Source organism: Lactuca sativa, chromosome 5 (assembly GCF_002870075.4).
Source record: "Lactuca sativa cultivar Salinas chromosome 5, Lsat_Salinas_v11, whole genome shotgun sequence".
NCBI lineage: Eukaryota > Viridiplantae > Streptophyta > Magnoliopsida > Asterales > Asteraceae > Lactuca > Lactuca sativa.
In genome coordinates this window covers 286,530,523-286,602,611 of record NC_056627.2, presented here as the reverse complement: position 1 = coordinate 286,602,611, position 72,089 = coordinate 286,530,523, and positions in this window count along the sequence as shown.

Genomic DNA, 72,089 nt, shown 5'->3' with positions numbered 1-72,089 from the left:
TATACGCCTTTCCAGGCCCTGACCTTCCGGTCCATGTGTCTCAGGGGACTTCCGTCCCTGCTGGGTAAACCTTCCGGTCCTACCCACGCCGACCTTCTGGTCCACAACACAACATATTGCCTTCCGGCCCATAACATATTGCCTTCCGGCCCATAACATATTGCCTTCCGGCCCATAGCATAAAATGCATACATAACATAACAAATCATAGAACGACTCTACATATCGGGTCACACCCCAGATCTAGCAATCATATCACATAATCATATAGCAGTTCACAGACAACAATCGATCAACATATCACATATCATAGCATTAATCTAACAAGATACCGGTTTAGCCGGTCACTAGCATAACATTACCCCATGAATCAATCAACATACTAAATGCATACATACGCCTTTCCAGGCCATGACCTTCCGGTCCACATAGTAATGCCTTCCGGCCTGTAACCTATAATGACAACTACCCGGATTTCCATCCGGTAAAAAGGGTTGGCCTTGGTGCCATAAACCCTAGCGATATAGTGAGGATAACTCACCTCGAAACTGCCTACTGAACAGCTAGCTCAAGCTGCTCCGATCACTGATACGATCTCCACCTCTGGACAGCCACCAATGCACTGAACTCAAACAATAAACAGCAATTACCAAAATACCCCTGGAACCACTGGTCAATCCTTGGTCAAAGACAAGGTCAAAGTCAACCCCTGACTGACCCTACTTGCCGAGTCAACCCTATGACTCGCCGAGTCCCCATACTCAGAACTTCACTTAACCCGCGATCTAACTCGCCGAGTCACCCTAAGACTCGCCGAGTTCAACGACTCTGAGTCCAATCGCCCTTGACTCACCGATTCCTTAAGATTCCCTTTTTTACACGTTGAGTATCCCCTTTTACTCGACGAGTTCCTCCTGGAAGAATCGCGGGGCCACCCCGACTCAACTCGCCGAGTCTGAAGAACAACTCGACGAGTCCTAGTAAATCTTCAAGCTACTCGCCGAGTCTGTTCATCAGACTCGGCGAGTCCATGCCATGCAATCGCTCAAACTGCTTTCTAATGGCAGAACTGCTCCAACCATTCATAGGCCTGACCTTCCTAGACTGGTCCATCACGTAAGGTCCTCATTTTGGTGCTCATGGTACACCCCATGATTCATAACATACATATTGACCTAAGGCATAAGGATTCCAACCCAAAACCTTCATCAATTCCCGAAATGTACAGGCATGGGACATTCTGGACCTCCAAAGGTCCCAATACAGAGTCACAATCGTTTGGGGGACTAGGGTAGCATTCAATCTAATCACAAAAGGGTTCCACAAACCCTAATTCCATAAACACATCAACATAGCAGAGTATACTCGAATTCTTACCTGGATGATGTATTCTCTGTGTCCCCAATCCTCAGAATGTGACTCCCTTGCTGCTCCTTTAGCCAATCCATTCTCTTCCTTGCACAACCACTCTTCTATAATCAACAATGGCCTATAATCCTTGCTCCAGATGCACACAATCGATTTAGGGTTCTTCTCAGAAGGCTAAAATGAACAATGACGGCCAATGAGTCCTTTTTATACGTCCCAAACCTGAACGGTTAGGGTTTTCGCTAAACAGCGTAGACTCGCTGAGTCCATATCTAGACTCGTCGAGTCCAGTCGCGAACCCGCGACCAAGCCTGCGATCCTACTCGGCGAGTCTAGGCTCCAACTCGCCAAGTCCCCTCTTAAAACACCCCAGAAACATAATTATTACAATACTTGAAATTCCGGGCTGTTACAATTCTCCCCCACTAGGATTAGACTTCGCCCTCGAAGTCTCACTCTGAAAATAGTTCCGGATACTGCTCCCGCATCTCACGTTCCGGATCCCAAGTCATTTCCGATCCCTTCCGATGTTGCCACTGAACCAATACCAGAGGTACCTCCTTGTTCCTCAGAACCTTGATCTTCCGATCCCTGATGGCCACTGGTCTCTCAGCATAATTCAGGCTCGCATCCACCTGAATATCCTCTAATGGAACCACTGCCGACTCATCGGCTAAGCACTTCCTCAATTGCGACACATGAAAGGTGTTGTGGTTCTGTCCCAACTCCGCTGGCAACTCCAATCGATAGGCTACCAGGCCTATCCTTGCAATCACCCGAAATGGCCCAATGTACCGGGGCCCCAACTTGCCTCTCTTCCTGAAGAGAATCACTCCTTTCCAAGGAGAGGCCTTCAGGAGTACGAGGTTGTCGACCTGAAACTCAAGCTCGGACCGGCGTCTGTCTGCATAACTTTCCCTGTCGGCTCTGTCGGATCTGCTCTGTCGACTGAAGCACGATCTCTGTACTGCACATCACTCTCTGTAATCGAAAATTACCCAAGATGCAACTCTGCTCTAAATCTCAACGATCACTCGACCCATAAGGGTTAGGAAACCATGAACCACCGGATCCCCGATCCAAAGCCCACTTTGTCCATTCCGGACCGACTGAGAGATCCATTCTCACTCTCAGAGCAACTCTCACAAGTTCTCCTCTTGCCATCACATACACATACTGAACTAGTCCCAACACCCGCAGGTTGAAAGACCCGATACACTGATGATATCCTCGAACATCTCCCAAGATGAACCACTACATCCACCCTACACTCTAATCAGAATCACACTGAGAATTTAAGATTCTCTCTCTCCCTGCATCCCTTCTGAGCCTCAACAGACATCCCAAACCGGATGGGTTCCTACTTCGCTGCCGCGAACACGATGCTCGAAGGCATACTCGAAATACTCTAACCATGACTCTGCTCTGCAGCTTTCATTCTCGTGAACTTGCACTCCCCTTCGGAGTTACACACCTTTCTCTTTTCCTTCCAAGGGACCCTCTTAGCCATAATGCCACTCCAACCGGTGCTACGGTGCTTGCCCCAAGCGACACCACCCTTTTTGCGTAACCGCTATTCACATACTCTGGTTCTCATTGCAGGGGCTCTCAATCCCATGCACTCTCTCCACTCATCAAAATCACTGCCTCAGCTAAACAAGATCACTAACCCGGGGCCAGACTTTCCAATGCAATCACACTGCAACATACACGATCCGCAATCTCAAACTGATCCAACAATACCAACAGAGTCTCCAGCATGACTGGACCGACTCTCATAACACATACTAGCCACTCGAGGCTATATCTCTGTGGGTCCGTACACCCAAACTCTGCGAACCCTCAGGTTCTAGCTCCAGGAACCTTCCGGTTCCAGCTCTAAAAACATGCACAACATAATCCCGTGGGATTAATGCAGTACAACCCATCACGTACCTCAAACATACCAATACTCTGATCGCATAACCCTGGTTACTTACTCAAGCTTGATCCCGGCCTTCTCTCAGGCCTCCACAATCGAATGCCCTAGGTCTGTATCCCGCCCCGCATACCCGACACTCGCTCTCGTCGGCCTATACTGTGCGCTGACAAACACTGCTGAATCCCAACAGCTAAGCACCCTCACATACTCATCGATCTCCCGGAGAATTCTCCAATTCTCCCCCACTAAAGCACTGACTAACTGCCACCGATCGTCATTAACGACCTTTCAGAACAATCCTGCACAAGAGAATATTTACCCACTGACTGCTTCCCACAAGCATAAGCAACCCTCAGCAAAACACATCTCCTCCCTGATCAATCCACTCAAAAGAATCCGGTCTTTCAATTATCCACTCTACGACTGCAGATGCTACCCGACATTCAACCCAGTGCCGCATCTCCACTAACAACTCTCACAAACGATAACCAACGGAATTCCCAACAATAACTCGTAACCAAACCCACAACCTGCCAAAGGATGAATACCACGTCGAAAACCGCACAAGGCTACCGGCACCAAACACCAAACTATAACCATATCAAACCATCAGGGAACAACGAATGCCAAAGCGAAAACCTGAAGCACCAATCCATAACCATGCCAAACCCACGAAACAACGAATACCGCATCGAAATCCACACAAGATACCAGCACAAACAATACGCCACAATCAATGCAAGACAATCAAGACATCAAGAAAGCATCATACCCGCAGCTGCCTTCGGCACTGCTCCGTCTCCCTCTGCCGCAAGCCGATAAGCACGACCCTGAGCCCTTGGGGCTCCGCCCCATCCTGTCCTCCTCCTGAACTCCTCAAGGTGGCCGGTGCTAGAGCCTGCACCGGTCCTGTAGAAAGCTGTGGACAGTTGGCCCTCAAATGTCCAACCTGCCGACACTGACAACAAATCCTCAAATCCCGAATCGGCACTGACTGCCGACAATCCCGCGCATAGCGCCCCTCCTTTCTGCACTTGCGGCATGCACCACCAGACTAGCAAACTCCGGTGTGACCCCTCCCACACTTTCCACAAGTGTGGCCGCTCCGATCCCCCACTCTAACATCAACGGTCCTGGACCGTTTCGGCGCCGGCTGCGACTGCATCGGGGCCTGCCTCAGCTCACGCAACTGCAACTCAACCTCTAACTCACGCCACATGATGGCCTCCTGCAACTCCAACAGGGTCTCTCACCTCTGCGCAGACACGAACTGTCTGATATCCCCATTGAGCATACGCAGATATCGGGACATCTGAGCCTGCTCCGAAGTGAACTCAGGGCAAAACATCGCCCTCTCAATAAACATCCTGGTGATCTCAGTCACTGACTCCGAATCCTGCTTCAGCCCAAGGAACTCCCGAGCCAATCTCTCTCTCTCATCTCGCAGAACATAGCGAGTACTGAACATCTCTCTGAACTGATCCCCTGAAACCGCAGCCCTCTGCGCGTCGAAATATGACCCCGTGGTCAGTCTCCCTCAATCCTTCGCCCCGAGCCTCAATAGGTTCAGAGCACACCTCACCCTCTGATCAGCAGGGCATAAACTCGTGGAGAAACACCCCTCCATATCTGATAACCATCTCATAGCAACAATCGGGTCCTGGACTCCATCGAATGTGGGAGGCTTCGTATAATAGAAGCCCCGATACTGAAAACCCCGACTAGCTCCTCTCTTCGCCGTTGCTATAGCCGCTGTAACTGCCGCGGCAGCCATCTCTGCGAGAGCCGCATATCGCTCATCAAACTACTCAACTATGGCGGTCCTGATCGACCCAAACAATTCTAGCAACTCAGCCCGTAACAATGCAGCAACCTCATCACGCAGGATCTCGCGAATCCTCGCATCCCGCTCGCTCGTGCTCGTCCGATCGATAACCTCCGACGGCACCGATTCACCCGGAACTCGCTCTCCCGCTCCCGATCTTGATCCGGATCCACTATCATCATGCCTTGAAATCTCCATACTGAAGGCACCCTACCAATCTCAGACACTTCCCACAATCCTGGGATCCAACTCGCAACCCTACCCTAGAGATCATGGTTTCCCTGATACGCGTATGGGTCCTGTGCTTTCAGTAGTACAGGCCCATACTACCTTCCACACCTACCCATATCTGTATGAAGTACTACCACAATACCCTAGAGAACATGCATAATAACTATCAACCCTCACCACTAGAGGAACACTGAGAATATCCCATAAGGGACCCTAGGCTACAAGCATCACAATCAGGCAACATTATCATGAATTCCTGAAGATCCCTAGCCTAACTCTAGCATGCTGTTCTATCAAGCTCAATAAAACAAATATCACGTATGGTATCTTGGGGTTACTTACTGGCTCCGGCTGATCGTACCTCCGCGTCCTCCTTTTACTAAATTTGAAAACCATTTTAATTTCTCTTTTTTTAAAATCCTCCTCGATTTGAGACTGGAGTCACACGAATGTTTCCCCAATTCACTCAAACCAAGGCTCTGATACCAACTTGTAACATCCAAAATTTCAAAACAATTAAAACTTTTCAAAATCACCCATTTTATTAACATTGTTACAAAAAGGTTTTCAATACATTATTAAACAGAGTAATTTCCCAGGTTCATATCATAAAACACCAACGCGTGGAACGGTACGATCACACCCTTGCCTTGCCACAGACTCTTGAGAACCTGAAACATAAAACCACAACTGTAAGCCCGAAAGCTTAGTGAGATACCCCCAGAATACCAACCACATATACGCCTTTCCAGGCCCTGACCTTCCGGTCCATGTGTCTCAGGGGACTTCCGTCCCTGCTGGGTAAACCTTCCGGTCCTACCCACGCCGACCTTCTGGTCCACAACACAACATATTGCCTTCCGGCCCATAACATATTGCCTTCCGGCCCATAACATATTGCCTTCCGGCCCATAGCATAAAATGCATACATAACATAACAAATCATAGAACGACTCTACATATCGGGTCACACCCCAGATCTAGCAATCATATCACATAATCATATAGCAGTTCACAGACAACAATCGATCAACATATCACATATCATAGCATTAATCTAACAAGATACCGGTTTAGCCGGTCACTAGCATAACATTACCCCATGAATCAGTCAACATACTAAATGCATACATACGCCTTTCCAGGCCATGACCTTCCGGTCCACATAGTAATGCCTTCCGGCCTGTAACCTATAATGACAACTACCCGGATTTCCATCCGGTAAAAAGGGTTGGCCTTGGTGCCATAAACCCTAGCGATATAGTGAGGATAACTCACCTCGAAACTGCCTACTGAACAGCTAGCTCAAGCTGCTCCGATCACTGATACGATCTCCACCTCTGGACAGCCACCAATGCACTGAACTCAAACAATAAACAGCAATTACCAAAATACCCCTGGAACCACTGGTCAATCCTTGGTCAAAGACAAGGTCAAAGTCAACCCCTGACTGACCCTACTCGCCGAGTCAACCCTATGACTCGCCGAGTCCCCATACTCAGAACTTCACTTAACCCGCGATCTAACTCGCCGAGTCACCCCAAGACTCGCCGAGTTCAACGACTCTGAGTCCAATCGCCCTTGACTCACCGATTCCTTAAGATTCCCTTTTTTACACGTTGAGTATCCCCTTTTACTCGACGAGTTCCTCCTGGAAGAATCGCGGGGCCACCCCGACTCAACTCGCCGAGTCTGAAGAACAACTCGACGAGTCCTAGTAAATCTTCAAGCTACTCGCCGAGTCTGTTCATCGGACTCGGCGAGTCCATGCCATGCAATCGCTCAAACTGCTTTCTAATGGCAGAACTGCTCCAACCATTCATAGGCCTGACCTTCCTAGACTGGTCCATCACGTAAGGTCCTCATTTTGGTGCTCATGGTACACCCCATGATTCATAACATACATATTGACCTAAGGCATAAGGATTCCAATCCAAAACCTTCATCAATTCCCGAAATGTACAGGCATGGGACATTCTGGACCTCCAAAGGTCCCAATACAGAGTCACAATCGTTTGGGGGACTAGGGTAGCATTCAATCTAATCACAAAAGGGTTCCACAAACCCTAATTCCATAAACACATCAACATAGCAGAGTATACTCGAATTCTTACCTGGATGATGTATTCTCTGTGTCCCCAATCCTCAGAATGTGACTCCCTTGCTGCTCCTTTAGCCAATCCATTCTCTTCCTTGCACAACCACTCTTCTATAATCAACAATGGCCTATAATCCTTGCTCCAGATGCACACAATCGATTTAGGGTTCTTCTCAGAAGGCTAAAATGAACAATGACGGCCAATGAGTCCTTTTTATACGTCCCAAACCTGAACGGTTAGGGTTTTCGCTAAAGAGCGTAGACTCGTCGAGTCCATATCTGGACTCGTCGAGTCCAGTCGCGAACCCGCGACCAAGCCTGCGATCCTACTCGGCGAGTCTAGGCTCCAACTCGCCGAGTCCCCTCCTATAACACCCCAGAAACATAATTATTACAATACTTGAAATTCCGGGCTGTTACACATTTCCTTGGATCCATGGGTTCAAAGACACCATGGAGCATCCATGGACCATCCTATGGGTTTTAGCCTAACTTGATTATCCATGGAGCATTAGCCCACTATACAGGTATGGATGATTTACACAATCAACCCATATATTTAATTAGTCTTCTTTTGATCACTTAATTAATCCTAGATTAATTCTTGATCAATACTAATTAAATAATCTTATTATTCTTATTATTAATATACTAGAACTTATAATATATTTTAATAACCATAAGTGTCTTATTTCTCTCATTATAGTCTATCCAAGTGCATGATGCCATGCAACCCAAATGGACCATGCCGGGTCGGGTCAAGTCTTACCAATTATAGTTATGGACTTAGACATTAATCCAACACAAAGTTCCTCCTACTCCAATTTTTGAAGCTTCTCAAGATGAAGGACCCGAGATCGAAATCAGCTCTGCTCCCACTTTCTGTCTGGATGATGACGACATTCAAAAGGTAAAAAGACCCTCTCCCTCAGATGATGAATTAATGATGTTTGATGAAGGTGAAGAATCTAGTGGCTCCAACCACTCCACCTCCAAACCCAAGAAGAAGAAGAAGAAGAAGAAGAATGCGGTGACCAGGAAAGAGTTCTTATCTCTCCAAGCCAAAGTTGATCAAATCCTGGCTGCGGTCAAGCCAACTCAACCGCAACCAGATGATATTCCAGGAACGCAGTCGCTTGTTGAATGGATTGTGTGACTAGAAACACATGAAAGATTGGCAGCAGAGCGTATCTCCTTGAAAGTTGAAATGGGGATCCACTCCCTTGACAATAATTGCAAAGCTGACCACAAGGAATTTCTTGCCACTGCTGATCGACTCATTTTTGAAGTAACTGCAGTCAAAAAGGATCTTCAGGCAGCCATATCGGATCAAGCCTCCGATTCTAAAAGATTGATTGATGAGACTCACTCAGCTTATGAGTCCACAATCACTGTTCTTCAATCCACAATCAACCGACTGCAGTGCTCAATAACTACCAACTTCCATGGTCCTGAGATTCTTCTTCTGGTCAAAGAAATCCACAAACTTCTTTTTAATCCTTCTTTCCCAATAATCAGCAGCTGGCTGATGCTATGAAATCCCAATTTCAAGAAGTTTTCTCTAAGGTTGATGGCCTTCGTTCTTGGCTTGAGGAAACTCCGGGGATGCGTTCCTCAAGAGGGGGAAGTGAATAAGAAGAAGTCCATCACTCGAATCACTCAATCTCTCCTCATCAGAGTCCTCCCATCATCATTGAGAAAATTCCATCACCGCAACCATCCCATCTCTCTCCACCTCATATTCCAGAAAAAACTGAAACTCCTCCACACTTCAAACTCCTTGCAGAACACATGTCTTCTCCAAGCTCAACCGATTCTCCTACCACGGCTCAAAAGAAGAAAGACTGGAGGTCAGCCAAACTTGCAGAAGAGATCTGGAGACTAAGTGGATTCGATACGGTCATGGATGAAACCCTTATCAATTCTTGGTTCAATCCCTACAGGAGGCTGCAAGATGAAGATTATGTTCCCCACTTCACATATGCAGAACCTCCTTCGGATGGCTACTGGGATGTTCCCATTTCGCCCAATGCCAGATACTTCATGGTATTTGAGTAGTTTGACCAAAGCCTTCCTGATGCCAAGAGACTACCTATGGAGTTTGAGAGACTTGCACAATTCTTTACTAAACATGCCTCCCCCATAGAGCACATATGATCCAATGACCGGCCATCCGCAGTTGTAAATTACAAAGTTTGGGGATTTATGAAGGCATAATTCTTCCAGTACACCCTCACCCGAAGGGGACATCACTACATTTGCACCCAAGCAGACTTTCCCAACATGAACCCGGAGGATGTGTTTCTCATAGCCAAAGTGTTTCAGAACAAGGCTGAGAAACATCCAAAAATGAAGACTACACTCGATCGGGCCAAAAACTTCTTGATGGAAACTGTGTACGACTTTGCCAAAATTGATGCAGACATCTATCCCATCGTTTCCAAGAAGGTTGATCTACCACCTCTTGACCCCGCACCGATGCCCACCGAAGGCTTTGCTAACAGATCTTTAGGTGCAACTAACTTCCTAGAGCTTGGCATCATTTTAAAAAGGAAGACCGACAACGTCAAATAATTTATTCCTATGAGTGCCATGCATCGGCTCACTAGGAAGCAGCTTGACATCTGCCGCAATGCAGTAGAGAAATCCAAATTCACTACCGCAGAGGTCAAGTTTGAGATCCTGAGGAGAATCACCTGATTAGAGAATGTAAGGAAGTTCTGGTGGATCTTATCAAATATCTATGTCTTGATAAATGATAAGAAGTTAAAGAGGTCACTTAGGGGGAAATTGTTGAATCATTAAAAGTGACCCTCTTGAACTTCTCCCTACCACAGTCAGCACCGCAGCCGCAACCAAGATTTTCTACTTTAGTCATCCGCAACCGAAGTCCAAGGATCAACAGTCTTGATTTTGTACTCAGTCCATATTGACTTATCTCTTTTATTTCTATTGTCCAGTAGACCTTGCATGGCTACTCATAGAAAACTTTTGTGTTGTAACTCTTGCGTCTCTATAAATAGAGACCATGCTCTTTGTATCAGATACGCATCTTCACTTTCTAATACATTTTCTCTGGATTATCCTTTCTATCTCTTTCTTACTCAACCATACTACTTACTGTTACATAGCAGATTGCAATCACTCTTTAGAGCAAGTCTTCGTGACTTAATCACTAAGTTTGATCTCACTTACTAATATTGGTTTGAAGGCATTCCATGTTATGAATCAACTTATGTGTATACTTGATATAACAATTGTTGTCATTTACATTTCTTTACTTTCCGCATCTAACTCACTAACTTCTAACTTCTAATATTATTGTTGAGCTAACAGATCCTTCGAGATTAACTATTCCGCTATATACTTGTTCTAACCTTTTATTCAAGTGTGTCTCAAAGTTTTTATCTCAATAGTTTTAGCTAAGGGTTTACTAGATTATCGATAAGAGTTTTCTTTTTGAAAAAAAATGATATTTTTACCTAATAATCCTCAAATTTTTAGTTAAAGTCGAAAGTTTTGTAAAAATAACATTTTAGTCCATAAGTTTTAAAAAGTTGCAGTTTTGTCCAAAATGTCTAAAAACTTACGCTTTTAGTCCAAAAAGTCATATTTTCCCATTTAGGATAAATGTTATTTTCACCTCCAAATTTGGTTTATTTACATTTATGACTCAAACTTTGGCTAAATAACATTTTTAAACCTTAAAACTTCATGTTTTTTTGCAAATTGGGCCCTAAGGCCGTGAGGCCCAAAAGTTTGGCCCAATATGCTTAAATTTGCATTTTTGACCCTTGTAAAAGTATGTTTAGCATAAAAATATCTTTTTATACATATAGGACCTGTTTGGCCCCTTTTAAAATAGAATTTTCGTGTTTGACCCTTATCTTTTGTTTTCTTGACAATTTTGACCCTTAACAAGATTTTTGTTGAACTCTTTTGTATCTTAAACATGTGTTCTTCTTTTGGCTTGGTAATATGATATGTATAATGTAATAGTACATATCTTAAACTTGAATTTCGATATTTCTAAGATCTAACCCATTATTACCAAATAAAACAAGTATTCACACAAAACATGCATATAACACATAGATCTACACATTTTACTTGTATTCTACCCCAAAAATCTTATGAAAACCGAAAATAATGGGGTATGAACTCACATTTGCTTTGATGTTTCGGTTTAGAAGAAGAAATGAAGAAGATTTTGGTCATAGCAAGCTTTCTTGAGAGGATTTCGAACTTAAGAAGCTCTAGGAAGCAAAATCACCAAAACTTTGCTTAAAAGAGTGATCTAACAATAGAATGTAATTATAAAACTTGGAGTTTAAAGACTTACCAAGAAATGATGATTATCTTGTGAAAACCTCTTGAAACACAAGAAAAAGTCTTGACAATTTTGGATGAAGAAGATGAATGAGTCTTGAGAGAATTGGAGAGAGTTTGGTGTAATGTGTGTGTGTTTGTGGCTCTCGGCCGAAAGTAGAAGAGGAGGGGGGAGAGCGAGTGGTGAATGACTAGCTTGGATACATGGAGGATTTTGCATGGATGTACGACAGACAAATGGAGGGGGCACTACAAAGTCAACACCCCCCCCCCCCCCGCCCCTTAATTCTCTTTTTTTTAATACATGGGTTGAGATTTTGGGCCAAGGAGAAATGGTGGTGTAGTTTTGGCCCATTAAATTTAGTTTGGATATTTAGGTCCTAAACATAATTTTTTTTGGCCCATTGGGCTCTTGGAAGCATTTAAGGCCCAATTAGAATAAAAGATTGGTTTATGGCTCACTAATGGTTAATTGGATTAGTTATGGCCCAATTAGGCCCATTAGGTTTAAAATGAATCATTTTAGGCCCAAATGGTCCAAAATGTTTTAGGTTTTTGCATTGGGTCTTATTAGGATCCAATTAGGGCTTCTAAGTCCAATAAAGTTGAATTGGGTGCTAATTGGTCCATTAGGCCCAATAAGGAGCTCCTAGTCCAATATGGACTTAAAACGGGATTCTTAGGGTTTTTAGTCTCTTCGTTGGACGTCATTGATGAATCTAATGAGTATAGCGGGAGGTTTACTTAGAGTATAAGATTTACAATAGTTGAATTGTTACACAGGAATAGAATTTCCTAGCTAAAATGCTAGTTGTGAAATTACCCATGGTCTAACATCCAAGTGTCATTTGCCACCCCCATTGGTCTTTCATGCAATTGTGGTGGGCTACTCCCATTATCTTTCATACAAATGTTACATGCTAAGCCTAGGGTCTTCCATGTAAGTATCACAAAGACAATTTGCATCCTAAAAAATCCAATGGTCTAGTATTGGTGCCTTCGACCCACAAGTATAGTGAGAAGACTCACCTATCAGAGCATAATCAACTGTTACCGCTCTTAATGTCAAGAGTATAGATGATATATACAATCTATATAGCCATACAAATTACACCCTTAGCTTACCTTCGAAGACTAAGGGTTTGACCAAAATTCAACGCAAGCCAAAAGTCAATTGTCAAAGTCAATCTTCAAAGTTGACTCGCCACATCGTGTCCATCCTTTGCCACGTCATGGACCTTAGACGACAAAGACGCAGTTTCCCCCAATCACCACATCCTGAGCACTGGATTCAAAACATCTTACTGGGTTATGTCAAATCGTCCGATCCCAAAGGTTCCAAAGTCCAAAATTTGATTATTTTTATTGTCTAAATGAATAGAGTCTCCCACTTTATCTCTTAAGACTCTCCAAGAGGTCAAGAGCTCAAATCTTAGGTCCAAAAAGGCAAAAACATGACATGGGCTCATCCAATAAGCACTTAATTACTTAAGTCCTTAACCCATTGATTCTAGAAGGGCTTCTAACACTAAAACCTGCTTAAAGGTTGGTGCTTTTAGACATGCATGTCCAATGCATGTTTTGGACTCATATTAGGTCAAAAATGAGGATTATGACAAAAAAAACTCTCATGTATGGTTCAATTAATCCACTATACCTTAAATCCAAACCATGAATTACTCAAAATGATCTGAAGATTCATAAAGTTGCAACCTTCACTACTAGAAAAACAGCCTATTATGACGCTCATTGGGCGTCGTAAATGGCTCAGATGACGCGCAAATGCGCGTCCAGGAAGGACCTGTCATAAAGAGAGACGACTTGCTTTTGCACGTCGTCTATAGACGACGCGCATTTACGACGCTCATTTACGACATGCAATTACGACGCGCATTTACAACACGCAATGCGTATCAAGGAAGGCCCTGTCATAAAGGAAGACGACACGCATTCGCGTGTCGTAACCTTACGACGCGCGTGTTAATGACACACAATGCGTATCAAGAAAGCCCCTGTCAAGAAAGGCCATGTCATAAATAAAGATGACACACATTTTTGCATATCATAATGTTAAATGTTTAAACAAAGTATTATTTATAGATTTACTAATTTTCAAATTAAATATTACATTAAAAATGTCATAATACAAAATAAAATACCATAAATAACAAAGATAATTCATTTCACTAATATGTCAAATACAAATAATTATTCCAAAAGTGACTAAATGTTATAAAAAAATGAACTCATTTATATACAATTGCATCATCTAGCTTACTATGTGCTAACAACTCTCTGTGTGTTTACTTTTGCTTGAGTCTCGTTTCCTCCAAAGCTTCTAGCCATGCCAAAATATGATACCTGTTGATAAGATTAATATATTCATTAGCCCAGTCCCCACTTGCAGGCCTGACTTGGTTATCCTCAATAGTCAATTCCCCACAACTCATCTTTGAAACAAACTGAAGGAACTTGGAGTTCTGCATGTTATTTGCCAAACCAAATAAATAATATCCTGATAATAAAATTAAAAAAAAATACATTTACTAATTCATATTGACCATGTCCACACCAACAACAGCACCACAGGATGGAATTGGGCATCTCAAAGTCAAACATTCAGGACCATCATTGATATATGTGCTAATGTAAGCTACCATCTTCATTGGCAAAGCATGCTTCATCAACATTGCTAAGATTCCTGCAGGGTTAGATAGCAACTTGTTAGATAGAAGAAATTTAAAATCTTGATACAGAACAATTTGTTATTTTCAAAAATTAAACACTTTACCAGTTAATAAGAAAGTAAAATGGTTTCAAAAAAATTGAAGCGTTATTACCGTTCTCTTTCCTTCTTTACCAAAATTGTGATGTATGCCATATGAATATTCTTTGTCAAATCTCTCAGCTCCAACCTACATTATAATTCTTTTAAATGCTCCAGCAACATGAAAATAATTCTTTCAAATTTGTAATTCTTTTAAATGCTCCAGCAACCGTAGTAACGTACACGCTTCTTTGAAAACAAAGGCAATACACGAATACATTTTGAAAGGAAATTGAAACGTAATTACATAGCTACCATTTTTTTAAGTAAAAAGTAGATACAAGACTAATAAACTACAATTCTAATGAATTTAAAAAAGTAAAATTTAGATAAAAGACTAATAAACTAGAATTCTAATGAATTTAAAAAAAGTAAAAATTAGATACAAGACTAACAAACTACAAGACTAAAAAAATGGATGGATTTATCTCTCATTACCTCTTCATGTTCCATTGTCTGGCCAAATGGAATTATAATTTGAGACTCGATAAACCTTGTGGGCCGCATCTCGGGATACCCATACGGGTTAGCTTTAACTGAGGAAGCAGATAAGCATTCACATTAAAAGCGGCCCATTCTGATTGATGCTCCCGTTAAAATCGGACCAAAATAGTCGGAGGTACATTCTAGAACAAAAAAATAGAAGAATATAAGGCACTAACCAAAATGAGGGGCATTTTAGTCAATACACAACACTCACTTGAAACAACATCGAGGCCTTTGCACAAAGAACCCCTCTAAGAAACGAGATGGAATTTGAATTCTTGGTTGAATTAATCATGACAATCACATCCTCAACACCATCATTTTATGTCCCCAAGTGCAGTTAACTCATTTTACGTCAGCATTCAACTTGCTCTTTTCCCGGCACCAAGAATTATGTTTTTTTCAAGTCAATTCAAGTAATTTACACACACATGGACACATACACACACACACACACACATATATATATATATATATATATATACATGGGGATAGGGAATATACATTACAGCCCCACCTAAGCTTAGGTACTAAACCTCTAAAATATGTCGTTTTAACATGCTAAACATACTCGGTTTGGTTTCACTTGGTAAATGTATCATTCTTCATAACATTTCTTTCTTTCATTATCGTTTTATCATCTCCGTTTTCTTTCCTCAGTTATCGTTTATTACTTCATCCAAGTGAACATTACTAAACCCTAAACCCTAATTTTAAACCCTAAACACTAAAGATAAACCCTAAACCCTAAATCTAAACACTAAACCCTAAACCCTAAACCCTAAACTCTAAACCCTAACCCTAAACCCTAAACCCTAAACCCTTAACCCTAAACCCTAAACCTAAACCCTAAACCCCAAACCCTAAACTCTAAACCCTAAACCCTATTGTTTCGATCTTGAATTTACATCTTGAAGTATTAATCGTGAATCCATTAACTGTAATCTTTATATAGTAAAACAATGTATTTTCAAGAGGTTTAGTACCTAGGCTTAGGTGGTGTTGTAATGTATATTTCCTTTTCCCTATATATATATATATATATATATATATATATATATATATATATATATATATATATATATATATATATATATATATATATATCTGAATGCGATTGTTGTTACAGATATGTGCTTCATTTAGTAGTTTACAATTGGGGTTTTCTTTTTCTCTCAATTTAATGGAGGAAATCGCTTGTGAGTTAGAGATCAAATTATACTCGGTTGAGTAAATCATCTATATTTTAGGATGTTTGGCATTATCCAACCTCCTTTAACAATAAGGTTAATGCAGTTAACAATGTTATGTCTACTATTCATCCAAAATGAAAAGCAATTAAGAATATTTGCATTTGTTATTAATATAGTATATATTATTATTGCTCATTACTTTACTCTATTTCCACTATTCCTACTGATAGTCAAACTCCTTGACTATGACTCTGAATTTGCTTTTTAGGTTGTATAAAAACATCATAACAAAGACAATGTAGATGTAGATTCAAGCGAATAGTAAATTAAAATATATGAAAGAAGATGTCATGTTCAACATTGTGAACTTTATGCTCCAAATTACCCCTTCCTGGATAAACCTGCATACTATATGTAGGATTATTGATCTTCCTTTAACTTTATCTTCTTCCTAACAAGCCACATTCAATACTAACATCTCATTCAATTGTAATCACCCATCCTTCTAGATAAAACTGAAGATATATAAAAGTAATTTCACATCCCCAACAGATGTCATCTTACCTGTTTATGCATCATTTTAACCATAATCAAGATAACTGGCCTAATTTTCTCTTTATACATGTTCATATCAGTTTGCCTTCCTAATTTTCTGATTTGTTAAATCTGTAGACACATGAGATTGTTTAGTTTTCAAAGTACATTAAAGAGAAGCTGAAAGAAATACTCCAACATATTATTTTATATTATGACCTTAGAAGGAGAACTAGATGAAAACCATACCATCTCAGCCACTTGTAGGACTTGACTAAACCCAAACCACGAGGATGAAAACTGGGTCTTTAGACGCCTCTTTCCCATAGTGAAGCAGTGCGATTAAAAAAGAATTAAAATAAAGAAATTAAAGAAAACCTGGTGGTCATCTATGTACAAATCAGCCGGGTACAAAAGCATCAACGTATATTAGGAAGATTCTCCATTTGTTTATTAGAGACTTTAGCCCCTCTTTCCTGAATGACAATGCACTTAATTTCACCAACTAGTCTATAAGGATAAAGATATTGTTGGGGATATTAGTTATAGATACTTAAGAATGGATAAAATTATGAATTTCTTCAAGTATTAATTACTGTGATGAAGTTAAATGTGTACAAGTTCATTGCAGATAATACCTCAGGCTAAGCAAGATTGCAGAAAGTTAGAACTGTCATTCGCAAAACAAGAGCACCATTAGAAAAAGCAAAGAAAGATTGCAGAAAGTTATAATAATAAAAAAGGATTATAGACAAACTAGTTTACCAGATATGCCCTCCCATACAAGAAAACATTGACAGCACCAAAGGAAGCTTTTTAAAATCTAAAGTCACAAGGAGTGACCCATTTGACATACTATTGTTGATCTCACAAAATATTCTTTCAACTTTGAAAGTAAAACCAATGAGAAATAATAGGCATAATATAAAATAATATAATCATAATCGAGGGGTAAAACAGTGGTATGGATAGATATACAACAGGTGAAATTAACTTCAATATCAACCAGACAACATGGAATTATCTTTTCTTCAGCCTTCATCCAAAATTCACAATAAAATTCATAACATTGGCACCAATCTCCTTCAAAATAAAGGTTGTTGGTGTACCTGGGACATCATCTGTTGTTTGTTCAGAAACTGAGTCCTTTCCTTGTTAATTATTGATTTGGGAGACTTAAACATCCTCTGTGATGGGTAAATTGGTAAATACTTGTATCAGTTAACAAACATGACACCCAAAAAGTAACAAGTTTATGAATATAGAAAAGAAAGTGTGACCCAAAAAGAATATGAACAAACCAAACCTTATCAATCCCTAATACACGATCTGTGCTTGATAGAATCCTTTTCTTTTTCTGTGAAGTCAAATACCTCATGAAGAAATTCATTTTCCTGTACAAATTGAATCAATCATTTATATGGTAATGTGTTAAAAATAAACAATATTTTTTCTATTATGATCATAGTTTTACATCCTTAAATGCACCATTCTTTAAGTTGAATGTAAAACATAAATAACAAATTTTCTTGTCAGTGTTGTCAGTGTTGAGAAAAGGAATGAATTGCCTAATCGAGACATGTTGGGAGTCCCCAGAAAGTTCAGGCTCGGGGATGGCACACTGTTGTACAGATCTATCGATTGCTTGAAACATCCATCATTCAACCTAAGGAAAATCTTTAAGAAAACTACTTTCCTTTGATTCAATTTCATACAACCAGATCTTTTTACAAATGGATCACTGCTAATCTTAGTTTGTATTAGATCTTGTTAAGTTTAGTGTGATTGTTGTTTTCTGGTATAAAAAAGTTTCAGAATTCATATAATCCAGTTTGATCATGTCGGTATAACATGATTCAGCATTCAAATGAATTTAGAATTTCAGCGGAATCTAATAAATTGTTAATTGTATAAGGAATTAAAGTAGAATCCAAAAAAGTAGGATGGGGTTATACATGTAACTTTGAGGCCACGATGGGTTTAAGGAACTAGGTTTTCTTTGATGTTGAGGGTTATCGTCTGAATAATTTGAAAATTCCGAATCATTCCCATCGTCTTCACCTCTAATGGAGTCTTTGTCTTCCTCATAATCTTCACTCTCGATGAAGAAGGCTTGATCTGATATTGAATTCTTCATTTTCTCACAAATTTTGTAGCCTTCTTTTCAGATCTCTGAGACTTCAAACAAAAGAGGTTAATCTCATGTAAGATAAGCTTTAAACAAAATCAACTCATTAGAATCATACTCAACTCCAATATTAATCTAACCTCGGGCTTGTAAACTTGAACAATCGTTGTAGTCTCTGGTGAGGTGAAGTGAGCGCGAGGTCACCGGCGGAAACAGATGAGTCGAGGTCAGAGGTGAGATGAGGTAGATTCGGTAGTGGTGGAGGCAGATTAGGTTTTATAGAGAAAAGGGGAAGGAGAGAGTGAAGGTTGTCGGTTGGTGGCGTGCTTACGTTGATCGACGTCGACAACCGGGAATGGCAAGTAATGATAGTCGAAGTGGGAGGGAAGAAGTAAGCAGCCGTTAATTTCGGGTGGTGAAGGAAGGAGCGTCGATAATTAAGGCAAGAGGGAAAGTAAGAAAAAGGAAGTCGGGGTTTTTAATTTTTTAGGATTTCATTCCCCCCCCCCCCCAACTATTAAAGGATGGAATCGTGTTTCCATTAAAATTTATAAAGCGACATCTTCAGACGACACACATTTTATTATAGGCGCCCTCCATGTTTTTTTGTTTAACACTAATTTAAGGGCATGCAAAAATGCGCGTTCTAAATCCTTAAAATTTATAAAGAGATGACATTATTTTTAGGTCACATACTTTTGCGTATCGTAAATCGGTGCGTATCATAAATTGCGCGTCGTAAAAGGCTATTTTTCTAGTAGTGCTTTATGAAATCTCGCCATCCCAACCAACAAGATCAAGAAGAAAATGGGACAAAAATCAAGATCTAGGAACCTAGTAACATAAAGGTGGAGCCTTGAAAACTTACAAGGTTTCAGAATCGAGCAAGGAAGAGAAATAAGGACTTTCTTGCTGATCATTGGCTTACTTCTTCTTGTTTCTTCCGGTAAGATCTCTTAAAAGAACTCAAGAAAGCTTCAATTAAGGTTTCTTCAGAGCTAAAGAGGGTGATGGAGGTTAAGGGTACGGAAACCCTAGCCTCCTCATTCCTTTAAATAGGGTGTACAACCCATAAAATTAGGGTTTAAGACATCAGTGGTGGCCATGCCATCACCTTTACTTGCCACATCATGATGAGTCAAAATACACCCAAAACCAAAAATTCCCCATCTCACCGTGGTGATCCTTCCCCACTCCATGACGACACCCAAAATCAAACTTTAATTAAAATAAAATATACCTCTAAATCCGGATGTTACAACACTCCCCACTTGAATTAGACTTCGTCATCGAAGTCCGTTGCTGCAAATAGCTCTAGGTAGTGCGATCCTATCTCTTCTTCAGGCTCCCATATCCACTCTAAACCTTTCTGATGTTCTCATTGCACCTTAACATAGCCCATCACCTTGTTGCGCAAGGTCTTTGTCCTCTTGTCCATGATCGCGACCGGTATTTCAAAATAGTTCATGAGCTCATCGACCTGAATATCATCCGACGAAACCATTGTGGAATCCTCAACTAGGCACTTCCACAACTGAGATACTTAGAATGTGTTGTGGATCTTACTAAGCTCATCATGTAGTTCCAGTTAGTATGCAACCTTGCCTACCCGGGTAGTAATCCTGAAGGGAACAATGTATCGGGGGCCCAAATTGCCCCACTTTCAGAACCAACTTACACCTTTCCATGGTGACACCTTCAAAAGCACATAACCTCCTACCTAAAACTGGTATGATCGTCACTAGTTGGCATAACTTTTCTGGCGACAATGTACGATCTGCAGTCGACCTCGCACCCTCTAAATCAACTCGATGGTCTTGATTACCACCTCGGTACTCCTCATAATCCGATGCCTGACCTCACCCTAACAAACCGGGGTCCGAAATTTCCTCCCATAAAGCATCTCGAATGGAGGCCAATCGACACTTGTGTGATAACTATTATTGTAGGTAGGGCTGTTCAAAAAAATCCGATATCCGATATCCGATCCGAAAACTTAAAAATCCGATTCGATATTATCCGAAAATTTTGGATATCCGAATTTTTGGATATCCGAAATTCGGATATCTGTATTTTCGGATTCGGATACAGATATTGATTTCAATAAATTTCGGATAGTTCGGATATCCGATATCCGAAAATTATTTTTTAATTATATATATTTTTAATTTAATTTAAAGCAATATTTAAAAAGGAGGGACTAAATAGACTAGAGCTTCGGTGCAAAAATTCATATTGAATCCATTACTACCTCTTATCATTTTCAATTCACTATACATATTTTAAAAGTCAGTTTTAATTCACAAATCGTAGCTTTGTTATATATTCAATTTATTTGTAAGCATTTTAAAAGTGGTTTTTCATTGACTACATGAAGTTTATTTAGTGAAAGGTTGGAAATGTATGAAATTTAACCAAAACTCTTTGGAAACGATTGGAAGCTTGGTAGTAACAATTGGATCATTGGATACTATGCATTAATGATCATAGAAAAACATTAACATTTTATGTGTATAGTATTTTTGAGTTTATATACTGGTTAAGTTCATACAATTAGTCTATTTTTCTGCTAAAAGGTTTATTTATAGTTGGTTTATTGGTTGAGAAATAATAGCAAGATAAAATTTTCGGATATCCGTACACCTATCCGAATCCGTATCCGAAAATTTGGATATCCGAATTTCGGGTATCCGAAATTTCGGATACGGATACGGATATCAATATCTTGTATCTGAATTTTTTGGATATTAACATTTGAACACCCCTAGTTGTAGGAGAACTCGACTAGTGGAAGATAAGTATCCCAACTTCGGCTAAAATCTAGCACACACACCCTAAGCATATCTTCGAGCGTCTAAATCCTCCGTTCACTATGTTCATCGGTCCGGGGTGGTATGTTGTACTGAAATGTAGTTGAGTGCCCAACTCCTCATGAAAATTCCTCCAAAACCTGGAGGCGAAGCAAACATATCGATTCAAAACCATTGAACTGGCACCCTGTGCCGAACCACTACCTCCCGGATGTAGAGGTCGGCCAATTTTTTTTTGGCAAAAATGCTCTTAGCAATGGCTATGAAATGAGTAATCTTTTTCAATCTATCCACAATGACCTAGATAGAAGTAACCTCATGTGCCGTCCTCGGTAACTTTGTGATAAAATCCATGGTGATCTCCTCCTATTTCCACACGGGAATAGGTAAAAGTTGCATCTTGTAGTAGGGTCTCTAATGCTCGGCCTTGACTTTCCGGTAAGTCAATTACTGTTCCACAAACCATGCTATCTCCCTCTTCATATAGGGCCACCAGTAACTCAACCTTCGATCTCTATACATCTTCCTGGCCCACGAGTGTATCGAAGAGTTACCTAATTGATTGGCTTTGTTGTTAGTTGGGTAGAGAAGGATAGTTATTGCAGTTGAGTGTTTTCAAGTTATTGGGTTGATTGTTGGTAGTTGTGGGGTTCCTAGTGGTCTTTTGGGTTCTTTTTTTAGGGATGCAGGCGTTGGTTTAGCACTAATAGTTGAAACTTGGTTTTGAGTTTAAGTTTTTATTCGAAGTAGGGTTTTTGACATCAGTGAATAGTCAAGGTTTTTGTTTCTCCAAGTTGTCAATGAGATAATCCTGAGGTCAGAGGAGTTTGTTCGGTTCAGGTTTTTGAGTGGAGTTATTATGGATATGGTTTGGAATGGTACTGTTTATCTAGAAGTCAGACACGGTTCAGGGTTTTTAGTTTTTTGGTAGGGCAATGGAACTTTCTATCTGATAGTTAAGGGCGGCGTGCTAAGGTTTGTTCCTTGGTCAAAAGATGTGATGGAAATCAGTCGTTGTCTTTGATAATTTCTCAGTTCTAATTGGGATTTAGGAAGTTTAGACAAGGTCAGCTAGTGTGGTAGAGTAAGTTGTGATGAATGATTTTGTGGACATAATCTAATTCAATTAGAGGAGAGTTTTAACACCTAGATTCTTGAGATGTATTTTATTAGCTGAATTGTGAGTTTTGAGGGTTGCCATGAAGTGGTTGAGGAACCACCATGACATGGTGATGGAAAATTAGTCGCGAACTTCATTTAAGCCACAACGGTGTGACATTCTTTTGGCCATGAAGTGGTAGCTGCGTGGAGGTGTAAACCCTAAATTTTGGGTCTTGCACCTTATTTAAAGGAAGTAGTAGCTAGGTTTTCACCTCTTATCACCCTCGAACACCCAAAAACCTAAACCCTAGCCCTATTTTAAGCTCTTGACTCATTTGATGTGTCATTGTCGCCTTCGAAAGAAAAAGGACCTTTTATGCATAGACCAAGCAAGCTACTCATCTTTACTCCTTATGTGTATCTTTTGGATAATTTGTGAGTTCTTAAGTTTTCATCTTGATGATGTTTACCTTATAGATCTAGGTAATTTGGTATGCTTTGGTCTATAGTTAAGTTTTGGATGGTTGAAATAGAACGTTTGCAACTTTATAGCCCATTTTGGTCCCTTGGTCATCATATATTATGGATCTATGAATTGGTAAGGTATTGTTTCCATGCTTGAGGTTTTGACCTCTTTTTCACCATCTTGACCTAACTTAAGCCCAAGACTTGCATAGGACATGCATGCCTAAAAAGGAATGATTTTTTTAACGTTTTAAGAGTATGAATGTCTTCTTGAAGGTTTAGATGAGTGGGTCAAATGATTAAGGACTTATTGGTTAAGCTATCACAAAGACAGAAGCTACGACGTGGTAGGATGGTGACATGATGTGGCGATTGTGTTATCTACGATCTATCTGTCTGGTGCACGCCACGTGTTGGGCTGAAGTTCTGTTTTGTATTGCGTCTTTTGGGCTCGTAGATTAGCCTTGTATTCTCCGGTTTGGGCCTGTCCAACCGAGAGCCTTTTATGTATAGTATATAAGTTATCGCTTTCATGCATATTAGGTTAAGATTCAAGATTTCTGTTTTAGCGCTCCAGAGTTTACGTATTTGCTCTCTTGTAATCTTCTAATCCTTTACAGTTGATGTTCTTAATCGAGCTCTTCTAAGGATTTTATTTAATCATTCGACACGTTTGATTCAAGCTGTTTGTTCTTAATATTGCATTCTTCCTTGTTATTTATATTGTGTTCTTGCAGTTTCACATTCACACACTTGTTCAAGATCTAATCGATCTTTATAGATTAAAAGCTATTGTGTTTAAATCTCATCAATTGGTATCAAAGCAGGAGGCTGTGTAATCGATACACTTCTTTTCTGTGAAAAAGATTTTCATTAGGGTTTTCCGCAATCATCGATATTTATTGAGCCGTCATCTTAATTGACGTATCTTAGTATTTATTGTTTTGCCCTAATCTGCTTTATTACAAGTCTGATCTTTGAACAGGTTATTACGATCATTATGGACGCAACGCAATCAAACCCCATTAATATTTCCAACAGCATTGGTTCGACGACAAAGATTCCAATCTTATACACCCATGACTATGAAGTATGGGCACATCATTTTGAAGATTACGTGATTGGATCGGAGGACAATGGCTTTCTCATATGGGAAGCCATTATCAATGGACCATTTTCTCATTCAGCGACATCCAGGGTTATTAAGACGCAAAAAGAATACAATGATTTGCTCAAGGACGTGACGAATCTTGCACAGGATGAGAAAGATAAATTCCAGTGCAACATTAAGGCACTAAGGTTGATCAGATTCGCCCTTCAGTCCGACACATTCAGACTAGTCAGCTCATGCACTACGGCGAAGGAAGTGTGGGATAGACTTCGCGAACTGTATTCAACAGACGAAGACCTTGAACACTCCATCCAAACCTTGCTTCTATCCGAGTTTGGTGAATTCAGGCAAGGAGCCGAAGAAACCGTGACCCAGACGTTTGATCGCTTCAATCATCTTCTCAGCAAGATGATCAAACACGACATTGAAAGGAAGCTCATCGAACAGAAGGTTACTTTCTTGAACGGACTGAGATCGGAATGGAGAGCAGTAGTTTCCACAGTCAAAGCCCATGAACAGTTTAAATCATACTCTTTGGCGAAACTGGTGGGTATTCTAAAGTCCCAAGAGAAGATTGTTGTTCAAGAGAAGAACGTGGTGTCTAGTCTTGGTTCGTTGGCCCTCCTATCTAAAAGTAAAGCCGTGATGGAGGATGAAGAGCTCAACTTGGAAGAATATGACCTCACAACTGAGGATTATGCCATGATGGTATCCAATCCTAAGAGGTTCATAAAGAAGAGGTTCCCCAGCAACAAAAACCAAAACTGGCAGGGGAGTTATAGCTCTGAGAAGGCAAACAATGAACCAAAGGCTGAGGAGTCCAAGAAGGAACCGAAGGCAGATGGTGATTCCGGAGTAAGCTGTTTTTACTGTGGTGGCAAGAACCACTATGCTAAGGACTGTGTCCTTAAAAAGATGGCTGAAAAGGATGACGGAAAGGATGAGGAAGCCGTACTGCAGAAGAGGTTGGACGAGTTGAGGAAGAAAAAGTCTACCGCTAACCCTTCTATTAATGCTCTTATTGTGCAGGGTTCGGTTAATAACGATGAGTTCGGTAGCACCGAAGTTTGGTCTACTGACTCAGAAGACTAAGAAGTGAGGAAGCCTACTCATGGAAAGGCTTATATGGCTAAGAAGGAATGTAGTGGTGGAAAATGCTTCATGGTGTCAAGCGCATCTCAAATGAGAGGATACAATACCGATGGTGGAAGCAATGGACCGAAAGTGCAGGAAGATATGTGCTTCACAGCCAAACCACTCAGCCAACAGTTCAATGAGCTTGATGAACTGATAAAGAAGGTACAATCTGTTTTTATTTCATCTAAAGTACCATCATCCTCATATGAGAAAGAACTAAAAAACGTTAACACAAGAATTTCTCATTTAGATAGTAGCTTAACTCAAACTAGAGTCACCAATTCTAACCTGACTGATCAATTAAGCAGGGTGGCGTCGAAGAGTGAGGAGCGGCGTATGTGGATTGAGTTAAAAGAGTCGGAATTAATTAAAGTCAAAGACGAAAACATTTATTTGCAAAGAGACAATTTGAAATTGTTAAAACAACGAAATGTTTTTTGTTTAATAGCTAAACGTTTATATTCCAATATTACTCAGCTGCATTTGGACTGTGAGATAGGCAAAAAGATCCACCGTATGATTTTACCATTCCTAGAATTTAAGGAGGATGAAATCGATGCCGAAGCTTACAATTGTGAAAGTGTGATTTCGTATGATGATGTCAACCCATCTTATCAAATTGGACTGGACAAAATTGAGTCCTTCATTAAATCCAAAGACCATAAGGACATGCTCAAAAATCTGTTGGACGAAAATGATAGACTTAAACTGAGAACCGAAACCATACAAAAGTTTGACTCTCTAAATGCCAAAATAAGCTCAGAAAATAAAATTGATGTTGAAAATGCATCTGAGCTTAACGAGGACGAAAACATGAGTGAAATTTCTGTAGAGGATACGGTTGACTGCTCAGAATTTGTGAAAAGCGAAACTGAAAACCACAAAAATCTTATTTCTGAAAATTCTGTGGAATTTGCTAGATTGTCCCAACAAAAGTCCCCGAAATTAGTAGAAAAGGCTGTTGTCTATCAAAAGGTCAGAACCACTCCGAATCAGGTATACGAAGTGACTGGAGTAACCGAACATCAGACAGCTGAACTCACGGCTATTGTTAACGAAGACAATGCTGATGGCTGTGATGAGTTCTTCTGGGAAGCTCCTATTGACAATGGAAACGAAACCGTTGGCCTATCTGAAAGAACCTCTTGGATGAAGAAAGGGAGATACATACCGGAACCTTTGAACAAGCCGGATAATTTCAGTGAACCAAGCACAAGTGGTACTAAAGACACTCCTCCAAAGGGTGATCATTCGGCAAAAGAAGACATTCCTTCAACGCCAACAGCTCGAAGTGAAACTTCATCAGATACTCCTTCCACTTCCTCAGGGCAAACTGCGTCTTCGTCAAACATTCCCTCTGCACCCTCAGCTCAAAGAAAAACTCCTAAAGATCAAAAGGAACCAGCCAAGGTGACATCAAAAGCGAAAGTGAACGTTCATCATCAACCTAAACAGATGAGGGATAAAAAGATAGAAAGGAACCTAAGATACAGGAAAAACCTTTCTGAAAGGAAACAATTCTGGCACTCCCAGAATGCATACTATTCACACAAGGAGAAGAATCTGAAGTATGAACATGATCCCGTAGGAAAGCTTGATGATTCCAACAACCGAAAGTCAAGGTTCGGTTCGCAAGAAGATACCAACCGAAAGCCAAGGTTCGGTTCGCAAGAAGATATCAACCGAAAGCCAAGGTTCGGTTCGCATGAAAATACCAACCGAAAGCAAAGGTTCGGTTCTGAAAAGGATTTCAACCGAAACCAAAGGTTCGGTTCCAAGAACAACTCCAACCGAACTCAGAGGTTCGGTTCTGAAGTCAGAAGAGAACAAGACTTAAAGGTTAAACCCACCAACGATCAAAAGCTAAAGGGTCACCTAGAGTCATCAGCAAGGAAGACACCTCCATCCCCATCCAAATTCTCTCGATCTAACTCTTCTCGTCATTCTACTCCTACTCACTCATCTTCATCTTGCTCTAAAGCTAATCCCACTTTTCTTCAAAAATTTCATTCATCAGCTGAACAGAAGGGAAAGCAAAAGGTCGATGAATCCAAGCCTGAGCCCAAAGGAAATCAACCTAATCTTAACAAAATAAAAGTTTTCACCATTAAAAAGAAAGATGAAACAACTTTGATTAAAAGAACATATCTTGTTGATATCTCTCTAACTATTCCTGTTCCCATGAAATCCTCACATGGACCCAAGAAACTTTGGGTTCCTAAATCTGCTTAATTTTTGCAGGTTATAAGTGACGAGCAGTTTGACGAAGAATGGTACATCGACAGTGGCTGCTCGCGTCACATGACAGGAAGGAAGGAGGAACTCAGGGAATACAGATCTCTTGCAAATGGTGGCAACGTTAAGTTTGGAAATAACTCTTACGGCACCATAAAGGGATATGGGATGATAACGAATGGTGATTTTACCATAAGAAAGGTGGCCTATGTGGAAGGACTTCAACACAACCTCATCAGTGTATCTCAGCTTGTTGGAGGTACAGGTCTCAAAGTTTCATTTGATGATGAAGGTTCTGAAATCATAGAGAAAACAACAAAGAAAGTGATTCTGAAGTCAGAGCGAAAGGGTGAAATGTTTCCGCTGAACATGAAACCCATCAAAGGGAACCCAGCAATCTGTCTGCTATCAAAAGCTCAATCCGATGAAAGCTGGTTGTGGCACAGAAGACTCTCTCATCTCAATTTCAAAGATATCAACCGACTTGTCACTGGAGGTCATGTTAGGGGTCTTCCATTGCTCAAGTTCGACAGAGAACATTTATGTGCTGCATGCGAAATGGGAAAGCAGAGTCGTCAAAGTCACCCATCTATAATCAACACAAAAGTTGTTGAACCACTCGAATTGCTTCATATCGATTTGTGTGGTCCTTCATCTGTAGAAAGCATCGGTGGTAGCAAGTATATTCTTGTTATCGTTGATGACTTTTCACGATTTACATGGGTGTTCTTTCTAAAGCTCAAATCTGAAGCGACTCAAAAGCTGAAAGTATTTATCAAGCAAATTGAAGTCCAGCTCAAGAAGGTCGTTCGGAACATCAGAAGCGACAATGGTCTCGAATTCAAGAACAAGGAGTTTGAAGAGTTTCTTGCAGAAAAGGGAATTAGTCATAATTTCTCAGCTCCCTACACACCACAGCAGAACGGTATAATCGAAAGACGAAACCGATCTCTGTGTGAAGCTGCCCGAACTATGTTAAGTTTCGCTTCCTTACCTCTTTATTTTTGGGCTGATGCTATTTCTGCTGCTTGTTATACACAAAACAGGTCCTATCTCAACAAGCGATTCACGCTCACACCATATGAGATACTGAACAACAGGAAGCCCAATGTGAAATTTTTCCACGTTTTTGGCTCAAGGTGTTTCATCTTTAACTCTAAAGAACACCGCAACAAGTTTGATGTCAAAGCCGACGAGGGAATCTTTCTGGGTTACTCACTCACTTCAAAGGCGTACAGGGTCCTAAACAAACGATCAAGAAGAATTGAAGAAACATACTATGTGACCTTCGACGACAGCTACGTCAAGAAGCTACAGGCCATAAATGACACTGCCAGGGAAATCTTCCCTCAAACTGGTCAAGTCACAGTCTCAATCGCCAATATGTACGAGAATTTTCTGGATCTCTTTGATGAACCGGAAAAAGCTTTTCTCTCAGAAGCAGGAGCAGCCGACAACAAAATAGATCATATGAAGCAGATTGTCGAAGATGCTGCAAGAAGAATGCATGAAGGAGAAACGCCTACTGTTGAATCTCCAACCAACAATGCTTCAGTCGAGGGGGAGCCAAGCTCACAAGTCCAGGGGGAGCCAAACTCTACCTCTCCAACCGAAGATGCCCCTCCAAACGAAGGTGCTTCAATGCCTGAAAGTTTAGCACCGCAAGAAACCCCTGAACCTCATGTTTCTCAAAACTCATCCATTGAGGGGGAGCATGATGATATGACGCTTGATTTCGATAGCCAATCTGAGCCTGAAGAGATGATCAACGCTGAACTAGATCCATCCTTTGATCCGAATTACCCTCCTCTTACAAAATGGACCAGAGATCATCCTATCTCTCAAATAGTTGGTGATGTATCTGACAATGTTCTGACCCGATCCCAACTGAAGGCAAAACAGACATCCTTATTCTCAAAAGTTGAGTTTTGTATGTTTAACTCATTTGTATCAAAAGTCGAACCGAAGACAGTGAACACTGCCCTCGATCACTCTGATTGGGTTCAAGCTATGCAAGACGAACTAAACGAGTTTGAGAGGAACAAAGTCTGGCGCCTCATTCCAACTCCTCCGGATGCTTCAGTTGTTGGTCTCAAATGGTTTTTTAGAAACAAAATGGACAAGGAAGGTAATGTCATAAGAAACAAGGCTCGCCTGGTTGTCAAAGGATACTGTCAGGAGGAAGGGATAGATTACGAAGAGACGTTCGCTCCAGTAGCTAGGCTAGAATCGGTTAGAATATTTCTGGCCTATGCTGCTCACAAAAACTTTGAGGTATTCCAAATGGACGTCAAGTGCGCATTTCTCAATGGAGAACTTGAAGAAACGGTGTATGTGGAGCAACCTCCTGGGTTCGTGAACGAAAAGTATCCACATCATTGCTACATTCTGGATAAAGCTGTGTACGGCCTCAAACAAGCTCCGAGGGCCTGGTATGAAACGCTTACAAAATTTTTAAAGATGTCCAAATTCAAACAAGGTTCGGTTGACCCCACCTTCTTTCGCAAAAAGGAAGGTAACCACCTTATGATAGTTCAAATTTATGTCGATGACATCATCTTTGGCTCTACGAATCCCAGCTTAACAGCTGAATTCAGAAAGTTGATGGAGACTAAGTTTGAAATGAGCTCAATGGGTCCTATTAATTTTTTCCTTGGTTTAAATATAAGACAGGGACCTGAAGGCATCTTTATCAATCAGGAAGCTTACACGAAGACTCTCCTAGCAAAGTTTGGCATGATGGGAGACTCAAAAGTCAAAGTCCCTATGGCATTCGGCACCAAACTTACCCCTTCACTCGATAAACCGGCCGTCGACATCACGCTCTATCGTCAAATGATTGGCTCACTGATGTATCTAACTGCTAGCAGGCCTGATATCATGTTTTCTGTATGTTATTGTGCTCGATTTCAGGCTAACCCACGTGAACCTCACATGCTGGCAGTGAAGAACATCCTACGCTATCTCAAGCGAACCGCCTCCTTGGGTCTATGGTATCCATCCAACTCAGGCTTCTTCGTTCAAGCCTATTCTGATGCCGACCTTGGAGGATGTGGACTCGACCGTAAAAGCACAACTGGTGGCTGTCAATTTCTTGATGGGAAATTGGTCAGCTGGCAATCCAAGAAACAAACATGTGTGTCGCTGTCTACTGCTGAAGCGGAATACATTGCCGCTGCATCTTGCACATCACAAGTGATTTGGATTCAGAGTCAACTTCGAGACTATGGACTCAATATGAAGAAGATCCCTCTATATTGTGACTCTGAAAGTGCAATTAGGATCTGTCATAACCCGGTGCAACACTCCAAAACCAAACACATAGCACTACGGTATCACTTCATTAAAGATCATGTGGAAGATGGAAATGTCGAAGTTCACTTCGTAAGAACCACTGATCAACTGGCTGATGTCTTTACCAAAGCTCTTCCTGAAGCATCATTCAATAAAATATTGCAAGGGCTCGGTATGATGGAATCAGAATCAGTTCCTCACACTATCACTCAATCTCAACCGTAAGAAGCGAAACCAACCGAACGTTCGGGTTCGGTTCAACTATCTGACTCGCTCATTACTTCAAAGGTAGTTTTTCTGTGTTGTATATTTCTTGTGCAAAATTTATTTTCTTTACGTATAATGTTTTTTTATTGCATATCTAAACTCCTTGGTTTCTTAAAATTTTCAAGAACCGAAACCAACCGAAGGTTCGGGTTCGGTTTTTCAAAATTTTCAAGAACCGAAACCAACCGAAGGTTCGGGTTCGGTTTTTCAAAATTTTCAAGAACCGAAACCAACCGAAGGTTCGGGTTCGGTTTTTCAAAATTTTCAAGAACCGAAACTAACCGAACGTTCGGGTTCGGTTTTTCAACTTTTTCCAACCGAAACCAACCGAACGCTCGGGTTCGGTTTTTCAATCTTTTTCAAAGTTTTTTTTTTTTTTTTAATTGTTTTTTTTTACTCTTCCATAATTTTTTTTATTATTTTTAATTTTTTTTTTATATATATAAATTTCAAAAACTACAAAAATATTTTCTTTTATTTTTCTTTGTGTGCTCGTTTGTTTATGGGAATATATCTGCTGAATTACTTAAGTGTCCCTAGAAGCATGCTGCTGTATGTGTCCCAAGCCTCATAAGATTTTGAATAATAGCCTTCACGACTTGGTATACACAAACCTTGTCTTCCCAATAAGGCTAACTTATTTATTCTAATCGTGAGCTACCTCACTCTATTCTCACACGAGATGAGAGTCTCCTGCTCGGTCCTTCTGTTCGCAGCAGAGGTACTATGTCTTCTTTCACCATCTCCATTACAAATTCTCCATAACACTCGTTTCATCACTGTAACCCTTGAGACTCTCAGAAACTACCACTGAGGTTTATGGTTACACAACTTCTGTGTTTATGATCTTAGTTTCGTGCCACTACGAACTGAGTGAAACCCAACATTCAACACCAAAGAATTGACGGTGACCAATCAACTTGATCAAGCTTTCACCAATGAATTGACGAATGTACCTTCATGAAATCTCAATTTCTTTTCTTTTTTGCGTGGTTCCAATGAAATTGTTACACACCATAACATTTCTTCCCATGGGATCCAGTTATAATTTTTATCTGAGATTTTATACCTCTCCAAGTCACTTAAAAATCCACTCCAAACCTACTTGTTCAACAGACTACACTGGTCTCACAAGTACTTTGTTCACATTCGTTCTTATATCAAGAATTGAATTGATGAATCAAAGCGAAACCACCCTTAATTTGCCTTATTAAAAGAAGCCTTTCAACATTTATTAATAAATGTTTGATCGTAATTTAACGGGATTCCACACTAACACTTTGAGGTCTTTCTTGACCTTGAAGGAAGAGATTCGTGCCCGGGATCATCAGTTTCGTGTCCTTATGGACATCACAGATTATCCTAAAAAGAGTTGCTTTATTTCTTTTTCTTTTACACTCTTTGCACGAAAATCCAAAATTTTCAAAAATTCCGTTACTAATTATTTTACAGGCTGGATATTTACTGGATGATTACAAATGAAGTTGTGGTCAAAAATTAGCCACGTGGATTATTAATTCCAAACAGCCGTTTAAAAGGGGAAAAGACAAAAGATGCTGACGCGGCGGAAGTTCAAAGAATAGGAATTCAAACGACGGTAAAAAGCAGGCGCGTGAATTTGAAGAGGTCGCGCTTTTTCTGACACTATTGGACGCGTGTGCAAGTATTGAAGCGTCATCCATCAGGCATTAATGGCGCGTGTGGAAATAGAAACGGTTCCTCTCTCTGAACCGGCGCTTATTGGGCGGCGTGATCCTAGGAATCTGACACTCTCTCTCCTACGTGATCATCGCACGTCCCAACTGTCACCAATCAGTCTCTCAAAAACCCTTCCATATTTCCATAAGAGATTTGAATCGATCTTTCTCTCTCCTATCACCTACTATAAAACCCCAGCCAGACCACCTTTTACCTCTTTACTGCCCCCATAATTTCCAAAGCAAAAATACTTCCAAACTCTCTCCCGGTTATCTTCTTCTCCAACCTGCAACAATGGCTGAATCCTCTTCCGTCCATGCTACTTCTCAGATTCTTCCAATCCGCCCTCAGCAATGCCTCGTGATTGATCTGAACCCACTGGCCTATGATCCCTACATGTCGCCGATCATCGAGTGTCTCAAATACTCCCAGCTTGCTCCGGCACTGTCACGGATAGAAACGGTGCCAATGGTCGCCCTATCTCAGGTCTACGCAACGGCTTATTACGACAAGGCCGTTGACAGAGTTTTCTTTGAAGTGGCGGAACACAAGACGTCGATTTCTCGTCCCCGCTTTTGCTCTATGCTTGGGTTTGCTGCTGACCCATCGCGTGTTCACCCGGAGACAATTCCAGTTGGTATGCTCTACAGTATGTTCTACAACATGGGCTACACGGAAGTTCTCACCTCCGTCGCCAAATTCAAGAAATCATGCCTACCGCCCCAATGGAATGGATTATTTACAGTTCTTTTCAAGGGACTGTCAGAACGAAGCTCAGGATCGGACGGGGCCAGTCGTCTGTTTCTGTCAATCATGTATGGGGTGTACAACGGGATCAATCTGGACTACGGATTTGTTCTTTGGCAACAACTGATTCAGAGCCTCTCTTCCACTTCCCGACACTCCGAGGTGTCACTAGCCCGGTTCTGGATCTTGATCACAAGGTGGGCTATGGACAAGTTCGATGTCCAAACTGCTGACGGTGCACCGATGTCTTCGGTTGGTACGTTCCACACCACGAAGATCATCGTATCAGCTGCATCGAAATTCTCCTTCATTGGCTCTATTCCGGAGTCGATGTATGGCAGTGTGCCATCTGAAAGCAGCTTCATCAAGGCGATCAGGGAGTTAGGGCCATCTGGTCCGAGGGAACTGACACCGGAAATGTTGAGATCGATCCATGATGCCGACAAACCGGTGGCAAGGGGTAAGAAGGCCGACAAGGGGAAGAAACCATCCAAAGCCCCAAAACCTACTCCCAAAAAGCGCAAACAACCGAAGGCTGCCTCGTCACCACAACCGAAAAGGAGGAAGACCCAACAAAAGCGAAAGCTAATCCTTTCCTCCTCATCAAGTGAATCCGAAGGTGGGAGTTCGGGCTCTGAGGAGTCACAAGGAGACGAATCTCCACAAAGAGGCAACACACCTCCTCGGTCCCCAACCCCGGACATGGAACTTCACCAATCCCCAGTTCCTTCACCTCAACCCACAATACCTATTTCCATTCCCACCATAACCCCCACTATACCATCAACCTCATTCCCCATACCACCACCAATATTCACCACCTCAACCGAAACCCCTCCCGTAACCGAACCTCCACAAACCGAAACCCATACACAACCACCAACCGAAACTAACCCCCCACCTACTCAACCTGAACCCACCAAACCCATAACACCCCCAGCTTCACCACCACCTCCATCTCCAGAAGACGCCTCCGATGGCGATGATCAATACCTAGGTGGTGATCACCTGAACTTTGATTCGGTCTACTACAGTCCGTTTCAAGTTCAAAGCGATGAGGAGGATGATGCTCCTGTTACTAAGAAGCATCTCCGCGAGCTGAACGAGAAGGTTGATCAACTTCTCGCCTCCTCTTCCAATCAGCAGTCATCATTATCTGAAGCTGCCCTTCAGAGGATAGTTGATGCCTTCTCTAGGGCTCAACATGACTCAGTGGCCTCTGCTACTGCTGCTATAGACGCCTCCACCCGAGCTTGTGAGGCAACGACCGAAAAAGTCGATAAACTATTCCACGACGCTTCTATCCTGCTGCAGTCTATGCAGGAAAGCGCCGAAGCCAACAAAACAACACTGGAACCTCTTGTTAATCAATTGGCCCAGTTTGTGAAGACGGAGTTATCCTCGTTCGCTACCCTCATACAACACCTTAGCGACGACAACTCGGCACTCCGTGCCTCCATTGAAGCCCGCTTGGCAAAGCTACAAGAGGATCTTGCGGCTGAAAATAAATTGATGGACGTCCTGGCGAGTAAGACCACTGCCCTCAAGGTCAAGAGCACCCAACTTTCCAACTCCGAACAACAATTGGAGGCTCTTCGATCCGAAAGGGAAATAATCAAGACGTGTGTTTCGGATGTCCACGCGGCTCTATCTAACATCCTGGAAGCACACGATCCCATCCTGAACCACTCGGTGAGGCGTACCCTCGCTGAGAAACTCTCTCCGGCCATGGCTCTCTTGAGTAAGATTGAAGGCCTACCCAGTTTCGTGTCCATTCCGAAACAAGGGGGAGATGAGAAGACTGGATCGAAACCACCTCCTTCCTCAAAAGCAACTCACACAACCGAACCAACCCCAACTGGTCATGCCTCGGGTTCGGGTGTGAAGGACAAGGGCAAAAATATTGCAGAGGGAGGAGATGAAGATGAAGATGAAGAAGAAGACAAGGAGACTATTGCGGACATGTTGAAGAGAAAGAACAGTCGCAATACTCATGACGATGTCAATCGTGTGGCACGTGAAGCTGAAGAAGCCGAACGTAAACAAAAAGAAGCCAACGATCTCCTTGAGAGCCGAAAGCTGCTCTTCCCTGCCTGGACCAGGGATCGACTGATAAAAGAGGCCATAGAGACTCCAAGCATACTATGGCTCGAGCCGGTGATATCATTCGACTGCATCAACTCGGTCGATTCGCAATTTGATATGCCGCTGACTCGAAAGGCGTTCATCTTCCACGCCTTCTCCAACATTTACGAAGTCCCGCATCCGAACGATGAGCTTGACAGGGAGCTCATTGACTTTTATCTGGAGGCCGCTCGCCCTCAATACCTTACATGGAGCGCCCAGAAGATTGTCAATGTTCGGGTGATGAAGCCGTTTGCCGTGGGGAGATTCACCAACGTCAAGTTCAAGCTTATCTGAGGATCTGCAAGAACTGCTCACATGATCTCTCTGGCGGATCTGCCCAATCTGAACCCTCATGATTGGATAGTCTTGTACAACATCTTGCTGACAAACGAAGCTGAATATAGTCCCATCTTGGACCATGTCAAAAGGATGTTGGCATGCTATATCATGGAGGTGGCCTTAATGGATCAGGAGGTTGCCACAGTGTTTAAGAAGAAACCGAAAGTCAAGCCTGTGGGATCGGCCAGTGATCTAAACACGATGAAAATGGGCAAGATAGATTCGAGGCGAAACTCTGTGATGTTCACCAGAGCCGAAGGACAGAAATGTCTGTTCGCGTTAGCTGACAAGCACCTCTACACCACTACCTGCTTGGAACACGTCCTATCTATCATCAAGCGGTGTAAGGACAATTCGGCTGATGACATCAAATATTTTGAAGACATGATCAATTGGTACATCCGGTTTAGACAGACCATTCTTTCCATTACCAAGTGTCTGTTTAGTACCGTGAAGAAGAAGGTACCAGCTTCAGCCGCCGGCCCAAGTAAGAAGTGATGGTCTCGCTCCAAATTGACGCAAAGGGGGAGATTGTTGGGCTGAAGTTCTGTTTTGTATTGCGTCTTTTGGGCTCGTAGATTAGCCTTGTATTCTCCGGTTTGGGCCTGTCCAACCGAGAGCCTTTTATGTATAGTATATAAGTTATCGCTTTCATGCATATTAGGTTAAGATTCAAGATTTCTGTTTTAGCGCTCCAGAGTTTACGTATTTGCTCTCTTGTAATCTTCTAATCCTTTACAGTTGATGTTCTTAATCGAGCTCTTCTAAGGATTTTATTTAATCATTCGACACGTTTGATTCAAGCTGTTTGTTCTTAATATTGCATTCTTCCTTGTTATTTATATTGTGTTCTTGCAGTTTCACATTCACACACTTGTTCAAGATCTAATCGATCTTTATAGATTAAAAGCTATTGTGTTTAAATCTCATCACCACGACGTGGTGATATTTTAGCCATGGCGTGGAGGACGCCTGAAGCTTGGATTGGGGTTTTTTTGTTAGCCACGACGTGGTCATGGGCTGGACACAACGTGAAAATGAGCTGATGATGGATTTGAGTAATGACCTTGAGGGTTGACTTTTGACTTGGTTGACTTTTAGCAAATTGTTAATTTTAGAAGGTAGACTAAGGGTTGAACTTGTATGGATTGATTGGAGGTGTTAGCACCATTCTTTTACGATGGGTGTTTTTAGTTGTGGTTTCGTCTTTGAGGTGAGTTCCTTCACTATACTCATGGTTTGAATGCTCTAATGTCGGCCCACTAAATTATGTGTCTAGGATAATAGTTGTCTTTGTTACACTTATTGTTATGCTTGTATGGTCTATAGTTAAGTTTTAGATGGTTGAAGGAGAAAGTTTGCAACTTTATAGCTCATTTTGGTCCCTTGGTAATCATATATTATGGATCTATGAATTGGTAAGGTATTGTTTCCATGATTGAGGTTTTGACCTCTTTTTCACCATCTTGACCTAAATTAAGCCCAAGATTTGCATAGGACATGCATGCCTATAAAGGAATGATTTTTTTGACGTTTTAAGAGTATGAATGGCTTCTGGAAGGTTTGGATGAGTGGGTCAAATGATTAAAGACTTATTGGTTAAGCTATTCCAAAGATAGTAACCACGACGTGGCAGGATGGTGCCACAATGTGGCGATTCTGTTATCTATAATCTATATGTTTGGTGCATGCCACGGCGTGGTGATATTTTGGCCATGGCGTGGAGGACGCTCGAAGCTTAGATTGGGGTTATTTTTGTTAGCCACAATGTGGTCATGGGCTGGACACAGCATGAAGATGAGCTGATGATGGATTTGAGTAATGACCTTGATGGTTGGCTTTTGACTTGGTTGACTTTTGGAAAATTGTTAGTTTTAGAAGGTCGAATAAGGGTTTAACTTGTATGGTTTGATTGGAGGTGTTAGCACCATTCTTCAATGGTGGGTGTTTTTAGTTGTAGTTTCGTCTTCGAGGTGAGTTCCTTCACTATACTCGTGGTTTGAATGCTCTAATGTCGGCCTACTAGATTATGTTTGTAGAATGATAGTTGTCTTTGTTACACTTACTGTTATGATTGTATGTTCTTGTTGTCTTTATGACTCTTGCTAATATTATTGTATGCTTCGTTTAGGGGGTGAAATAGATCCCATACCGATTGAAAGAGACCGAAGGTGGTGAAATAGACCCATTACCGGTTGAAAGAGACCAGAGGGGGTGAAATAGACCCAGTACTAGTTGAAACAGATCAAAGGGAGTAAAATTGACTCAGTACCGGCAGAGCAGGTCCATGCGATTGGGGGATTCAACAAAAAAAACCCAAGGTTTATGGTTCTAGATCAAGGGGCTACCAGGGTCGAGGCCACTATGGCAAGTGTGGTCGGATGCATGATGGGTGTGCAGGGAGGGTGGTTCATGATGCTATTGGTGCGGTAAGTCAAGGCACTTCGGTAAGGATTTCACTACCTCCACAACCACTACCCATGCTTCAGGTCTGATTTTTCTTTCATTGTAATCAGAGGGGACACAAGAAGGCCGATTACCCGATTTTGACAGTGGGAGTGGTTACAACACCCGCTCTGTAAATTTTGAGTATCACATATAGTTGAGAGGACAAGCAAGTAGGCCCTATATTGAAGAGCAATGCTTTTCAACTAACGACCGAGGCGGCATGTATGAATCTTGATGTGGTTACGTGTATGTTGTTCCTTTCATTTATGCGCTTTCATTATTGTTTATGCTTATGTTTTATGTTGTAATGTTCTTAGTCAATGATTTACCTACTCTAGTTCTTTTTTATTCGGGCGCTACCCGATCATTTATGTCTCTTATGCTCATCAAGAGATATAATGATGCTCCCCAGGGAGCTTGATTACTCGTTGGAGGTGGAGATCGCCAATGATCATTGAGTGAGGGTATCGAGAGTTCATCAGGGTTGTACTCTTGAGCTATTCCAAGAGAGATATCTGATTGATGTGGTTCATATTCCTTTGCGCAAGAGCAAGGTCATTATGGGGACAGACTGGTTGATCCCTAATAGGGTGATGATCGATTGCAGGAACTAGTTAGTTCGGATTTGAAGCGCAAGTGGGGAGAACTAGTTATTCATGGCAAGGGTGTCTAGCATGAATCGACTCTTTGTTTAGAAATGAGAGCTACGAGATATCGTTAGCATGGTTGTTCGGGTTTTGTGGCTTATGTATTGGACCCCTGGATGGAGAGAAAGTGGATGATTGAGGACATTCCGGTCGTTCGATAGTATCCACATGTATTCCCATAGGACTTTCCTAGAGTGCCTCTGGAGAGGCAGCTGGATTTCTATATTGATTTGGTACCAGGTGCAGCTCTGATAGCCAAGGCATCTTATCGGTTAGTACCGCCAGAGATGCAACAGTTTTCTACATAACTGCATGATTTGTTAGACAATAGGTTTATTAGACTGATTAGTTCACCCTGGGAGCTTCGATTATGTTTGTCAAGAAGGATGGATCTCATAGGATGTGCATTGATTATTGGGAGCTAAACAAGCTAACGGTGAAGAACCGATATCCTCTTCCAAGAAATGATGATTTGTTCGACCAGTTATACGGTGCATCCTGCTTCTCAAAGATTGATATGTTTTTAGGCTACCATAAGATGATATTCGGAGATAAGTATCTCCAGCAAATGCATTTAGGACTCGTTATGGTCATTACAAGTTCGTGGTGATGCCTTTTGGGCTTTCCAAAGCTCTAGCCCCGTTCATGGATCTCATGAACCATGTGTGTAGATCGATGCTAGATCGGTCTCTCATTGTATTTTTTGACAATATCTTGGTCTATTCTAAGACCAAGGATCAATATGAAGATCATATGTGGGAGGTTCTGGAGACTCTGAGGAGGGAGATGCTTTATGCCAAGTTCTCCAACTGCGATTTTTGATTGTGTGAAGTGTAGTTTTTGCACGGTGCAAAGTTCTCCAAGGAGGGAGAGGATTTATGCCAACATGAGGATCATTTGCGGGACGCTCCAGAGACTTGAGGTACTTGATGGATCAACCAAATCTAAATATAAGGCAGCACAAGTGGTTAGATGTAGTGAAGGATTACAAATGCAAGGTTTTATACCACCCTAGAAAGGCCAATATGGTGGTCGATGCGCTAAGTCGCAAGGTAACTAGCGCACTTCTCCGAGATTTGTCTTTGAGGATGACAGTGATTACTCTACTTTTGGATAAGATTCACAGTGCCCAGGTTAAGGCTATAAAAGTGGGACAACGGAGGACTGAATGCATAGTCGGCCAAGTGTCCTCTTTCCATTACGATAGTTGGGGATTGTTGACCTTGCATCAGAGATTTTGGGTTCTGTATCTGGGACGTTCTCGTTAGATTTTGATGGAGGATGCGTAAAAGTCATGATTTTTTATTCCATTAGTGCAACAAAAATATACAGAAACCTCCGAACCGATTATTGGTGGCCCTACATGAAGCGAGATGTGACTTGGTACGTGGAGAGGTGCTTGACTTGAAGGAAGGTAAAGGACGAATATTAGCGACTTCACGGAAAAATGGAGTCGTTGGGTATTCCCGTTTGGAATTGGGAAGAGATCATGGTGGACTTCATCACGAAGTTGCTACAGACAGCACAGGGGGTGGATTCGATTTGGGTCATCATGGATTGACTTGACTAAGAGTGCGCATTTTATTCCCATTTAGGAGAGAATCTATGCGGAGATGTTGGCAGATGTTTATATCCAAGAGGTTGTGGCACGACATGGGGTTTCAGTATCAGTGATTTCAGATCGGGATGTGTGCTTCACTTATAGATGTTGGAAGAGATTTCATGAGGAGTTGGGTACTTTTTTGCACTTCAGCACGACTTTTCATCCATAGGCCGATGGTCAAACTGAGTGGACTATCTAGACTTTGGAAGATATGCTTTAGGTCTACGTGCTGGATTCCGACGGTAGATGGGATACGTATCTCCATTGGATGATTTTCTTACAACAACTGCTATCATGCCAGTATTTATCGACCTCCTTCTAAGATACAATATGGGAGGAAGTGTTGGACCCCGATTTATTGGGGTGAGGTCAGTCGGTTAGTCATGGGTAGCACGTAGGTGGTGCTCCAAACTACCAAATTGATCCAACAGGTGCGTGGGAGATTATAGACCGTGCAAAGTAGGCAGAAGAGCTATGTAGATAGTCGCCGATTCGATTTGGAGTTTTAGGTTTGAGATATGGTACTCCTGAAGGTGTCACCTTGTAAAAGTGTCATTCGTTCTGGATGAGGAGAAAGTTGAGCCCTAGATATATTAGTTCTTTTAGGGTTATTGCTTGGGTGGATAGGGTTGCATATCATTTGGAGCTTCCCGAAGAGCTCAATCAAATCCACAACAATTTTCATGTCTCTCAACCACAAAAGTGTTTGGTTGATGATTCCATAGTGGTGTTTTTGGAGGAAATTCAGGTGGGCGAGCACATAAAGTACATAGATATCAGTTGTGATCCATGATAGGAAGACCAAAGCCGTAAGAAGCAAGGTGGTGAAGGTGCAATGGCAGCACCAGAGAAGGTCTGAGTGGACTTGGGAACCTGAGGAGGAAATGAGGGAGCACTACCCGTAGCTATTTGCAGCAACGAACTTGGAGGACAAATTCTGACTCAAGTGGGGGAGAGTTGTAACATCCAGTTTCGAGGTATGATTTGTTTTATTTTAAAATTTGACTTTGGGTAATCGCTACTGCATGGGAAGGATAGCCACGACGTGGCGAGACATTGTCTAGTCACGGATCTTTTTGCTTGCCACGACGTGGCAAGGAAGGCCACAACATGGCCACTACTGACGTCTTAAACCCTTATTATCTACATTTTGTGCCCTATTTAAAGGAATAAAGAGGATATGGTTTGCTCACCTCAACCTCCACCACCCTTTTTAACTCAAAATAAATTATAATTCCTTTTCCTCGATTGTTGAAGCTTTATTAAGTGCTTTTGAGAGTTTTGAAGGAAGAAGCAAGAAAGAGTAAGCTAATGCTTAGCAAGAAAGTCCCCATCTCCCATCCTAGCTGGATTTTGGATCCTTGTAAGTGATCAAGGCTCCATATTTTTAGTTATAGGGTTCTAGATCTTGTATCTTGTCCCATTTTCTTCTTTATCTTGTTAGATGGGATGGTGAGATTTCATAAAGGTTGCAGCTTTATGAATCTCTGGCTTATTTGGAGTAGTTCATGGTTTGGATCTGAATTTTGGTGGGTTGTTTGAGCCATGCATAAGATTTTGGTCATAAACCCCCATTTTGACCTAAGTTGATTCCAATACATGCATTAGACTAGCATGTCTAAATACCACCAATCTTTAGGTTGGTATTAGTGTTATAACTTGTTTTTGGAGGAAATGGGCTTTAGACTTAAGGGATTGAGTGCTTCTTGATTAAGCCCATGCCATGGTTGTGTCTTTTGGACCTAAGAATTGATATCTAGACCCCTTCGTGAGCCTCAAGGGATAAAGTTGGAAACTTTATCCATTTAGAAAATAAAAATGATCAGATCTAGACTTTGGATCCTTTGGGATTGGAGGATTCAGCTTAACCCATTAAGACACTTTGAACCCAGTGCCCACAACGTGACCTAGGTTTCCATGGTGTGGCGACCGAGGGAAATGTGTATGTTTTGCCTTTTGAGGGCCACGACGTGGAGAGTCAATTTTGACCATTAACTTTGACTTTTGACTTGCATTTACTTTTGGTCAAACCCTAGTTTTGGAAGGAAAGCTAAGGGTGTATTTTGTACGGTTGTATAGGTGGTTTATAGCATCTACAGTTGTGGAAGTAAGAGTTGTAGCAGTTGATCATCGTTTGTTAGGTGAATCTCTTCGGTATAATCGTGGGTCGAAGGCACCAATGACGGCCTATTGGATTTTTTTGTAGGATGACAACTATCTTTGTGACACTTGCTAATATGCATGTATGTGCTTGCTGTGTCTGTGGCTCTTGCTGATACGATTATATTCATAGTTGTATGGGGGTGAAATAGACCCCGCACTGGTTGAAAGATACCAAAAGGGGTGAAATTGACCCAGTATCGATTGAAAGATACCGAAGGGGGTGAAATAGACCCGATATTGTTTCAAAGATACCTAAGGGCATGAAATAGACCCAGTTTTCAGCGTCGAAATTTTATGTAAGTTTGGTATGTGGTATTTTGGGGAAACTCACTTAGCGTTGTGCTAACAATTTTATGTTTATGGTTTCATGTACTTCCGGTTGGAATGGGAATGACCTGCAATGATCGCACCACATCCACTAGCATTCCGAATTTTATGACATGATTTGTACTCTGATACTATTTTATACATTGTCACATTTTGATGAATTTTGGAATGAATGAATGATGTTTTTGTTAGTTTTAAAATAAAATTTTTACACAGTTATTTTTTGGGACGTTATACTCCTATAAGTAGGTCAATCAGTATTATGACTTGAAATCATTAATAAATCTTATTTATAGGTTCATAATAACGAATTATTACTATAAATATAAGTTACACTCAAAAGAACCCTAGACGATTTAGGAAAGAAGGGAGAGGTATGAAATTTTCAGATTTGATCTCTTAGAAAGCTTGGATATAAATTTCAATGGTAAAGACTTTATTTATAACTGACAAGGAAACACCTAGAAACCCCGATTTGAACATAAAATAATATTATCAAAGAAGATAATTATCTAGTTCCTAGTTTATCCTCATTAAGGCTTCCAGAAGGCTCCAAGAGAGCCTCCAACTTTTAATTAATTATATTTAACCCAAAATTAATTCCAAATTAATTCTAATCAATTCTCAATTAATTATAACTATTTCTAATTAAGATATTAGTCATATAATATATTACTAAATCATTTATTTCTCCCTAAAATCAATCTAGACAATTTCTTGGATATGAGGGAAAGCTGAAAAGGACTTTACTTTTATTCATCAATATAATACCAATTTAGTTAGTACCTTAAACACCTTAATTCAACAATAAGTATGGTAAAATTCATATTGGTTTGATATAAACTTTTGATATTTAGATTTTAAAAACTATTTAGTTTTACCAAATTATGGATATATATTTATAGTTTATATGTTTGTAATCTTAAAGGGGTTTTTGCAAAATATTTGTAAACTTAAGGGTTTTTTTGTAAATAATATTTCATGGTAACCTGGAAACCTGATATCACAGGTAAAAATGGAAAAACCACCAGAAAATGACAAGTTTGCGGTATAAATAAACCGAAAATCCGTTGAAGGGCAAAACCTACATTTTCGGCCAAACTTAAGGCTTGTTATGGAATTATCCCTTATTTTATCATGTCGTTTAAAATATTTATAATTTTTATATCAAATTATAGTAAAACTTATTGTTTCTTATAAATATCAACGTCAAAATCATTTTCGACAAAATATAATTGTCAAAATTTTAGTTTCATGATTTTAGCATACATAACCTCCATGCATTCATATATATATATATATATATATATATATATATATATATATATATATATATATATATATATATATATATATATATATATATATATATTAAGATTTAAGCACTTCAACAAACAATTCAAATGAATTTCACACCGAGTAATAATGCAAACGAAAAACAAAGAACATAATATTAAATGTGGTTCACACAATTAGAATAATCGCCGACATCCATGGGCAAACACTAGGCTGTAAGAGATAGCTTATATTGATTACTGCTGAATTACAATTCTGCTATCTTGCGTGGCATAGGTTACACAAATCCAGGGAATCTATTTATAGGAGCACAATAAACTTTGTTGACTCATTTACTATGTTGAATATGAATATGATGTAAGGACCTTATGTTTGGACTCTCTAATAGTTATTAGGGCAAATGGTGAATCAAACTCTACAAATCAACAACCTAATATCACATACAACAGTGCAACAATATTGTCATTTCTTAATCCTTCATATGTGTAAGAAATGACATTCATGTCATTCACAACAAGAGTATCAATAATTGCAAGAACTTTAAAGATACATGATATAATTTGTCGCAAACACAAGAAAATACAGATTAACCCTAAAGAAATGATGGATGTATGGCTATATAGGGCTAAAAAAATAGGACTTGAATTTTAGCCAAGTTGCCTAAATAATAATGATTATATACTATTTAATTCAAGAAAATACATAAATATTGTCTGGTTCAGTGAGTCTAAACGTGTCCTTTGTTGTCAATTACACAAGGTACGATTCCTGGATTTTTTTTAATTGCGAGTGTTTTAAATATGGGAAAAGTGAGTATATGGTTGTCATGTATGTAATATTAAGTATAAAACCATCAATGACTCAATTTTGATTAAAAAATACAATTTTCTTTCACTGTTAGCTTTTTTCTATTGCTTTCGAACTTATATAATTTTTGATTTCGTGGTTGTTCCCCAATATCTATGTATTTCGAATGTGTTATTTTATTAGACATCCAGTAGGCTTCATAACTTCCTCCGACACTAACCATAGTTATACATGCATTTTTTTATGGGTTATGAAAATAGGTTTATTGAGTATTTTAATGAAAACTTTTGATCTTTCATTATAGTTTTTTTGTATTAAATCTCAATATGGAGATCTACATGTAGTTGGTAAAATATTTTTATATACAGTTTGTGGTTCACAATTAAACATATAAAACTCCATAATATATATATATATATATATATATATATATATATACATATGTATATATATATATATATACATATGTATATATATATATATATATATATATATATATATATATATATATATATATATATAGGGGTGAGATCCGTTGAGAACTCATAGTTTCCTGAGAACCCGAGAACTAAAGGTGAAGCATTAGAATTAAGTTTTATTTAGTGTTGTGTCAAATGTTTGTTTTCGGATTTATGTTTACTTCCGATTCTAAAATGGGGCATGTCAATTTTCAAAATTGTTGTCTTATTTTGTCTATATATAGTGTGTGCATGTAACCTCTAGGATCACGTCTTTTTCCAGCACTAAAAGAATAGTTTTGTCTTCACAAACTATTCTATTGCCGAGAATAACAGAATCCAACTCTTTTCAATCATCATCGTTCCATATTATTGATTTGTCTCTTAGTATAGAATCTATCGATCTTTTATATTTTTATCAATTGGTATCAAAGCAGGAGATAGTGTGATCAAATTGGTATTGTTTTGTCGAGTAAAGGTTTTTTCATTAGGGTTTTTCATTTTTCTCATATCTATTCCTGTTATCTCAATCGTTTCAATCGATTGTAGATCACAAATATAAATCTCTCGTTTTCCCTTGAACTTGATTCAAGTTTACACATCTGATTCTATATTTTGTTTCATTGAATTCTCGTTAAAATTCCTAACGAAGATCTTCATTCTCTCTCATTCAATCTCCCAAGCAGCATTGGATCAACACCCAGGATTCCTATCCTTTTTCCTGAAGATTATGAGGTCTAGGCTCTTCACTTTTAAGATTATGTGCTGGTTATCGAAACATATGGATCTAGTATTTGGCATGAAATGACGGTTGAAACATATAAATATTTGGATACCAGAAAAGAAGTCAAAACTTGGGCTGACTATGATGCAATCATGGCTGAACATACCGACATTCCATATGATGATAAGGACAAGCTGTTGTGTAATTTAAAGGCAATGAGAATAATTCAATTTGCTCTTCCTCCTGACATATTCCGACTTTTTAATTCATGACACTGCAAAAAGAGTCTGGGACAAACTAAAGGAATTATATTCAGGTGATGACGACTTGGAACATTCTCTACAGACGACACTTTTGTTAGAGTTTGGATCTTTTGTGCAGAAACCAGATGAGAATCTAGATCAGACTGTGAATCACTTTAATCACTTGTTGAGCAAAATGCTTAAATACAAACTTAATCGACAAGTTATTGAAGAAAAGGTAACATTCATGAATGGTCTTAGATCTGAATGGAAATATATAGTTTCTACTGTTAAGGCACATGAACAATTCAAAAACTATTCGCTAGCAAAACTCATGGGAATTCTGAAATCTCATGAAGATGAAGTCACTAAAGAAGCGAAGCTAGTCTCTAGTGTTTGATTGTTGACATTGGTTGCTAGAGGTTATAAGCAAAAGAAGTCAGTTGCTGATGATTATGAATCTGACATTTTGGATAAAGATATCTCAAAGGAAAATAAAGTGTTGATGGTGTCTAACCTAAAAAAGTTCTTCAATAAGAATTTCTCTCGTTTCCGAAGCATGTACAAGCAGGGCAACTCAAACTACGAGAAGCCAAAAGATGAGAGTTATAAGATTTCTCATAATGACGATGAGAAGAAATAGAAGAAGTTGCTAGGTGACTCTGGATATGACTGCAACTATTGTTATGACAATAATCATTTTGCAAAAGAGTGCATGCTACGTAAGCAAAATGAGAAGAAGGAGAAGGATAAAGATGAAACCTACTACACTCAGAAAATAGAAGAAATCTGGAAGAAAAATGCATTAACTGCAAAACATGTGTTGATGGTACAAGAGTACATTGATGATGGACAAATCGAAGTGTGGTCCACAGACTCAGAAGATGATGAAGTAAGGAAACTAGCTCATGGTGGGTGTTTCATGGTCAATTCCGAGAAGCAAGATTATGCAGGAAAGTGTTCGATGGTTCAAAGTAGCAATTCGGAAATGAAAGGGTATGCAACTGATGGTGGAAAAGCTCCAAACAACTGTTTTGCTATGAAGACAATCAAGTAGCAGGTGAGCAAATGCAAGAAGGTTGTCGAAAAGGTACACTCTATTCTTAAATCTCTTAATATCCCTACATCACATTATGATTTTGAATTGAATGATTTACGCTATACGATTTCTAATTTTAGTTATAGCTTAAAAAGGACTCGTATCAGTAATTCTAATTTGAATGATAATCTTAACAAGATAACATTTAAGAATGAGGAGAGATGAACAAGAATAGAAACTTTAGATGTTGAGCTTAATAGATCTAGAGATGATATTATTTCCATAAGAGAGATAATATAGTAATTTTGAAACAGCAGAACATTTTCTGTTTAATAGCTAAACGTTTGTATTTTAATATAACTCAACTTCATTTAGATTGCGAAATAGGTAAGGGTTTGCATCAGATGATTTTGCCTTTTCTTGAATTGAAAGAAGATTAAATTGATGATGAATGTTATAAATGTGAATCAATTGTATCTTCAGATGATGCTTCTGATTCTTATAGAGTTGGACTTGAGAAAATTGAAGAATATATTAAGTCCTTAGAACATAAAAACATGTTGAAAGATATCTTGACCGAAGAAGATACACAAGAAATCAAATAAAGTGCTATGCAGAATACGACTTATTATGTAAGAAATAGAGTTCGGAAAATACTCTTAATTCTGAGAATATTTCTGAATTTGATGAAAGCGAAATGAGTGAAATATCTGTAAAAGACAAAATTGATTGTTCTACTTTTGTGAAAAATCTTGATGAACCAAAGAAAATTTTAGTTTCTGAAAACCCAACCGAATTTGTTAAAATTGTTGAAAATAAGGGCTCATAACTTTTTAAAGAAGAAGAAGTAGTTTTTCCACGAATTAAGAAAACACCAAATCTAGTTTTTGTAAATAAACGGACTAGAAAAAAATGACACTTCTGAATTATCGTCCAAGGTTGCTCTTGATAATGCAAAAGGTTGTGATTAATTTTTCTGGTCAAAACCAATAGAAAATGGTGAGGAAACGAAAGGTCTCTTAGAAATAACCTCCTGGAAATCAAAAGGAAAATATGTTTCAGAATCATTGAATCGTGTTTTGTTATGATGAGGCCAAACCAAGTGGTACAACATAAGTTTCAAGTGAAACTTCATTGGAAAAGAATGAAATGCCAATTAAAAAAGAAAAACCTAAAACAAACAATCAAAAATATGTTGAGGAATTGATTACAAAGAAAAGATAAATGAATGCTAGATACAAAAAGAATTTGATTAAAAGAAAAAAAAAATATTGGAAGAAAAATGGAATGAATTCAAATCGAAGTTATGTCAATTCATCAAGATCTTCTAATCAAAATAATGATTCGTCTCCAATTCTAAAACCAAAATCACGTTATTCACCGAAGTGACAAATTTCAGAACCGAATGCAAAATCAAAAAATTTTGATGTTGAAAACAAAGTTGCTTCAGAACCTAAAATTACTCTTGCAGAATACAAAGCACAGTTGAAAAAGGAAGAAAAATAGTTTTCAGAAAAGATGGCGTCTAAATACAAAGAACGTATTCAAAGAAAATCTGATTTTGTTGAAATAAATCTCTGTGATAACAAAAATGAAGTTTTTAAAACTAAAAAAATGGATGAACAATACTTTGATCGGAAAATCATTTTGGGGGTACAAAACAAAGATTTATCATGTTCAAACAAAATTCTCACATGGCCCAAATCGGTTTAGGTCCGTAAACATGTTTAATTTTTGCAGGTTATGCGTGAGGAGCAGTATGATTCGGAATAGTTAATTGATAGTGGTTGTACTCGTAACATGACAGGAAGGAAAGAGGAATTAAGAGAGTTTCAGACTTTGAAAGATGGAGACAAAGTGAAATATGGAAACAATTTCATTGGAGAAATAAAGGGATATGACATGATAACTAATGGAGATTTTGCAATTCGGAAGGTAGCATACATTGAAGGTTTGCAACAAAATCTAATTAGTGTTTCTCAACTAGTTGTAGGTACAGGTCTCAAAGTATCTTTTGATGAAGAAGGTTCAGAAATCATAGAGAAGAAATCCAAAGCTATTCTTTTGAAGTCAAGCAGGAAAGGAGAAATGAATCCTCTTAATCTAAATCTAATTCAATGAAAACCATCTATTTTTCTGCTTGCGAAAGCGTCTTTGGATGATAGTTGGTTGTGGCACAGAAGACTTTCTCATTAGAACTTCAAATATATCAACAAGCATGTGCTTGGTGATCTTGTTCGTGGACTTACTCTTCAAAAATTTGAAAAGCAACACTTATGTGCTACTTATGAGCTTGGAAAACAAAGCAAAAAGAGTCATTCTTCCATAATAAATACCACAATCATTGAGCCATTGGAACTATTGCATATTGATCTCTGTGGTCCTTCAGCTATCGAAAGCATTGGTGGAACAAATACATTTTAGTTATTGTTGATGATTTTTCTCGATTCACTTGTGTATTCATTCTTAAAAAAATTCTGAAGCAGCTCAGAAGCTCATTGATTTCATCAGACAAGTTGAGCTACAATTGCGAAAGCCAGTTCGAAAAATCCAAAGTGATAATGGTTCAGAATTCAAAAATCATGCATTTGAAGAATTCTTGACAAGAAAATGAAATTTTCACAATTTCTCTTTGCCTTAAACTCCACAACAGAATGGTATAGTTGAGAGACGAAATCATTCTCTCTGTGAAACTGTAAGGAAAATGTTATTGTTTGCGAATCTTCCTCTGTATTTTTGGGTTGACGCTGTTGCAACTGCTTGTTTTACTCAAAATCACTCTTATATTAACAAATGTTTTCAAATCACTCTTTATAAAATTCTGAACAATCGAAAGTCTAATGTTAAATTCTTTTATGTGTTTGGATCCAGGTGCTTTTTATACAACTCCAAAGAAAATCAAAATAAATTTGATGTGAAAGCTAATGAAGGAAACTTTTTGGGGTATTCATTGACATTGAAGGCATATCGTGTTCTGAACATGAAATCAAAGAATATTGAAGAAAGCTATTATGTTACGTTTGATGACAATTACATGAAGAAATATCAAAAGGGTGATTATCAAACTGAAGAAATATTCCCATCAACAAATTCTAAGACTATTCCTCTAATGAATCTATATGAGGATTTTCTAAATCTGTTTGATGTACCATGAACATAAATATCCTCATAATAAAAAAACCAAGGATAATCATGAGGATGAATTAATAAAAATTATTGATGAAGCTGTTGAAGAAATAGAGACCCGCACGAGCAACCTATTCTGAATGCAACTGAAATCCCAACTCAACCAGAACCTCTTGATGTTCCAATCCATGGGGAGTGCTCCACTCCAAACTTCAATACAGATGTTCCACTCCAGGGGGAGAATTCAAATTCGAGTGATGGGTCACATGCAAATTTCCAAGGGGGGGGGGGATAATGAAAATAATGACTCGGATGCACGATCGGAATTTGAAGAAATCATTGCTGAAATTGACCCTGTCTATGATTAGAACTATCCACCAATGACAAAATCGACCAAAGATCATCATCTGTCTTAAGTGATCGGAGAATCTTCTTCAAGAGTTCTCACTTGTGCTCAATAAAAAGCGAAGCAAACTGAATTATTTTCTAAATTAGAATTTTTCATGTTTAATTCTTTTATTTCAAAAATTGAACCTAAAATTGTTAAAATTGATCTTGATCATGCAGATTAGGTTCAAGAAATGCAAGAAGACTTAATGAATTTGATCGTAACAAAGTGTGGTGATTGGTTCCCACTCGAGAAAATGCATATATAGTTGGTATGAAATGGGTATTCAAAAATAAGATGGACAAAGAAGGGAATGTAATTCATAATAAACCATGTCTGGTCGTCAAAGGATATTGTCAAGAAGAAGGCATCGATTATGAAAATAAGGTCGCTCATGTGGCTAGACTTGAATCAGTTCGCATATTTCTAGCCTATGCTGCCTACACAAATTTTGATGTATATCAAATGGATGTGAAGTGTGCTTTTTTGAATGGAAAACTTGAAGAAGCAGTCTACGTTGAGCAAACTCCATGTTTTATGAATGAAAAATTTCCGAATCACTGTTATATATTCTGGACAAAGCAGTTTATGGTCTTAATCAAGCTCCACGGGCATGGTATGAAACTCTAACTCATTTTCTTAAACAATCTAAATTCAAACAAGGTTCAGTTGATCCTACCTTCTTTCAGAAGAAGGAGGGTGACCATTTAATGATAGTTTAGATTTATGTTCATGACATTATTTTCAGATCAACTAATCCAAGCTTAACTGCCGAATTCCAAAAATTAATGGAAATAAAATTTAAAATGAGTTCTATGGGTAAAATTAACTTTTTTCTTTGGTTTAAATATAAGATAGAGTTTAGAGGGACTATTCACCAATCAAGAAGCATTCACAAAGGCATTATTGGCTAAATTTGGAATGGTGGGTGATTCAATAGTCAAAGTCCCTATGGCGTTCGGAACGAAACTCACTCCTTCTCTTGATAAACCAACAGTAGATATTACCTTGTTTCTTCAGATGATCGGATCTTTGTTGTATCTGACATCTAGTCGTCCTGACATAATGTTTGTTGTTTGTTACTGTGCTAGGTTTGAAGTGAATCCTCAAGAACCTCATATGTTGGGAGTTAAGAACATATTCCGGTATCTGAAGCGAACTACTTCTCTTGGTTTATGGCATCCATAAAATTCAGGATTCTTTGTGCAAGCGCACTCCAATGCTGACTTAGGGGGTTGTGGTCTTGATCGTAAAAGCACATAAGATGGATGTTAGATTTTGGATGACAAGCTTATAATTTGGCAATATAAGAAGCAAACCTATGCTTCCTTATCCACAACTGAAGCAGAATACAATGCAACAACATTATGTACATAACAAGTGGTTTGGATTCAGGATCGACTAAGAGACTATGGGATCAATATGAAAAGAATTCCATTATATTGCAATTCTGAAAGTGCTATACGAATCTGCCACAATCCGGTGCAACATTCCAAGACAAAGCATATAGCACTGAGATACAACTTTATAAAGGACCAGGTCGAAGATGGTAATGTGGAAGTTCACTTTGTTCGATCCTCAGATCAGTTAGCAGATATCTTTATGAAGGCCTTACCAGAAGTATCATTCAATCGGATTCAACAAGGATTGGGAATGATCGAAGCTGAATCTAATCCAAAATCCACATGCTAATCGTCAGGGTGACTATAGCATTCTGTATGGTTCCGATCTTCAGAAATTGTCGGATTTTACTATTCACTTCCGAATGGTTCAAATCTTCGGAAGCTATCATAATCAACTGTTCAATTCCGACTTGTTCCGTTCTTCAGATACTATCATAATCAACTGTTCAATTCCGAATTGTTTCGATCTTTGGAATGGTTCTGAAGTAACCGTTCATTAGTGTTTGAGAATCTTTTCTCTCTGTAACCTTTCTTTATTTCTGTTTTATTCTTTTAAAATAAACAACATTCCAAAAATATTTTATTCATTTATGTATTTTCTTTTCAAAATCAAAAACATCAAAAATATTTTATTTTCAAAGACTTGATGATAAATTCATTAATGAATTTTAGTCTGCAACAAGGAATTGGCGATTGTCATCATCACTTCTTTCTACCATATCTTATTACAACTTCGACTTAGTCCCTTGATTATTGGAACAAAACCAGCTTCAATATAAGGCTACAAAAACTCTTGTTAATGATCGCAAAATCATTGTCAACATGATTTTCGTGAAACTCCTAACTATTCGACTCCCAATCTATTATTCTGCATCGCAACCTTTAAGACTCTCAGGTTTTACCACTGAGGTTTAGGTTACAAAACATATGTGTTTATGATCTTGAAATCGTTATCACCATGATTTTGTGTGAAACCCAATACTTCGAATACCTATTCTGAATTGATAGTGAACAATTTCTTGTTCTATATTTTTACCCATTGATTTGAAGGTGAACAATTCATTGTTCTAGCAATCTACAAATTGAATGACCCACTTCTACTGGAACGTAACTCACTTCTACTGGAAGGTAACTCACCTCGTAGTAGTAGCTGCTGATCAGCGCGGGAACCCTCTGTCTGATGTTGCTGCTCCGGAAATCCTCCGGGTATAATTCCCACAAAACACTCAATCAGAGTCTGATAACTACCCTTATGGTAGAATGACTATTTTACCCCTGACCTAGTCAAAGTCAAGCCAAAGTCAACTTCCAGTTGACCTGACTCGCCGAGTTGGGCCACCAACTCGTCGAGTCCCTCTCCTTTTAACCGTCTTTATCCACGACTCTACTCGTCGAGTTTATCAACGACTTGACGAGTTCTCCTCCTTTATGAACATTGAATGAACCTTCATCCGACTCACCAAGTTGTATGAACAACTCGGCAAGTTCACCTTCATCAGATGAACACGTTCTAACCTTGACTCGCCGAGTTGGATGACCAACTCATCCAGTTCATCTTCAACCATAAGGAGCTTGCCTTGGACTCGCCGAGTCTATTCATGAACTCGCTGAGTCCCATGAACTCCAGGTCTAAGGCTATGTTCAAAATGTTGGGTCAATCCTTTGGTCCTTCTACCACCTCTCTAGCACCCAGATGGGTTCCTTTGACCCTCAACAGATTTTGAGACTTTATGCCTTGAACTCGCCGAGTCCCAAGAACGGACTCACCGAGTTGATAACGTCCCAGTCTCATTTCTCAATTTCTGATGTACAACTTTCATCCAAATGATAGATCTAGACTCCTAAGATCAATCTAGCACGTAAAGTTACGAACTTTACGTGCATGCATGGGACTATGAGCTCAAAAGACCCCAAAATGGCTCTTATGTTGCTAGGCACCTTCCATGGGTGCAAAAAGCAACCCCAATCTGCCTTATGACCACTCCCAGGTCCAAGATCCGAAGTCTTGACCCCCAACCATGCTTGCAATCATGGTTGGTTACCTCATTATGGCTCAAAATCCCTAAATCTTCCACAAAAAGGGATCTAACAAAGAAGCAAGCAAGGTATATATTTTATACCTTTTCAAAGACTAAAAATGATGTACCAAACTCGAATCCTTTTGCCTCCTCTTGATCCTTCTATGCTCTTCCTTCTTTCTTGTGGTCAAAACCCACAAAAATCACTCAAAAGCCTTAGATCCTGCACCAAAACACTTAGGGTTTGCTATGGAGGGTTCCTGGAAGCACTCGGGACGAGTGGGGGCTGAATGAGATGATTAAATAGGGTGCAAACCCTCATATTAGGGTTTTTTCCAGTCAGATGCTACTTGTCGAGTCCAGACGCCGACTCGACGAGTCTGCTACTTAAGTCCCGCGACGAATCCCACTTCGACTCGACGCGGTTGGCGTTAAACTTGCCGAGTCCCGGGCCAAGAATGTAAAGCACTTAGAAAAAATACATGAAGGGTTTTGGCTATAAGAACATCCTATGTGCTCATACAAACCCTATTCCTTAGATCTAGGTTTCTCTATTGTACATGCAAGTTATTCAAGATTATAAACCCTAATTCTAGTATATAATAATCAATATGACATATAATTAGAGTTTAGATCATACCTTGATTGTTATGTAGCAATAACAATCCCAAATCCTTCTTCTATTGACTTTAGAAAGCTTAGAGTCACAAATGTCACTCCTCTAATGGTTCACAAACACCAAGAGCAAGAGGATGAGGAGGAGAGAGGAAGGAGGCTGCCTTAAAACGTGTGAACCCCTAGAAGGATGCTTAGCTACGTTTTTGGGTCATAAGGGATGTATATATATATATATATATATATATATATATATATATATATATATATATATATATATATATATATATATATATATAGGAGGCTATTAGGGTTATCTAACAAGGAAACCCTAATTTGGATGCTTAAGCCCTAAGTAACCCATAGATCCCTTTCCATAAGGCCTTGGACGATTTCTTATGGGCTTCCCCATAGAATTCGTCCACTCCTTAATACAAGGCAATCCATAGCCCAAATTGCAATTATCTTATAATTACAATTCCAGTCCCTTATGTTTAATTAATCTCTTTTAGTCACAAAATTAATTACCAATTAATTATTGACTAATATTAATTAAACAATATGATTTCTCTTTAATATATTATTCCCATAATATATTAATAAATCATATTTAATCCTTTATCTCCATAATTCATCCTATCAAGTTGCTTTGATGAAGGCAACCCAAAAGGACCATGCACCATCGGGTCAAGTACATACCAAAATAGTTATGGACTTAGACACTAATTCAATAGTCTCCCACTTGGATAAGTCTAATAACTATTATACGTATGACTTCAGATCCTGATATGCAATCGTAGCTTTCCAAAGCCGCTGTCAACTCTGATCCTATCAGATACGCATGTCCTTAGATAAGGGATCATATATTCCTCCATTCTAGATATCGTATGAGACACGATTTCTAATCATTCTCTTTGTACTATTTCTCGACTTCCGATTTATGATGACTGACTAATTAAACAAATCAAATTAGCCCTAGCCCGGCCGAGCATTTACGTTTGTCATCACTAAATTATCGAGGGGCCCAAAGATATCGCTTTTATCCTTCTTTGGATAAAAGGAACGGATAAACTTTGATTCAATGTTCGCTTGCACTCACTCACCGAATCACACACGACAATATGTTTTATAACACCAAGTTGCTGGTGCGTTTACATATTATCAATGTGCAACCGATTTGCAAGATACAACTCACATATCTCGGTTTCAAGAATATAAGATGTTATCGTCTCACCAATCACTCGTGATACAATTCATGGAGTGATCCAAGTGAGCGTGGGTTTAATACAATGCTCAAATTCATATTCATAAGCACTCATGAACGTTGCAGCAAACATTTGCTTATGTCTAATACTCTTTAGACAATCCACACACCAATTCATGACAGTCTTCATTGATACTTACATCCAACATATGAACGACTGTGGCCCGTTCGAATAATTTGACTGTTCTTAACCAATTAAATTATTCAGGAAGTCAAAACATGCAAAGTGAAACACAAGAATAATACTAATCCCATATGGCCTCAACCCTTTGAGCATAAATAAAACACCTTTTATTTATCACCATGTCAATTACTCATTATTTGTTGTTTCGGGTAATCAACTTCTTACTTGAATTATTACACTTGTCCCATGCTCCTAGCATGCACACAATATTTACCTATGGTTCTTACTTTGTGAAATAGATCACATTGAACACATTTCCAATCATACTTATTTCACAACTCCAAATCCTTTTTCATAAGTGAAAGAATATCAAATTCTTGCCACTTCTAGAATATGCTAGATTCTAACATTTTATGCAACAATCCATTTGTAACATCACCGCACCAAAGTCACAAAGACTATTGCCAATGAAATTACAAAGTCCTCTATCGGAGATCGTTACAATACAATTCCTTAGATATGATGTCTCTCACTCAAAAAACATCCCTTTGAACATCCTCTTGCATAAAAGTTTCTAATCTAGACATAGATTTTCAATATTCAATTCCCAATATGGACACATTTCCATATTTTTCCATATGACAACTCATTCTTAATAGAATCTTATCTATTCATAATAATGTCGATATGGTCCATCCAATATGGAAACATTTCCATATTTTCCAATACTATACTTCCAACTACTCACAAGCGATCAATCCTCGACGAACTTTGGATTGTCCTTTGATAGTTGTTTAATTATTTTAGTCAAAAACCAATTCTTGTCATTTTTCCCTCTAAATGCGCTAAACATTTGGAAAATTTTAGAATGGTCAAATATTATAGCATTTGCAATCGATCCAATACCCGAAGCGTATGGGACACGATGCAAAATGTCTTATATAAAGATTTGATACTTCATCAATCTTCTGCCATAATGTTTTATTTGCTATTTTCTCAAAATTAATTGTGAAGAGGAATGCCGTAATCATAATCGAAATTTTAAGAACACACTATGTACCTTTGACTAAATTTATTAGCATTTCTCAACCTAATCATTTATATTTGAAATGAAGCATAATATTTTCTCCCTTAATTATAGCAAAACAACTTTACAACCCTTACGACTTTGCAAGGTATAACTCTTGTTTTCTATAATTAATATTGCCAACTTGCAATACGTTCCTTAATAAACATACAATCATAACATTTATGCTCCCACTATCATGATGATTTTATAAAACATAACACTTATGCTCCCACTAGCTTCGACATCTATTCATAAACATCTTAACTTTCAGAAAAACAATACCTATTGAATTTCTTAAGTCCATGTTTCTAATACTTAATGTTTTGATAATCTTTTATCAAGGCCTCTTAAACTTATACACCTTTGCCTTAGATAGTTCATATGTGTGTCTAAACAATTGCCAAACCTCACAATTCAAATTATGGAAAGGGATACCGTAACTATAATCGAATTCGAGAATTCAATTTTACAATCACTATCTTCTTAAAATCTTTCTTAGTGAAAGTATTTCCTCACAATCATTTTCATGAAGGAGGAAATCTTATGACACTTAGATTTAAACGGTGTATTTGTTCCTATCCATGTGAATTTGTCAAAACCAAAGTTTACGACAAATTCAAACTCATATGGATCGAACTTTCTTAATCTCGATTTCTTGCCTTATGGTAGCACAGCTGCCCACCATGTCTTCCAAGTAGTTAAGTAGCTCACCTTTTCCTATCAATGTACCTTTCATTGATCAAGGTCCTTGCCTTTTATGCATTCAAATGAGAACTCATAGGACTCACATGCATAATTAACTCAACTGGAACAGCACAAAAACAAAACAATGTCAACACGATAGGTTGTAAACCTCAACTCGTGTGCTAGTGATGATCGATAAGGTCTATTTTGATTTGTTCTTGAAACCTTTCAAGACCATTAAGACTCCCACTGACTCCTTGACATATAAGATTCTCTTGTCAATAACCATTTCTTAACAAACAAATATTCAAGAGTTAGCGTAGTTTTTATCAAAACATTTCATAAATTGGTCCTAGTTGGTCTTTGTCTTATCCAAGACATCACAACTTTTCCATATTTGATGAATGCTATAAACCTTCTTAATACTTATCACTTAATGTTGCAATCTTAACTCTAAGACTTGTTTTGGAACGAAATATGATTGACCTCTTGATTTAACCATTTCTCAATCCTTGGTTCCTCTTCTTAAACATACAATTGTACTAAGACTCACTTAGAGGATCAATTGAGATATGGTTCTTAATCATTAAGACCTATCATAAAGCATAAAAGGTACTCTCCCTTCTTCTTAAAATGGAGAAACTTTTATCTTTCTGCCTACTTGATTCTTTTTATTCGTTCTACTATTGATTTAAACATTTTTAATCAATTCAGAATTACACTTAATCTTATAAGTACAATCATATTTACTAAACCTTTAGTAAATCATGACGAATATCTTTGTTACTCTTATGGTGGATTTGATCAACACACAACTTTTTGTATTCGATCTCCTAGTCCTTCAGTTGACACTTTGTCAATGAATTAGTCTAATTTCCAAATATGAAATTTCTCATTCATCGTGCAACCAAGTTGCATGATTCCAAGTTTCTGTCCAATTGAAACTTGGGTGATGAGAAACTTTCCTTATTCGGTAAATTCTTTGACATTTCCACAAATAACATAATAAGAACCAAATCCATTATTGCTAATATTCAAACATCAATTTTTCATATACGCCATTGCAAGGATAAATAAATAATATAAAATCAAAATTTATTTTATTGCGGAAAAATTTGTCCTTACAATGCAATTCATTGAAAAACTATTCTAATACATCTTTCTTAGCAATCTAATTCTAACTCTAAGTAGTAGCTCAAGAATCTAATCTTCGAGAAATGCGATCGAAATCCATTCCTTCACGGTTAGATTCTGCTCACTTCTTCCCTTAAGCTTCCTTTTTTTTCCTCAATCCTACAAAACAACAATTGTATCTTATCACATAATGTATTAAGAATCTAGAATAGAAGCTTAAAAGAGTTAGTTAATGGATTTTACCTATATTAGAGCCATACGTTTTGACTCTCCCGTCTCTTAGATCTTTTAGGTAAATGGGGCAACTTCGTCTCCAATGTCCCTTCTCTTGGCAATAAAAGCAAATTGACTCTTTTGGAACATGACATAGAACTACTTCCGACATTGCCTTTCTCTTATGATCAAAATTTTCGATCATAACATGTCTTTCTTTGCCATTGTCTATATCCATAGAGGTCTTGAAGGCAGATTCACCAATCAACTTTGCTTTTCTATTGCGCCAAACCATTGCTGATTCAGCAGCAATAAGCATATAGGTGAGATCTATAAGGGTCACGTCGCAGTTCATCATATAGTACTCTCTTACGAACTCACTATATGAGTTAGGAAGTGACTAAAGAACCCAATCAACATCCATTTCCTCATAGACAACGGATCCCAACATTCTTAACCTATCAATGTGTGACTTCATCCCTAGGACGTGTGCACACACCAGCTTTCCTTCTTTATGTTTACTTGCCAAAAGGGCTTGAGTGATCTTGAACTTTTCAAGCCTTTGAACTTGTGGGTTAGGGAGAATAATTGGAGGAGGTTGAGAAAGTGAAGCATGATTTCTTGTTCCTCGATCGAATCGTGGAATATCATCTTCATGTGGAAAGCTTGTTCTAAGGGATTTGGGAAGACCATAGTTGTCGAACTTTGACATCTACAAAATGGGAGAAAACGAATTCAAGTTAGTTGATTGATTGAGTCCTTAGTAAATCACCCAAATGAGATACTAATGCTAGGACCCAACACAATATTCTACAACTCGGGAGAGGGATGCCGTAACCCAAATTGCAGAACATTTGAAGGTAAGTGAATGACGATTCACTAATTTCCACCATGAAAAACGAAAAAGAAATTTAAGTTTTAAATCTATGAAAACTCCTAGATCCTATGAGATTCATTGAACATTTCAATGGCATGTTTAAATCTCGATATGCCCCTCTTGTTTGTGACTGGGATGCCGAGGATCACAAAGCGGGTGTGAATAACCATGCAAACTACATGGTGCCCCCACATGTTACAGTCACCTATTCGATGTGCCGGTAAACCACACACGCTCCACCGAACTATGACAAACATTGAGTCACCCTTTGCTACCTTTGCTTAGAACCATTTAGTGTGCCGGTAAACCACACACGCTCCACGAACGTCTTCAAAAGGGTACAAAGTGTAATTTCATGGAATTGCATCAATTCACTTTGCCTAAGTAACTAAGATTGGGAATTTGAAAAACATTTAGTTACTTTAGTAATTCATTATACTTATAATGGAAGGTTTCGTCCTATCCTACCCGTTCGGCTAACGACCCTCCACTAGTCAAGAGTGTGGTGGGTAAGAGTGGATACCCATTCAATCGCCATTTTATAGGCAATTTCCTTAAACACCCCTTATAGACCAGTTTCGTGAATGAGGCCTACTAACGGTAAGACTGACTTTTACTCATACATATATATAATGTTCGACTTTTAATGTTATATATAGTATAGGGTGTATTTTACACTTTTAAAATATTAGATGGTCAAATTTAACAATTATACTTTTAATTCAATTAAATTTTAAACCAAAAACTTTATGGATTTATTAAGCCTCTTTTAATTATACACCTTAATTAATTAATAAAACCATAAGGGTGTGATTTGAACTTTTTCAAAACAATACTAGGGTTTTAGAATTTAACATTCCTAATAAAACTTTTAATCAACTTTTAAATTCCAAAACTTGAGGGCAAGTTTTGAAACATTTCAAAACATTAGGGTTTAGAATTTAAATATACATCAAAATTAAACAATTAATCAAAATTTAAATTCCAAAACTTGAGGGCAAGTTTTGAAACCTTTTTCAAAACATTAGGGTTTCAACTATTTAAATTTCAAAACAACAAAACTTTTGAGGTCAAATTTAAACTATAAAACCTAAAGGGGAAAATGTGAAACTTTTCATAACACAAGGATCAAATAACAATTAATCTAAATTAACAATTAATCACATAATTATCCATATTTGATTTATTTAATGATTTATTGCAAAACAATTTACCAGTTTAATCAAAATAATTAATCAATTATCACATAAGGAAACAAATATTTTAGTAATTGATAAATATCTTCAATTAGATCAAGAATATAGTCATATATATCAAAAAGTCGGATTTACATTGATCTAATATGATAAGGCAAGTATCCTCAAGCAAAAACAGCAAGAAATCCCGGTTTTCCCTCATTCTGACCAGCCGACTCGTCGAGTCAGGCATGGAGTCGTCGAGATAGCATGAACTTGGCGAGTTCATCTAAAAAACTCGATGAGTTCAGCCCCTAGAAACACAAAAATCAAATTTTTTCAACATACAAAGCATCAATACAATAGAAACCAATCTAGGCTCTGATACCACTGATGGGTTTTGGCTATAAGAACATCCTATGTGCTCATACAAACCCTAATGTTTAGATCATACCTTGATTGTTATGTAGCAATAACAATCCCAAATCCTTCTTCTATTGACTTTAAAAAGCTTAGAGTCACAAATGTCACTCCTCTAATGGTTCACAAACACCAAGAGCAAGAGGATGGGGAGGAGAGAGGAAGGAGGCTGCCCTAAAACGTGTGAAACCCTAGAAGGATGCTTAGCCACGTTTTTGGGTCATAAGGGATGTATATATATAGGAGGCTATTAGGGTTATCTAACAAGGAAACCCTAATTTGGATGCTTAAGCCCTAAGCAACCCATAGATCCCTTTCCTTAAGGCCTTGGACGATTTCTTATGGGCTTCCCCATAGAATTCATCCACTCCTTAATACAAGGCAATCCATAGCCCAAATTGCAATTATCTTATAATTACAATTCCAGTCCCTTAAGTTTAATTAATCTATTTTAGTCACAAAACTAATTACCAATTAATTATTGACTAATATTAATTAAACAATATGATTTCTCCTTTAATATATTATTCCCATAATATATTAATAAATCATATTTAATCCTTTCTCTCCATAATTCATCCTATCAAGTTGCTTTGATGAAGGCAACCCACAAGGACCATGCACCATCGGGTCAAGTACATACCAAAATAGTTATGGACTTAGATACTAATCCAACAATACATACAGGAATTAGGGGCTACAAATCTCCCCCACTCATTTTAGACTTCATCCTTGAAGTCTGCTACTCGATCCTTGAAAAGCTCTGGGTAATGCTCCATCATCTCATCCAACAATACATACAAGAATTAGGGGCTACAAATCTCCCCCACTCATTTTAGACTTCGTCCTTGAAGTCTGCTGCTCGATCCTTGAAAAGCTCTGGGTAATGCTCCATCATCTCATCCACCGGCTCCCAAGTCCATTCCGAACCCTTCCGATGTTGCCATTGCACCTTCACGAGCTCAACCCTCTTGTTCCTCAGATCCTTCAATTTTTGGTCGAGGATCGCTACTGGCCGCTCAATGTAATTTAGGCTGTCATCAACCTGAATGTCCTCCAAGGGTAACACTGTTGAGTCGTCTACCAGGCACTTTCACAGCTGGGAAACGTGGAAAGTGTTGTGGATCTGACTGAGTTCGGCTAGCAGATCTAGCCTATACGCCACCTTGCCCACCCAGGCTATAACCCTGAAAGGTCCAATATACCTGGGGCCCAACTTGCCCCGCTTCCTGAATCGAATGACGCCTTTCCAAGGCGAAACCTTCAGGAGAACCATATCCCCAACCTGGAACTCCAAGTCTGACCGGCGCTTGTCGGGATAACTTTTCTATAGACTCTAAGCAGCCTGAAGTCTGCTCCGAACCTGCTGAATCCTCTCTGTCTTCTTGATCACCACTTCGGTGCTCCCCATGACCCTCTTGCCAAACTCGCCCTAGCATATCGGGGTCCTGCACTTCCTCCCATATAACATCTCGAAGGGAGGATGATCGATACTCGCATGATAGCTATTGTTGTACGAGAACTCAGCCAACGAGAGGTAAGTATCCCAACTACCTCCGAAGTCTAGCACACACGCTCGCAGCATATCCTCCAAAGTCTGGATGGTCCGCTCGCTCTGACTATCCGTCTGCGAGTGAAAGGCGGTGCTAAAATTCAGACGAGTACCCATCTCATCATGAAACTTCTTCTAGAACCCGGAAGTGAACTGGACATCTCTATCTGAAATCACTGATACTGGCACCCCGTGCGCCACCACCTCCCTGATATAGATGTCGGCCAACTTTTCGGCCGAAATGCTCTCCTGAATCGGAATAAAATGGGCGCTCTTGGTCAATCGATCGAAGATGACCCAAATCAAATCCACTCATCGTGCGGTCCTGGGAAGCTTTGTGATAAAATCCATCGCAATGTCTTCCCATTTCCACAGCGGGATATCCAACGGCTGCATCTTGTCATGTGGCCTCTCATGCTTGACCTTGACCTTCCTGCAGGTCAAGCATCGCTCTACGTACCATCCTACATCCCGCTTCATGCAGGACCACCAATAGTCCAAACGAAGATCCCTATACATCTTCGTCGCCTCGGGATGAATGGAGAATCGAGATTTGTACGCCTCCTCCAGCAGAACCTGGCGCAAACCTCCATGGTACGGTACCCACACCCTACGGTGTAGTGTCAGTAATCCTCGGTTGTCATAGTCGAAGGAGGAAGCCTACCCCATAATCCGCTCGCTCTTCCGATGTTCCTCCGTCATGGCCTCCTGCTGGGCCTCCCGAATCCGCTCCAACAGCGGAGTCACCACTTTCATCCTCAGACAGATATCCCTGATCGGCGCTGCATTGTGGCTAAGTGCGTCGGCCACCACATTGGCCATCCCCGGGTGGTAAAGGATCTCGCAATCGTAATCCTTCACCACGTCCAACCACCGACACTGCCTCATGTTCAGATTTAGTTGATCCATGAGGTACCTCAAACTCTTGTGGTCCGTGTAGATGGTACAACGGACCCCATAGAGGTAATGATGCCAAATCTTGAGGGCGAACACAATAGCCCCCAGCTCCAAATCATGCGTCGGTTAGTTCGCCTCGTGAGGCATCAGCTGCCTCGAAGCGTAAGCAATAACATACCCTCTCTGCATCAATACTGCGCCCAAAACCGAGATGGACGCATCGCAGTATACAAAAAAATCCTCCATGCCCTCCGGCAGGGATAAGATCGGTGCCTCGCACAATCTCTGTCTCAATGTCTCGAACGCAGCCTGTTGCTCAGGCCCCCAGCAAAAGACCACGACCTTCCTCGTCAGCCTGGTCAGGGGAACGACTAACTTGGAGAAGTCCTGAATGAATCTTCGATAGTAGCCTGCCAGTCCCAGGAAGCTCCAAATCTCGGATGGAGACCTCGGAACCTCCCACCTCATCATGGCCTCTACCTTGGCCAGATCCACCGAAATCCCGTTCTGGTTGACGAGGTGCCCAAGGAACTGCACCTCACGCAACCAGAACTCACACTTGGAGAAATTGGCATACAAGTTCTCCCTCTTCAAGGTATCTAGAACCTCCCGCAGGTGCTCCTCATGTTGCTCTTGCGTCTTGGAATAGACCAAGATGTCATCGATGAAAACTATCACAGACCGATCCAGCATCAGTCTGCACACACGGTTCATGAGATCCATGAACGCGGCAAGAGCATTGGTGAGTCCGAAAGGCATCACCACAAATTCATAGTGACCATAACGTGTCCGAAAGGCAGTCTTCTGCGCATCCTCCTCTCTAACCCTCATTTGATGCTACCCCGAGCGCAAATCAATCTTGGAGAACCAAGATGTTCCCTATAGCTGGTCAAAGAGGTCATCGATCCTCGGAAGTGGGTAACGGTTCTTCACCGTTACCTTATTCAGCTCCCGATAATCTATACACATCCGATGCGACCTGTCCTTCTTCTTTACAAACAGAATCAGGGCTCCCCATGGAGAACTGCTCGGCCTAATGAATCCTTTGTCCAACAGCTCCTGCAGCTGTGTAGACAACTCCTGCATCTCAGGAGGAGCCAACCGATACGGTGCCTTGGCTATCGGAGCCGCACCAGGGACTAGGTCGATCCTGAACTCAACCTGTCTCTTCGGAGGTATCCCAGGCAACTCCTCGGGGAATACGTCCGCAAACTCTTGCACCATGGGCACATCGCCCACTGTCGCCTTACCTGCCTCCCAGGTGTCCATGACATAAGCGACATATCCTGCGCAACCCTGCTGAAGGTAACGCCTTGCCCTCACTGCCGAACATAAAGTTGGCCCTCGCTATGGCCTCTCGCCCTGAATCACTCTCCCCCTCCTGGGGTCCTAACTCGCACCAACTGCTGTGCGCAATCTATCACTGCCCCATTAGGGCTCAACCAATCCATGCCTATAATCACTTTGTTCCCACGCAACGGAATGGGAACCAAGTCCACCAGGTAGCACTCCTCAAATAACCATAGAACGCAATCTCTTAAAACCGTTGATGCTCGCACCGACCTTTCATCAGCAATCTCTACTTCTAACGGGCAATCCAACATGCCCGAAGATTCGGTGAACCTCTTTCTAAGTGCAAGGGAAACAAATGATCGAGTGGCACCTAAGTCAAACAACACCTGAACTTCGATACCGTTCACATGGAACGATCCTAAACGGAGCACATACAGAACATATCAAAATCACAGTAGCATATCATAAAAACATAAATAAAAAGCCATACCTGTCACCACATCGGGTGCAGCGCGTGCCTCCTCGGCTGTCAACTGGAAGGCCTGACTCCTCACCACTGTTGTTTCAGCCTTGACCTGTCGGCCATTACTAATTCGCAGGGTCGCTAGAGCTGGCGCCTTCACTGGCATTGCTGCTGTCAACTGGGGGCAATTGGCATTCTTATGGCCCCTCTGGTTGCAGTGGAAACACAGCAACTCGGATGTCTGAATAGTAGGCGCAGGAGCGGTACAATCCCTTCTAAAATGCCCCAGCTTGCCGCACTTATAGCAGCATGACGATCCCAACTTGGACGCTCCCTCATGCGACTTGCCGCATTTCCTGCAGCGGCCTCGCCCCTGTTGGCATTTCGGCCCAGCGTCTGATCCCTTGGGCTTCTTCCCCGAAGCCCCAGTCACTTGCCCTTCCTCGGCCTTCCTCTTCTAGACGTACTCTAGATCAATATCCCTCTCCCTTGCCCTGGCAATCATGGAATCTAGGGTAGGGCAAGCTGAAAAACTGACATGCTCCCGAATGTCGGCTCGCAGCATGTCATGTGTAGATGTTAGTTGTAAAAGTCGAATAGTGTGTATTGTAATGATTCGCATTTTGTATGTTATTTTACTAAGTCAATATTATATGCGAAGTTTCATTGTATAGACTTAGTATACTTTTTGTAAGTTTCCTATAAATAGGGACTTAGGCTTGAAGTAAAATATATATATATATATATATATATATATATATATATATATATATATATATATATATATATAGAAACACAAAAACTCTCTTCAGCTTACTCTGTAATCAGTCTTAATAAAACGAGATCTGATTAATATTTACTTCGTGTGTTCTTTATCATTCATCATTCAAATCTATTATTTTTCATCTTAATTCTCGATAACAATTCTCATCAATTGGTATCAGAGCAGGATTCAAACTGCTTAGATCTGATTTTCGTATAAGAATCATTTGCTTTTTGAGTTACAAAATTTACTCAGAATTTTCCGCGCAATTTTGGTTTTGAAAATCACTTTTGATCTTCAGATTTGAATTGATTCTGCATTTGAATTGTTAAGTCGAGTAATCGATTAGTGTTTTTAGATCAATTCGTTTGATCGAATTCTGAAATTCGTCAAGTTCTCAAGTTTTCAGAGATTTTTTTTTGTTCATCAATGGCGAACTTCAACATGAACACAATGACTTCATTCTCTCATTTGCTTGGTTCTTCAACCAAAATTCCGATGTTAATTCCAGAATACTATGATCAGTGGGCTGATAGAATGGAAGATTACTTAAATGGAATTGATGAAGAACTTTGGAATTGTATCGATGGAACAGTTCAAGCTCCTGCAAATGTTCAACAAATTGGTTCATCCACTGGATCTCCTGATGTTGAAGATCAACGAAAACGACTGAAGGATAATGAAAAAAGGTGCATGAGGGAACTAAGAGGTGCTCTACCTCCTGTGGTTTACAATTACATTCGTAGTTTTAAAACAGCAAAAGACATCTGGAATACTCTAAAAGAGAAGTATCAAGGTAGCGAAAAGACGAAGATCAATTCTGTGAAGCAATGTCTGATTGAACTGAAGGAATTCAGACAAAAGGATGCAGAGACTCTTGAAAGTTACTATCATCGTCTGAATGAGCTTGTGTTTCGCTGCAATAGGTATGGTATCACTAGATCTATCATGGAATTCAATTTAACTTTCATTATGGGACTTCGCAAGGAGTGGCGAAGTGTGAGCATGATGATTAAGAATCAACAAAGTTTTGATACAACCAAATTGAATGATCTCTACAATCAACTGAAAACACATGAATCTGAGGTCTCAGAAATGTATGAAGAATCAAAACTAGTTATTGGTGGTCCTTTGGCTCTAGTTTCAAAGGTATCAGAAAATGATGAAAAAGATGGATCAGATGATGAAGGATTTTTGATGAATTCCGATGATGAAGCTGTAGCATTCTATTCAAACAACAAAGTTAAAAAGTTTTTCAAAAAGCCTTTTAATCCAAGAGGAAAGATGAATGATGTGAAGAATGTTACCACAAGAACTGGAGGGGATGAGAGAAAGAAGGTGGACAAAATTGAGGAAAAACCAAAAAATGCGAATGAAGAGAAAAAGTTGAAAGGTGATTCAGGAATCTATTGTCATTATTGCAATGGTGCGAATCATTTCACAGCTGACTGCATGTTGCGAAAGAGAGAAGAGAAGAAAGAAAAAGTCAAAGATGAAGCATACTACTCAGAGAAGATTGAAGAGTTACGTGCTAAGACCAAAGGAGTGTCATTGGTTGCGAAGGGAGAAACTGCTGAAGAAGAGAGTGGAACTTATCAGATCTGGTCTTTAGGATCTGATGATGAAGAAATGAGGCATCCCACACATGGAGCAATGTTCGCAAGTTTTTAGGATTGCGAAGAGAACATTTCAGGGAGATGTTTTGTGTCCAAATCCACTGACAAATCACCCATGACAACCAAGGTACGTACAATTCTTGAATCTTTTAATATTCCTTTATCTGCTTATGATGCGGAAATTGTTTCATTTGATGATACTGTGGCTTATTTTGATTCTGTTATTGTGTCTGCTAGTAATGAAGCTAAGAAATTAAATGTGCAACTTAGTGAGACACGAAGAGATTTAGAAATAAAGAAGAGCAGAGTTGAAAAATTGGAATTACAAGTCAAAAATATAGACTGTGATAGGAATAATCTTACTAACGATGTTAGGTTATTACTAGCACAGAGAAACATATATTGTAATTCTGCAAAACGTCTGTATGAAAAATTAACAGAATTACATCACTCTTCTGAGATTAGCAAAGAACAACATAGAAAACTTTTACCTTTTCTTGTGTATGAACGTGAAAAAGTTGATGTTGTTTCTTATGATTGCGAAAACACAATTGCTCAATTTGACAAAATACCTGATGATAGATATGCATATGGTATTGTCAAAATTGATGAATTTCTGAATGCTGATGAGTTAGTTAAAATTGTCAATGAAAGTTTGACAAAGAATGAACAAGTGAAAAATCATAAAGAAAACTGAAAATTCAAAGCTTGCCTCACAATTGAATTATGCTGATATTGATTAAAATTATGATAATGTGAGTGAATCAGTGAGATAGAAGAGGAAGAAGAGGTTGATTGTTCTCAATTGTCAATCATTAATATCACATCTAAGATCAAAGGAAAAGAAATAATAGTTGATTCAATAGTAGAGGATGAAATTGATAAACCTTTAACTTCGCAACATTGTATGTTTGATAATGTGGTAGTTGAAAGCTGGAAATCTGATGACACAGATATAAAACAAGAAGAAAAGAAAGTTTCAACTGAAACACCTCAAAGGGTTGTAGTTGATCAAGTGTTTGAAAATACAAAAGAATTTGATAAAATTTTAAATGATAAAGGCGCACATTATTTGGAAACCAACACTTTGGTATATCCAAATTTTGTATGTACTGATAAAACTATTTTTCCAAATCAAGTTTTTGTCACTACTGGAAATGCTGAGAAAGTTCATCCTGATTTTAATAAAGTGATTGAAAAAGATAATCAAAAGTCCACAACTGAAGGTTTTTTCGCAACTCAAAACACAGAAGAAAACAATTTAACTAAAAATCCTTATGTATTTCAAAAACAAAAATCAACACAAAAATGGGTGGTTAAAGGTAAAAAATCAAACAAAGTTTTTGAAAAAGATGAAAAATCAAAGGTTGAAGTGAAACTAAACTCTCATGAATTTAAATTGATGGTTGGAAATGTTTCAACAGAAAATAATGTTTCAAAAAGAAAAGCAAGAAAAGCAATATTCTGGCAAGTAGTGTCTAAGGAAAAATCAAGAGATGAAAAAGAACAAATTTCAAAAACATCATCAAGTTTTCATAAACAAATAAACTCTGTTGACAAGGTTCCATATGTTCGCAAATATGACAACAATCGAAAATTTGAGAATTCGCAAAAATTTGCAAATAATCAAAAGTTTCAAAATGTTGGCAAATTCACGAATACTTCATCAACTTTGAAGAACTCAACTCAAGTCAAAATGAAATTTTCACCAAAACAACCAAATTTTCCAAATCCTTCAGCATCGAAAACAACCAAAGTTTCATATACAAAAGGAAAATCTGATGTTAGAACGTTCAATCATTGGTTTCAAGAGAAAGGAAAGAAATATCAAAATGGAAAATTTTCAGAAGAACAAATCAAAAGTGCATTTGATAAGTACACAAATAATTCTTCAACTGAGAGTACATCATCAAATAATTCACAAGTTCCAGTTCAAATATGGAAACCAGTTATCAAAAATGCGAATGTTGTGAAGGATAAGATTACAATTAATGGAAATCCAAAATTATTGAATGATTATATGTCAAAATCTAGAACTGATGATATTGATATAATTGATTCAGTTACAAACAAAGTGAAAACATGGTTCTTAAACTCCAAAAATATGTTTCATTCTACTAATGATGGACCCAAAAAGTCTTGGGTTCCTAAATTTTTTCAATAAACGCAGGTGAAATGTGACGAGCAATATGACATGAAATGGTACATTGATAGTGGTTGCTCTCGTCACATGACTGGAAGGAAAGAAAATTTGCGAGATTACAGAAGCTTGGAAAATGCTGGAGTTGTCAAATTTGGAAATAATCACAAGTGTCAAGTGAAAGGATATGGGAAAATCACAAATGGAAACTTCACAGTGAACAGAGTCGCATATGTCGAAGGACTTCAACATAATTTGATAAGTGTATCACAACTTGTTGTGGGTACTGGGAATCAAGTTGTATTCAATGAAGAAGGTAGTATCATTTCAAATGTCAAGACGAATGAAATACTCCTCAAATCCAAAAGATATGGTGATATGTTTACACTGGACATCAAACCGATTGTGGGAAAACCAGCTGTGTGTTTACTATCAAAAGCATCAAATGATCTTAGTTGGCTATGGCATAGAAGATTGTCACACTTGAACTTCCGAAATATAAATAAACTAGTAACTGAAGATTTAGTTCGAGGATTACCAATACTGAAATTTGACAATGATTCTTTGTGTGCAGCGTGCGAACAAGGAAAACAACATCGAAAGGGTCATCCGCTTGTGATAGATTCAAAAATAGTAGATCCATTAGAACTTCTTCACATTGATTTATGTGGACCATCAACTGTTGCAACAATAAACAAAAAGCGGTATATTTTAGTTGTTGTAGATGATTTCTCTAGATTTACGTGGGTGTTTTTTCTCAGGTTGAAATCTAAAGTTGCTCAGACGATGATTGATTTTATCAAAAAGATTGAAGTTAGTCTGAAGAAGAA